This window comes from Apus apus, chromosome 2 (assembly GCF_020740795.1).
Source record: "Apus apus isolate bApuApu2 chromosome 2, bApuApu2.pri.cur, whole genome shotgun sequence".
Classification (NCBI taxonomy): Eukaryota; Metazoa; Chordata; class Aves; order Apodiformes; family Apodidae; genus Apus; species Apus apus.
Window position 1 is genome coordinate 55852296 of NC_067283.1, and position 72089 is coordinate 55924384.

Genomic DNA, 72089 nt, shown 5'->3' on the forward strand with positions numbered 1-72089 from the left:
AAAGTCACTGGGAGATCCTCTCTGTAATCAGAATAATGGAGGAGCAGCTGAAAACTCTCAGGGACTGTCTGCTGAGTGTTTGGCACTGCAAATATAAATTGCTACAATCTAGTGGATGTAACACTCCCCTGACAAAACAAATGAGGAAACTGAGTCTCCCTGCTGCACTAAGTTCTGTCTTAATATTAGACAACATTTGAGACCAAGTGAAGAAGAAGTGAAAGACCAAGAAGTGAAAATTACTCTAGAAAACATAAATGACAGCCTTAAGAAATTAATTACTATATTGGAAGGATATACTGCAAAACAGAAAACGTAGTAGGGTTTGTAAAAATTTTCAGATTAATTTAATGGGATGTTCCTCTCGGTAGTACCCTCTCAGCTCATTCTTGTTCTTGCATGTCATTCTTCATTTGCTTAGCATTGTCTATACATTTGTCTCTAAGCTGTAATTTGGATACTTAGATGATCCATATAAAAATAACTCTTTTTTTGCAGATTTTTTCTTTTAATCATAAAATTTTTCCTGGTCTGTTTTAAAATGTATTCCCACAGACCCTGCATTGGCCCAGCGAGGTGCTGTGAACAGTTGTGGGAGTGTGAGAACAAGCAGCTGGCACACAAAGGGCCAAAACTTCTTGAACTGGGTTTTCCACCTTTTAGAACATTTCTGATATTGCAGGCACCACTGGGACTTTGCTTCAAGGTGCTTTCTGTGTTTTTTCACCCAACAGATCCCAAAGCCATGTTAACTGAGAATAGCTTATATGGCTTTTGAGCAGAAATCCAACAGCTTGACAAATATAATTTTTAATTGCTATTTTCCTTGAAGCAGAAATCTGAGCTGGAGTAAAGATTTCTTTTATAGCCTCTTTTGTTAAGGAAGATGGTACTAATGATAAAGACAGCTTTAAAGATTTTCTAAAACTACAACTCTTCTGATATATTTAACCAGGTCTCCCTTGATGATGGACATTTGTCTGCCAAAGTTTTCACCACTGTTAGATAAGGATGCCTCTATGATACATCATCTCACTGGTTGACCTAGGAAGATTCATCACCAAGTCTGGTTGTGAACCTGTGTTCACACAGTGCACATCTGCATTTCCCTGGCAGATCAGTAACTGAAAGAGAGCTTTTGAGTTTCCATTAGCTTTAAACACATAAAGTTTCCATGGCACATAATTCTAGGTGTGTTCATTGTACAAACTCATTAGCAAACAGGGAATACAGCTCATTACTAGCTCTTTATAGAGATGGTGCTTTAAGGCTCTAAATAAACTATGTGACACTAAAATGCAGCTGTCCAACATTTGAGGACACTCAGATACTGATCAATCATGTCACATCACAAAAAGGCTTTCATAAATACTTTTGAGTGGGCTTTTGGAATGGTTTTCAAGCACGTTATTTCTGAAAAACAGTCCGTAAGTTTCTTAGCTGTCACACTGGCAATTCTAAGATGCAGTTGAGGTTGTGGTTTTATGGATTTTAACATGACAGCTAACAGTACATAGTTTCCCACTGTACAATTTATACACATTTCAGTTCTTCTATGTAAGTTAATGCCTTTCCATTACAGTAAAGGCACTGAGGACCAGAGATATGTACCACAAAGAATAAGTGGTTAATTTTCAACCAGGTTTGAAGAAATTTAATACCGTAATTAAATGTGTTACGAAGTGTTAAAATTGGGTTGGCACTTCCCTTCCTCTTCCACAGAATGAGGCCAACTCCCTTTTATACTGTTCACAGAAACATTATTAAGGAGTGCTAGCAATTGTTAAAATGAAGGAAATACTACTAGGGAAAAAAAACACAAGTTCCTCCTTTTATCTTAACGCATCTAGATACATCTGTTTGTTTTGTCATGATCAACCCCTACTTTTAAGTTGGCTAAATACCATTTAAACATTGAAATCAATAAAGTCCTCATTCATGTAGAGAGTTACACAACAACTATAGTAACTCTTATACTGAGCAATGTGTATCTATTAAAGCAAACTCCTCATACTAATATATGAAATATTTCTGTGATGCAGAAACCAAATTCAGCCCATTTATTGTGTACAGCTTCAGTTAAAACTCAAATTCATGTTAAACAACAAAAAACCCTAAATACATATTCAGAATATAAACTTAAGTACTACTGCAAAATTAAACTGTGAGCTCTGATGTAGTAATGAAAAGCAAAAATGTTCTTCACTGTGTAAAAACTGGCTGGCTGGCCAGGCCCGAAGAGTTGTGGTGAATGGAGTTTAATCCAGTTGGTGACTGGTCACAAGTGGTGTTCCCCAGGGCTCAGTGTTGGGGCTAGCTCCCTTTGCAAAATAAGTTCAGAAAGCAATAATTGATAATCACCTTTTGTTGAGAACTTTTGTTTGCAAAATTGTCTTTGTTTTTGAAAATACATGCATATTGCATGACAGAAACATACTAACATGAACTTATAATGGTCCTAGTTGATCGTGTAGTGTAATCAGCAAAATCTACATCAAAGAAAATCTATATGAACAGTTGTAGTTCTAAGTGTTACACTGGGGCAGTGGCAGAGGGAAGCAAAGTATCCCAAAGGAAGGAGTCTTTGCATTCCTGAATAAAGCTTTTACTTCTCCTTCATCTTTTCCTATCTGTGATGGACCGTGCTCTAAACAGGATCAGTCATGATTTCCAGATATGATCTTTCCACTCCTTGCTTCGTAATGTCAGTTCACTTCAGCTTCTGGCTGAACTGGCCTAAGTGCAATCTGAAAATGACTTCACGTGCTTCGGAAGTATAAAGATATCAGGCTTATCCCAGAGATGGTAAATAACTGTTGCATTTGCCAAAATAATAAACTGCACTAACTTCAAAGAGTTTACTGGGAATAACACCATCATATGCAACTGGAATGAATTTCAAAGCTTATGAAAATAATGCATTTCAATTCATTTCACTGGTTATGATGGTAAAGACATTTCCTCACTTTTAAGAGTGCACATACTTTCAGTGAGAGGAAGGGAAAAGGAATGAAGGAAAAAATATTGTAAGCAAAAACAATCAAGAGTGAATTTGTAGACAAATTCTGGAATAAAGCAGAATATAGAGGAAATGGCTAGGCCTATTACCTTTTACCATAGAAGATGATAATAAGGAAAATTATTTGCAAACCACCCAGTACGGTGCTTGAAACAATGAAACAAAGCACATGAGAAATGCAGAAGATAAATTTAAATATACCGAATCTTCCCTCACTTTCATTTTTAATCTTAAGAAAAATATAATTAATTATCTTTCCTTCATCTTATCTTAATTTCACTACTACATACATACACTTTTTTTTTTTTTTTAAATTTGATAATATTTTTACCAAACTAAAGCAGAACAACAAAGAAAAGGTTGTCCTTACCATATGTAGGGTCAGGATGAAATCTGAAGACACTGGAAATAGCACTTGATTCTGATCTTCACAAGATTTCCAGAGTTGTCTCTAGAACAAAGAGAACAACACAAGCTCAGATGAAGAATTCAGGAAGAACCTCTGATGCTACTGGGATGAACAGCAAAATTGCCACAAGACAATCAGGATTTAATAACTGTTTTAAATAAATACTCTAAAAGAACTTTCAACTAAAAAAAAAAGTCATCATTATTCCTTGAAAGCCAGTAAGCTTTTAAAATGCTTTATGACGCTTTTTTTTTTTTAAGTTTTACTTAGAATAATATGTGCATTATCCTCTTCAGTTTTGATCAGATCTATATGCACACTCTATGCATAATTCCACTCTAAAAGAGGAGATTGCAGGTAGTATAAACATATCATTATGCAAAGTAATTAGATGCAGAAAAATAAATAGAATCAATGCTGTGAGCTTATAGAAGTGCAGATAAACAAGTACTCATAATGTTTTTTAATAGATGTTTAGAAAAATCAGCCATATCCTTCACATTAATGACTTCATTCCATCTAGATTTGCTCTTCTGGGTTCAGAATATACAATTATAATGCTTATAATTCAAAGTGAGAAAAACTTGATGACTAAGTTTGTGGAATCCAGCAGGCTTCAACTGATCAGCAATCATCTTTTAAAATCATCTTTATAGTTACATTAAGGGTATTTTGTTTAAACTCACAGGAATGGAAATGAGCAAAGCCACCTTTGTTTCTGGTGGAATTAGACACAAGTCATGGGGTGAAGTGTACCCTAAAATATCATTCAGTTAAGTGAGACTTTCACAACATCTGCCCAGCTCTAACTCATGATTCTGGTATGCACTGGGAAAGCAAGGTAAAAGATAATCCTCACAGAAAAATTTGTGGTCCTAAGTTGTGGCCCTGACTACATCTGCTCTGTTCTGATGGTTCAGGTAAAGGCACAAACATGCACATTTTAACTGCTTCCAGTTTTCCATTCTTGTAACAAACACATTTGGGATGGGAGATGAGGTGATAGTGACACAAGTAGCAACCACTAACTGCCAATGGCATGGGGTGGTTTCTGCTGACCTTCTAAGATAGAAAGCAATAAATAACAAAATGACAACAACAAAAACCCCAACCAAACAAATTAAAACAAAAACTAGAAACGAAACAAAAAATAGTCCCTTGTGGGGAAGTGGGATGTCATATAACTGTGGATATCCTACACTGTGCAGAAACCTAATGCTGGGGAGAATATGCAATGTAAAAGTGAGTGTGACAGACACCTCAACCAGCCCCAGGAAACGTCTTGCTCCCCATGCACTGGTCACAAGCACACTGGAGGCATACACACAAATCTGTTCTGTACATGTAAGAAGCTTCAGTATTTATTAAATTGCACATGCAGTGTTTGGTTTTTTTTCAAAACAAAGTTTAAGGTATGTATGTTAGTTGCATCATAGTGTTCTTTCTGGTGATTCATACAGGCACATGTCACATTGTTACCAGGAAACACGTCTTAATTGTAAGAGTCCTTGGCTGTACGTTTATCTCCTATTTTGTCCATGGGATTTCAGCTTCATTCAGTGGACAGAAAGGATATACAGTGCAGCAGAATTAAGGTCCCATAGGGAACAATAAATCTGGTCTGTCCTATTTTTCAAGTGCAACTTGAATTATCTTCTATTAACAGAGAGTATGGGGAGAAGAGACGGTTAGTTAATTCATTCTTACGTCATTAAATCTGTTGTGCTGAAAAACAACTGAAAATAATGTGCAAGCAGCCTTGCCTTCATTGTGTCTTCGTACTATACAGACCAGATTAAAACATTAAGGCAAACAACATTTCTATGACCTCTAATGCCTCTGCTTAGGTCAGTGTAGGGCAGTTGTACAGACAGGTTCCGTTCTTCCACCAGCAATGCAAAGCCAGGTTTAAGCTGTTACGAATGCTCTCTTGAGACAAAGCAAACTCTCATCTATTTTAGCATGCTTATTACATCTTCATCTGGTTCACATATATTTCAGCATTTCTGTAAAATAACTGTGCTGCAATTTCAGAGGTATGCTATGTTTGCTGATGTCATAATGAAATGCATTGCATTTTGTACAGTGTCTACCTTCTTACTTATGCTGGTACTGAGCATCACTGAGTAACAAGCTATTCCTGGAGGTAACCGGTTTTTTTTATAGACTAAGCAACTATCAGATAAAAAGATATGCAAAGTTCCAACTGCTGTCCAACTTTTCCACTATTCCAGATTTAAACCAACATAACTTTCATGAAGAAACATCAATTTCTATGTGGTGGCTGTGAAAGTTTAAAGGAACATGAGGCTGTGTCCCCTAATGGTGATGTGAGCTGAATACCAAGAAAGACTCAGAACAGGCTCCCATCGACACAGAAAATGGCTGCCCATGCTCTCCATGCTGCTGCCTAGCAAGGAAGAGAGCATCCAAACTAATTTCCTTAAAAATCTCTTGGATTTTCACTAAGCTAAACCTCTTCATTGAGAAAGCTCAGATGCCTACCCAACAGCATGGCAATAGTTTTCCACTTCTGAAGCTCACAGGATAAAGCCCATGTAAAATCTGATGTTTTCAACATTTAGGATGTTGGAAAAGTACTCCGATTTCCCAGGAATCAATAATTATACAGTCCCTATTTCCTGACAACTTGAACCAATAATGTAATTTCAATTCATGTAGATGTTTAAGCGTGTGTGTACCCTATTTCTGGAAACAACTCTAGTCAAAATAATAATACTATACCGGCTGCAGGTTCTGGCGGAGTTCTGCTGCTCCTAAGCATAGACAAAGCAAACCAGACACAGCCGGTTCCAGCCAGTTCCAGCCGGTTCCAGCCGGTTCCAGCCACCCTGCCCAGATGCCAAGAAAGGGCAAAAGCTGCCGGGCGGTGAGGGGAAAGCGTGAGAAACAGCCATGAGGGAGCCCCTGGGGCAGAGGCGGCTGAGAGCAGCTGCTGAGCAGGGACCGCAGCCCTGAGTCCCCCTGAGCGGCGCTGGGGGCCGAGGGGCTCCGGGAGGAGTGAAGGTGAGCCGGGGAGGAAGGGCGTGAGGTGTCGTTTTAATTGCGCCTTTGTTTCCCGCTCTCTAAATCTGTTCTAACTGGCAATGAATTACATTCGTTTTCCCGAAGGTGAGTGTGTTTTTCGCCTGAGGTAACTGTTACGCGACCTCCCTGTTTTTATCTTGGACGCGTGAGCTTTTTCATCTTACTCTCTTCTTTTCCCTGTTGAAGAGAGGGAAGCAGGGAAGGTCTGGATGGGGGTGTCGGGCAGCTAGCCAAGGTCAACCCACCACAAGCGCTCTTAACAAAATAAATATGAAATCAATAGACTCATTTCAAATTTCATTAAGTTGGAAAAGTACATTTTCAGGCCTCAGCAGCTCGTAAAGCAGGCAGGTATTGTTGCATTTGCACAGTAGAGGGTTGGTTGGTGGTTTGTAAATGTATGTCTAATCAAATTATTAAAGAAAGTAATATTAATTGATTGTCTCTAAGTGTATTTTGCTTTTAACTACATGATGTTTGTCCAAAATTTTGTTGAAACACATACATTTAATAAGTGATGGTCACTGCTTTCCTTTCCCCTCTCCAGAAAGATTTGCTCACTTTTCAGGGTTACCAGACATTTGTCGTTCAACATTTGTCATTCAGCATTTGTCCTGTGGTGTGATCCCTCACCTTTCTTTAAAGGATTCAGTTTGGAAATGCTCCATAAGATTAAATGGCATACTAGGGTACCACCCCCAATTTAAATGAGTTTCAGATCATGGCTGAAACATAAGGTATTCATCCCACAGTGGCCATTCAAGTATGTCATTCACCATGCTTAATAAAATTTTATAGGACAGCAAGAGACACAGTATTCTAAGCACCAATGCATGTACCATTATTCGTGAGTAACCTCTTTTACTCTTGTTCTAGGTCAAAAGTAATACTGTGCTGCTTTGGGACTTACGGGAAAAAGAGAAGAAAGAAAAAAAAGAGAAAAGGCCGATCAGTAGGCTCATTTAAGATCAGGTATTTGTTCTGAAAAATGAAAAAAAAAAATTAAAATTCACATGGGGAAAAAAAAAGAAGGTGGTGTAACAAAGTCAAATCATGCTAGGCAGTTTTGGTCAAATATTTTTGAATTGGAGTTTAGTCTGCAGTATTGTCAGGCTTTATGTTGGACAACAGTGACCCTTCAAACACTGAAAAAAAAAAAAAAAAGTGAGGTAATAATAGCCACTCTACAAAGCTCTTGCTTTATCTTCTCTCTCCTATAAAATTTAGGAAAAATCTCAGTCTTAATCATTATTGATGTATATTTGTAATTGTATAGATATTACTTTACTTAAGATTCATGACATGATTTATGCATTAAATGATTGTGTCTGTTTCCTTGTGTGCTACTTCATGTCTGTCAGTGGAAGAGAAAAGGTGTTCTAAGACACGAGAAAAGGTGTTCTAAGACACAAGAAAAGCCTATATTTGAGCTGATCTTTGAAAAATAGAGCAACGGGTTGATTTTGGTGAAAATTTGGGAAAATGAATTATAACGTATGTATCTCTAACGAGTGAAGAGCAGCCTGCCCAGCTACCCCTTCTTTTCAGGAATTTATTAAATGCAAACCCAAAATAATTGGAGAGGGTCCAGTGCAGTTCATTTGCAAGTCTGTTAACTGACTTCTGTGGCTGAGATGAGGAGCAATAGTAGCGCATACTGCTGTTGTTGTGCCCAAAGAATCTGTCTTTTTTTAAAACAGCTCATTTGAAAACACTCTGAAGAAACCATATTATTGACATGTATCAAAATGCAGTAAAAAAAATCATTATTAATATTGTCTCTTAGGGCAATTGTCAAAGGAGCAATCATGAAGATATCTAACTCTACGATGGTGGAGATTTTTGGAAGACTAGAAGTTTTTTTTTTCTTTGCAATAATCTTAGAATATATCTGCTCTCCAGAAAGAATTTTGACGCAATGATTTCTGTGAAGAACTCCTCCCACAAAATCTTTGCTAAATGTATTGTAAAAAATAAGCAAATAATACTGAAATTGGGGACAATATGGGGACAACAGAATAATCACTGATTTTCTAAGTAAAAATTAACAGTTGTATTTCTTTCACAAAAATACAAACTGTTTGTCATCAAAATGTAAAAAAATTACCTTGGTTTTTTGACCTTTCAGCCCTTATTCTGTAATGCAAAACAGAGCAAACACCAGCTAGATTGTCTGGCTTTGATATGCTTCAGTGGTTCAGAAAAGTGTTGGAATTTCTACCTCGAAGTGAGGATTTCCATTATTCATATTGCTCCTTTATAGTTTTCTTTTTTGAAGGCTAATAGGAGAAAATATTATTTAGAAAGCTAAATAGTTCATAATTGGTTGTTAAATAACAGAAGAGTACATTTTTTTAAACTTGAGCCTATTCCTAGAAATAGGCTGATAAACGCTGTTTGTCTAAGAAGGTTTTTGAAGGTGGGAAGAGAAATGCAAAGAGTTGAGCTTCAAGGACATTTTAAGAGATTGTTCAACCTCAAATTATTGCTTCTACTGAGATGTGTGTCGCAGGGGTCAGACTAAATGATCACAGTAAAGTGCTCCAACTTTTTAATGTTAACTCGGAAATAACAGCACTTGTAGATGGAGTAATCTAGTTCAACTTCCAAAACCAAGAATGCAGGATGATACTGGAGTATTCACCTGGCTCTCTCAGGTCTGTAAACTTTAAGATTTCATTTCAAGCATTAGTTTTTAGATCTTAGTTGTAGGTTCACTTAATTTTAGTTACTATATCATTAACCATTAGAGTTGAAAATGTTGTGGTCTTTTAAATGAGCAGGGCATGAAATGCAACCTTTGAAATCATAATTTTGTACAAGAATTCACGAAAATAATAAAAAGTGTAAGTCCTTTTGTCCTGTGTTCAGGATCACACTTTTATGGAGGTAAGAGATTCATTAGTCTAATAACTGCTGTTGGCTGTGTTCATTGAATAATAATCTCACCGTATGAGCTGGATTCTAATCTAGCAGACAAATCATCAGTGCAAAACTAATGATGTTTTAATTGCAGCCCTCAAGTGTGTACATTTATGCAATATTTTAGTCCAGAATGATGTTCTTGTAGGAACTAATGGAAAAGGCAGGAGTAGCACATCCAGACTCTTACCAGACAAAAATGTAAAGAAAGCAACTGGAAGAAAATTAGGGCAATAATAAAAAAATAAAAATAAAATTCTCCTCTCTGTCTCAAGCCCACATGCATTTTAAGCAAAGGTACACTATTTTCTGGACATTTTAACTCTCAGTGTTAATTTTAGAACTCAATGAGGACCACTTAGGACTTTCACGGTGCCATTTATGTGATAAAAAAGAATTTGAAAGTGATCACTAAGCCACAAATGGCTATTAAAAGGGCATTGATGGTTATGGAAATAAGAAGTGGATTCTGAAAAGAATTCTAAATACCCTTCAAAGTAGACTATTGAAATTGAACTGTTCCACGAAGTGGAATATTTATTCAGAGTAGCCTTAATTTTATTTAGTATATTTTAATTTAAAATAAAATAAAAAATTAATGCACTTGCAGTCCAACTCTCCCATAGTTTTTTCTAACCTTCCTGCATTTGAAACATGTGTAGCAATATCATACATGCTAATTAGTTATATACTGTGTTCCCATGCTTTGATGCTCTAAAACATTAAATGATGCTGACTTTTTTTTTTTTAATAAAACGTTGCTTCATTGTCTCGTTTGCATTTGAAAGTAGCAAATGATAAAGAAAATCTTGTTTCTTTGAAAGTACTTTATGCTGAGAGTGTTACCCTTTAGCACAGCAAAAACAAAACCCGTATGTAAAATTTCTGCAGTTAAGTTGCTGAAGTCTAGTGTATCAGGATTTTATTTGTCTTATGGTTTCTTCCCTCTGAAGGAAAGCTATGTCTTACACTAGAAGTGGCAGTGCTGCATACTAAGGAGGCTGAGCATCCCTTCAGCTTCATGAACAATGAAATCATAAAATGCATGATAGAGCTGAAAAAACTGGTATCAAAGACAGCTCTGTATTCCTGAAAAACTGCTGGCAAGAGATTATGACTTGAGATTCAGAGAAAAGCTCTATCATGTAACTTTGTCTGTTGGGGTACAAATCCAGATCTGAGCAGCTGTGTCAGAAAAGTGGGACTGGCTAAAATCCAGTCCACAAAAAAAAAAAATCCCGTCCCCTTTTAGAGGTCAATCTGTAAACTCCTAGTGATCCAAGTTATCTATTATTAATATCTGAAATGAGGAAATCAAAAGATATTATTGATGCTTTGAGGGTTATGAAACATCAGGCATTAGGATGTTAAACACAATGTACTGGGTAAGGCACAAAAGGAACTGTTGATTCTTAGAAGTATACGAGATTTTCTTAAGAGTTCAAGCTGTAGTAATATTTCTGTACAAATAATGAGCAAGATTTAATTTGTGTGCATACTGTATATAATTCTGAACAACTTTGCAGTGCTTACTAGCCATGATTTGAGTGTTCATTATCTATTTAAGTTAAACCTCCTATTTTTAACATATGTCATATGTATGCCACTGTAGTACACTGAACAGCCTGAAATCAGACTGCCTCGTAGTTTATATTAATACTGGCACAGAACAAATCCCTTACTCTATAGTACCAATAAAGTACCAGTAAGTATTGTATTAAAATAATTACAAAAAATTGCAAAGGATGCAATTCTAAGAGGACTTCACTAAGATGTCTTATTTCTGGAATAGAGAAATGGGCTCAAGATGAGCAATGTGGTTCAACCTTCTAGATAACACTGTGTGCTACTTGCTGTGGATGGCAATAGTGGTTTATTCCATGTTGTGATGCAGCTATATGCGAGCAGCCATGAGCTACTCTGTATGTATGTATGTATGGCTGTTTTGTAGTCATGAGCTGAATTAAATGAGTTTGGTTATTTCTTAACAGATTAATCAAACTGTAGCATAACAAAGACTCATAGTTCAGTACTCCAATGATCTGGGTAGGACATTTCATCTTTTACACGTAAAATATGCATCTATTTTTTTTTAAGCATAGCTTCATGAAAACAAATATTCTTATTGAGAGAATGCCATTACAGTACATCATGTTGATAAGATTCAGTGTTGTGAGAGATCTTCTGTAGAATAAGCAAAATGTGTGAAGTGATCATCCAGTGATAAGTGTCTGGGAAGAAATTGTTCTCGTGGACAAAGTTTTATTAAGGAACATAGATAGATAACTGTGCACATTCATAATCACATTCACTTTAATTTCTTTTCCTCCCAATTTATTTACTCTCTTAGCTGTAAACAAGTGAAAGGTAAGATACCCTTACTCTCACTAATACAGTGCAGCTCTTCTGGATGTGTATATATATGTCTCTCTGTATATTAATGTTGGCTTAAGAAAAGAAGAGTGTAAAGAATAAAGAGTAGATTAAATTTTCCAGGGGAAAGTAGATTAAATTTACCATTTAGTGTATAAGTATCAGTAGGATGGCAAAAAAATAATACTGTTCTACCCTAAATCTTCCCAAAGATCTGTAGGGTATATTGTAAATCACAGTTAGTACTGACTGCAACGTCACTTCACTATTACAGTGTTGCTGTCGTGTGCTATCCTGCTACTTTTAAGTTACTCTGTCCTTTGATTTCTGTGTTTTTAAAAGAGGTGATGGTATGGAGAGTCAGGTGCAGTATCTCTTACCATTTCTTTCATGGGTTTTATACCAAAAAGGAGAATTCCACAATGGAGCTGAAAGAATTATTCTGTACTAAGCTGGGTGGATAACCTTTGAAATTTTATAGAAAGGATTAAATTTTCTGAGTGCCTTTTATAACTAATACATTCAGTATGTGTATTCCATAATGGTAGCAATGGGCAAATAGTTTTTGTCAATATTTATTTAAATGCTAGCTGATTCCATTGCTTCTCTTAGATCTGACTATTGCAAGAACTCTCATAAGAAATCTATGTAATAAAATAAAATTTTTAGCTTAATAAAGACAATGGCAAAATTCCCAAGGAACAACAGAGACAGAGAGTGGAGGATGTGGGGAGGCAAACCCTCCTCAGGCCAGAGGAGTGGAGTGTGGATGTGTTTAAACATGTGTGGTTTAGCTAAAGTGGGAAAGGAGATGTATCTCACACCTCACAGGACTCCCAGACAAGTTTGACTAGTGTGTACCCTTAGGGCAGTGGCTTGTATACTGCTTACCCAGATTTATCAGATGGTCTCATGTTGTGTGTTCTCCTGTGTTCTCTCTGCATACGGGCCTGTCTAAGCTGGAAATAACAGACAAGTAAAGTGCTACTTATACTTTACCTTCCAGAAAACCAACATCTAATTTCTTTAACAATAATTCTGTCCTAAAAGGTTATGGGAGAGAGAGGTGACTGTGGAAGGAGAAGTTAAAGCAGGGAGCCATAGCAACTGAACCTAAACCTGATCCAGATCTGAATACAAATTACTGTAAATCAGTGCTGGCAGACATGGTACACAAGTAAAAAGTGGTCATGTTATTTTAACAATTTTCTATTAATTTGCTTGTTTTTTGGAGGTTGGGCTATTATATTTTAATATTGCATATGACTCTAGTTTTGAAGTTAACATAACCACTGTGCTTTGCAGATAGACTCAAGGAGTAATTGCTTTAGAACACTCTTTTTAAAAAAAAAAAATATTACAATAGTAGTTGTAAAAACCCCAACCCTAAGACTTTTGCATGTCTGGTCTATCATGGACACAGAACCAGAACTACTGTACTATAGACACAGAAGAATTGTTAAGAGTTCTGCTAGCAGTTTCAACTGAGTTACATTTACATTACTTTTTATTCAGTTACTACCCTTCTGACCCATGTAGGTACCAGACTTCTGAAGTGTTACTCCCAGACAGGTGAGGGCATGTGGTGGCAGTACGTGTCTGGCACATCAGAAGAAGTAATCAGAAAGGGCTGCATAATGCTAACCTGACACCTTGGATATGTGCTCCAGGCAGGAATCTGTGAACTTCAAGTCCTCCACAGTTGCCCAACTACAGTGCTGTGACCCCACACATGCCATGGCAGGAGCTCTTCAGATACTGTGAACTTATCCATAACAGAAGAGAATAACCAGTAGTGACTAGTCTGAAAGTACACAGAGGAGGATGCTGTCACAACATGCCACAGTTGTACAAACTATCTTTGTTGGTAAGGTTGTAGTCAGCAATATGAGTCCAGTGCAGACTCCAGTGTACTTGTCAGGCTTACATTAAATTATATTTGCAGCCTTGGAGTGGATCTTGCTGTGTATATTTTGGGTTTTTTGGTGCAGTCCTGTGCTTTGCAGAAGATCACACATGTAAGTTGCATCATATAATATTTTTTTACATTAGAAGTCTACTACTGATGGTAAAATAACATCTTTGAAAAGACAGGAACTAAAATTACATGAAATGCAAAACAGAACTTTTCGCCTGTGCCACTGGACCACTCTTCATTAAAATCAGTGGAAAGCTTATCATACAGGCATTGCACACCCAGTAAATATGAGTTTAGTTAAATGCAGTATGTAATGCAGATGTTTGAATATCTGTAGGAGTACTCCCTAAACCAAAATGCTGCTTGAAAGTTCATACATGAAGGACTTAGTTTAATAAGTGACTACATAGGGAAAAAAAAAAAAAAAAAAAAAGAGAAGAATCCCCAAACAGAACAAACCTTTTTGATCAAGCAATCCTGTGAAATTTTTGGGAAGGAGTGCACAAGTTTTAATTGTTATTGCTATCTTATAAAGCATACAGCATCTGTAGCATCTCCAAAGTGTCTTGCTGTTGTTGAAATGAAGTACCATTCTCTTACTTTACATAAAGTAAGGGCAAGGCATACTATTCACTGGAAGAAAATCTTGCCAAAACTTGAACTATACAACAAAATATCAGACATGTTTTATGGCAGGTAGCACTGGGATAGTAAATATTAACTGATACACAACTTAAATGCTTTTTAAGTTGTCTCCCATAATAAATAGCTTTATTGTTAATGACATTTTTTAAGTATTCTTACAACACTTCCTCTCTCAAGATCTCTGTAAACACTTAGAAGGAAAGTAAAGATTCGTAAGCCAAACAGGTGTTGTAATTATTCAGAAAGCAAATAACAGCAAATAAAACATGTATTTTTTTAATTATTTTTTTATTCTTTGTGGGACAGTTGAGTAACTAGGTAAAATGCAATGTACTAGAAAAACAGACTAATTGAAACCAATTCAGTTCTTACAGTTGCCTTCCAGTACCTGAACGGGCCTATAGGAAAGGTGGAGATGAACTTTTTACAAGGACATGTAATGATAGGATGAGAGAATCATAAAATCATAGAATCATTAAGGTTGGAAAAGACCTTCAAGATCATCAGGTCCAACTGTCAGTCCTAAACCCCCTGTGACTGCTAAACCATCTCCTGAAACATCACATCTACCCATTTTTTAACACCTTCAGGGATGGTGCCTCCACCACCTCCCTGGGCAGCCTGTTCCAATGCCTCACCACTGTTTCTGTGAAGAAATTTTTTCTAATATCCAATCTGAACCTCCTCTGGTGCAACGTGCCCTCATTTCCTCTTGTCACATCGCTAGTCAGTAGGGAGAAGAGGCCAACAGCCACCTCACTACAACCTCCTCTCAGGTAGCTGTAGAGAGCAGTGAGGTCTCCTCTCAGCCTCCTTTTCTTCAGACTAAACAGCCCAGCTCCCTCAGCCTCTCCTCATAAGACCTGCTCTCCAGACTCCTCAACAGCCTAGGTGCCCTTCTCTGCACCCTCTCTGGCACCTCAGTGTCCTTCCTATGCTGCACTGACCAAAACTGCACACAGTGCTTGAGGTGCAGCCTCACCAAAGCCGAGTGTAGGGGCAGGATCACCTCCCTGCTCCTGCTGGTCACACTGTTCCAGATGCAGGCCAGGATGCCATTGGCCTTCTTGGCCACCTGGGCACACTGCTGGCTCATGTTCATCTGGCTGTCAATCAACACCCCCAGGTTCCTCTCTGCTGGGCAGCTCTCCAGCCACTCCTCCCCAAACCTGTAGCACTCCTGTTAACAGCAAGCCCTGGCTCTTAGCTGGTCTCATATTGTTTAATCTACTTCTTTACAGGTAGAGGACGCCCTTTTTCTTTTCCCATGGCTATTTTCCACAAGAGTGTACCTGTCTATGCCATGAGCCACCAGCTTCTCTAGGAGAATGCTGTGGGAAACTGTGTCAAAGACCTTCCTAAAGTCAGGGTAGGCAACATCCACAGCCCTTTCTTCATCCAGTAAGTGAGTCACCCTGTCATAGAAGTAGGTAACAATTTCAAACTGAAAGAGGTGAAATTTAGGTTAAACATTACGAACATTTCTTCAGTGTGAGTTTGGTGAGGCACTGAAACAGGTTACCCAGGGAAGTTGTGGATGCTCCCTCCCTGCAACTGTTCAAGGCCAGGTTGGATGAGGCTTTGAGCAACCTGGTCTAGTGGGAGGTGTCCCTGCCCATTGCAGGGGGATTGGAACTAGGTGATATTTAAGGTCCTTCCCAACCCAAAGCATTCTATGATTCTATGATGATTTTGTGCTGTCAAAACAAAGCAACTGCTCTTCCTCTGGTCATTTCAGAAGTCATCATTCTGAAAATGCCCTTATTGTGGTCAAGGTAAATGTAACTGAGCAATCTCATATACAGTCCACTGTATACTTAGAAGTCAGAGTGAATTAATTCTTTTTAATAATAGTCATATCATCTCCCCAAAACAGTTTGGTTTTTTTCTTTAATTTTTTTAACTTTCTCCTTCTTATTTTTATCTTTCCTCTTATTTTTTCCTTTTTTTTGGTTGTTTTTATTCTTGTTTTATCTTAGTCACAGTGTATATTATGTAATGAGTTAAAAACTGAGCAAAATTTTGAACAGAAGATCAGAGACCATTAACCAAGTTCCAGAGTCATTGGTCAAATGACTACAGAGACTGGACTATGAGATAGGTGTATCCTTAATAATGACAATAAGAAAAACCTGGACTACTTGCTACAGAAATCCTACTCAAAATTCAAACCAGTTAGGTCCATTTTCTTTTACTGAGCCAAAATCAACAGTATAGCAATTATTTTTTTATTGTCTAGATTTATTAGGATGATCACCCAAAACAAAAATTAAGGTAATTTTTATTAGCACAAGAGCTTAATTTTTCTAACTGTTGCATATCGAAGTACTTGTAAGAGATTTTACCTGTGTGGTTTAAGAAATTGATGAGCTTTGCATCTGTAGTAAATGTTTTTAAACTTTAATGTGGGAGATAGATATTTTATGTATGCTTGCTGCAAGCATGAACACTACTAATTAGAAGCTTAGGCAGAGCTGTTTGTATCCATTGCTCAGAAAAGGACAGCAGTTTGCACAAACTGTGATACACCAGTAGTTCTTGCTACATGTCTTATCAGGTGGAACAATTGATAGCTTACTGTTTAACATAGTATTAAGCAGTTTCACAATTTAACTGTTTTTACTAATTGACCATAATAATATTTTCAATCAACCTGTATGCTCATCTGTTCCACAGACTTGTTTCCAGATATATACTGTAGACTAGAACAGGAAGCAGATGGGCAGTCTTGTCTTTGAGCTAGTCTGAACAAACGCCGTGTGCCTAATTAATTTTTCATGAACTTTTTTTTGGTCAAATTCTATTCAGGGCATCAATATTTGGTTGCTGCAGTTCACATCCAGAAATTCAGATGACAATTGTAAAGGATGCAACAGCACTTCGGGAGTTATTGCCTGTCAGGCTAAGTGACTGTATTACTGTTAAATACATGAGGAAGTGCTATTTACTTCTGCAAATATTTTAATATCCACAACCTGTGCACACACTTAGGGAAACAAGTAGTAGGATTCTGAGTTATTGCTAATTTTTAATGGACTTCGGTTAATATCACACTACTGCTAGAAGAGGCTATTTGAAGAATGAGTGAGGTGGGATTGGTTGTTAGTTGCTTGTTTTTTTTCAGTTGCTGTTTGTTTGTTGTTGGTTTTTTTAATAGCGAAGATTACACCCTTTTTTACACTGCTTTGGTATTAATGGAAACTGAATTTACCCTACAACTGCACAAAAATTATTTAGTTAAGAGTTTTCTCTTTGACACTTCACTTCTAAGGAAACCATCTGTCCCTCAACTGTGAGTGTCTACATACCTAAAAACTGATGTACTGATGCACACACTTGGGTTATGAGCTACAGTCTTTTCAGCTCCCTGTTCCCTCCTCTTCATGGAAGCAGCAGGGTGCACATGACCAAAGTTTTAAGCTCTAACCTCCTTTCACCTAGGCTATGCATAAGGCTGTCAAGTGATTGATTTGCAAAAGTCTTACAAGTGGGTGTACTTACATGTTCTTGTCTTCTGGGTGGAGAACCTAACCCTCATTTTGGTCATGTGATGTATGAGATATGAGAAGTTATGTACATTAAATAAATAAATAAATAAGAGGGCAAGTGGGATCTTAATGAGATAGTATGGCAGATGGTGTTTCCCAAAAGAGTTCGTATTTGAAGGGTCTTGAATCATCTCTGAAAAAGAAGTTTGCAAGCTTCTGTTGTATATCAAAACGAATTTTTCTGGTAGGCTAACCACAATCCGTATCTTGCAAATTCCTGAATTAATTCAGTCTCCATTCATGGCAAATGTTTGTTGCCCTTCAGAGGAATCTATAATTGCCACAGCTAGTTTATGCACTTGACAAGTGGGTGTACATACCTTGCATTTCAAACATAATAGCAGTCTTTCAGGAGAACTATTTTGGGAGCAGGTGAATTTGCATACCAATAACAGGAAAAGAAATTGCATGCACCATTGAGACAGGAAAGCAGAAAGAAACAAAATTGATAAAGAGAGCAGAATAGTCTTGCTGTACAGTTAGTTTCTGGCTGTAATGATATAGAAGTTTTGATAATGAGGCCTACATCTATATCAGGCAGTGTTCTTTCAGTGCCTTCATCCTCTTGGTGACTTGAAAGGGACTTTTGTGTGCTTTTAAAATGGACTTGGGTTATGCTGTTCCACTGTGTACTAGTACTAGTTACAAAAGAAAGATTATATACTATATTATTTTCTTTCCTATTATTTCTGCATGACTTTAGGAGAGGTAGAAGTTTCTATAATCCTAAAAAGTAGCAAGGACTCCAACATTATAGCTTTGTAAAATCTAAAGGGAAAGTTAAGGTGTTAACCTTTACTGAAGTCGGCTGTTTTCACTCATTCTGAAATAGATATCCTTACCTCTTTGTTCTTACCCTTTGTCTGGGTAATACTGACTTTCAAGTATATTGTAGAGAATTCCACCTTCTTGGAAGAAAAGAGATTATATGTGTTGGTAGTTCACAGCATAGGTGACTTATTAGAATCATAGAATCATAGAATCATAGAATCCTAGGGGTTGGAAGGGACCTCGAAAGATCATCTAGTCCAACCCCCCTGTCAGAGCAGGGTCACCTAGAGCACATCACACAGGAATGTGTCCAGGTAGGTTTTGAATGTCTCCAGCGAAGGAGACTCCACAACCTCTCTGGGCAGCCAGTTCCAGGGCTCTGTCACTCTCACAGTAAAAATTTTTTTCTGATATTCACCTTAAATCTCCTATGCTCCAATTTGTATCCATTACTCCTTGTCCTATCACTGGTCATCACTGAAAAAAGCTTAACTCCATCTTCTTGACACTCACCCTTTATGTATTTGTAAACACTGATGAGGTCACCCCTCAGTCTCCTTTTCTCCAAACTAAAGAGACCCAGCTCCCTCAGCCTTTCCTCATAAGGGAGATGTTCCACTCCCTTCATCATCTTTGTGGCTCTGCGCTGGACTCTTTCCAGCAGTTCCCTGTCCTTCCTGAACTGAGGGGCCCAGAACTGGACACAATACTCCAGATGCGGCCTCACCAATGCAGAATAGAGGGGGAGGAGAACCTCTCTTGACCTACTAACCACACCCTTTCTAATGCACCCCAGGATGCCATTGGCCTTCTTGGCCACAAGGGCACACTGCTGGCTCATGGTCATCCTCCTGTCTACCAGGACCCCCAGGTCCCTTTCTCCTACACTGCTCTCAAGCAGGTCAGCCCCCAACCTGTACTGGTGCATGACATTTTTCTTCCTCAAATGCAAAACTCTACACTTGCCCTTGTTGAACTTCATCAGGTTTTTTCCCTGCCCAAGTCTCCAGCCTGTCTAGGTCTCTCTGAATGGCAGCACAGCCTTCTGGTGTGTCAGCCACTCCTCCCAGCTTGGTGTCATCAGCAAACTTGCTGAGGGTACATTCTGTACCCTCATCCAGCTCGTTGATGAAGATGTTGAACAACACCGGTCCCAGTACCAACCCCTGAGGGACTCCACTAGTCACAGGCCTCCAACTAGATTCTGCCCCATTGACTACAACTCTCTGACTTCTTCCTTTCAACTAGTTCTTGATCCACCTCACTGCCTGATCATCAAACCCATACTTGATCAACTTATCTACAAGGATGCTGTGGGAGACAGTGTCAAATGCTTTACTGAAATCAAGATAGACCACATCTACCGCTCTACCATCATCTATCCACCTAGTAATTTCCTCATAGAAGGCTATGAGGTTAGTCAAACATGACTTCCCCTTGGTAAAACCATGTTGACTGCTCTTGATGACCCCCATCTCCTTGATATGTCTAGAGATAGTGCCAAGGACAAGTTGTTCCATCACCTTTCCAGGGATGGAGGTGAGGCTGACCGGTCTATAGTTACCCAGGTCCTCCTTCTTGCCCTTGTAGACTGGAGTGACATTTGCTATCCTCCAGTCCTCAGGCACCTCTCCTGTTACCCATGACTTACCGAAGACGATGGAGAGTGGCCTAGCAGTGACCTCCGCCAGCTCCCTCAGCACCCTTGGATGCATTTCATCTGGACCCATCGATTTATGGATGTCCAGACTACTCAACTGATCTGTAACCCAATCCTCATCTACCTGGGCAAACTCCTCCTTTATCTTGACTTCTACTGGGGCTATATGAAACTGGGGCTCATGGGGAAAGCCTGCAGGAGTAAAGGCAGAGGGAAAGAAGGCATTCAGCACCTCTGCCTTCTTTAAATCCTCTGTCACCAGGGCACCCGCCTCATTCAGCAGTGGGCCTATATTGCCTCTGGTATTAGTTTTGTTGGCTATGTATTTGAAAAAGCCCTTTCTATTGTCCTTAACCCGACTTGCAAGGTTAAGTTCCAAGGAGGCCTTAGCTTTCCTCCTTAGTTTCTTGTACAACATTTTTCTGATGTTTGACTCTTTTCTCACGTGGTTTCAGTGTTTGGGAAACATTAATTTTGTATATCCTCCCAATGCCAGATTTTCTAAAATGTACTTCACCAATTACATTCACTCTTGTTTTCAGTTTGCTCAAGCGTCCAACTGTGTTCACAGTCATCCTTTATTTTTAGTGCAAACGATTGTATACAGGTCCTTGTAGGTTGTTTTTGTTAGAAGGAAGTGTTGCTTAAAAAAATCAGTACAAAGTTTGGTGCAGTCCTGATTATTGGTCAAGTACATGCACAAAATCTTGTGTGTACGGTATTCAGAGGAACAAACAAATGACAGTATTCATTCTCAGAAATACCCAGCTGTACTCTAACGTTTACTGCATCCAAAAAAGCTGTCTTTGTACCTCTGAAAAACAACCTAGGTACCTGAGTAGGGTTTATGACTCTGGCTTGGCTCTAGGTGTTACCAATGTGGCCAGCAGCTTCTACTGTGCCCAGAGGTTCTTCTGAATAAAGGGGCTTTCAAGTAGGTGCATTAGGCTGAAAAACTTGTGCTTGACTGCCTCATCCATTTCAACACTTCAGTGACCATCGTCATATTATAGCCATTAGTGCTTTTCCAGTGTACCACCACCACGTTCAAATAAGTCTCCTGCTAGACAGCTGTTAATGACCTATGACTTAAGTGTAGGTACAGTCAGCTGACGAAAGTTAAAGGTTTCTCTCTCCATCTGGTTTCTCTCTTTGTTGGACTGGCATATGCTTATAATAGGTTATCTTAGGGATTGAGTCTAGTATGTTTACCTCCAAATGTGCTGTTTATACTTCAGAAGTAGTTAAAAACTGGCAAGTTGAATTCATCTGGATCCACTTCAAGGAAGAACACCTTTTGCCTGTAGCCTGGCAAATAAAGTTAATTACACAACTGCAAGTCTTCTAAAACTTCCTATAAACAATAGACTATTAAATTTTAGTAGATTAGAGAAGAAAGATGATTAGTCAGTGAGCTTCTGTATGAGGAGTTTGAGGTAAAAGAAAATAATCCCTTTTTCTAAAAAGGATTAAAGAAAATTAAAATCGCAAACATGTAAACACAGTGTGTGTGTATATATATGTCTGTATGCATTGAAGTGTTTCTCCATTTCGCAGAAAGAAAAGAAATGCTGTGCTATCTTTTGTCTGTAAATCAAATAATCTGATTAGAATACCATAACCAAAAGATGGTGAAGTTCTGTCAGCACACCCAGATCACTGGTTGTCAAGGAGTTTCCTCTTTGGAATACACATCTGTCTTTTATTTTGTGCTGGTTTGGCCAGATTTTTGATAGTGGGGGAAGGGGCCCAGGGGTGGCTCCGGTAAGAAGCTGAGAAGCTCCCCCAGCTCCAAACCCAGCCAAGGAGCCATTAGAGGGACAATAGGTGCAGCTCTGCGATTAACATAGGAAAGAACCGACATAACACTTAAGCAGAGCAAGCAGTTAAAAAAGAAGAGTTGAGCTGGAGAGGTGAAAAACCGTCCTGGGGTGAAGATCCTGGTGGTTTATGAGGAAGAAGGGGAAGAAAGTGCCCTAGAAGTTGCCTGCAACCCATGGCGAGATGGCAGCTGTCCCCCTGCATTCATGGAGGAGCATGGTGGAACATCCCTGAAGGCACCAGGAGGGGTGAACTTGGCCAGTGGAGTTGGATTTTGTGCCAGTGGATTTGCTGCCAGTGCACTGGGATTATGCAGCTGTGGAAGACTCCGGTGCCAGGGGAGGTGGCTGTTCCCGAAGCAGCCCCTGACTCTGTGGGAAGCCCAGGCTGGAGCAGCTCCGGACCTCGTGGGAAGGACTCATGAAGGAGAGGTTGGTGGAGGACTCTCTCCCATGGGAGGGACCCCGTGGAGAAACAGGGAAGGACTGTAAGGAATCCTTCTTCCTGAGGAGGAAGGAGCAGCAGGAACCACCAGCCTGTGAAGTGACTCTAAACCCCATCCCCTGTCCCCCTGTGCCGCTGGGGGGAGGGAGGGAGAGAAACCGGGAACAAAGGGATTTGGGCCCAGGAAGAAGGGAGGGGTGGGATGGGTAACATGTAAGCACTGCTTTTTGTGTTGTCTGTGTCTTGTGTACATCTGATTAGTATGAAATGAAATTATTTTTTCCCCAAGTTGAGCCTGTTTTGCCCAGGACCTTAATCAGTGAAGAGCCTTCCTTGTTCTTTCTCTTGACCCATGAGCTTTGTTGTCGTGCTAGGCCCAAACCACAACAAATTTTCGCTGTCAGGCCAGTATGTCAGGTAATTTCTTCTTCGGGTTTCAGTGTCTGTAATCCTACTGAGTAGCCATCTGAAATTTGCTGCTTCTGTATTTCCTCTGGCTGCCATTGTGTTTTTTGCCTCCTTTTCCAGTAAGTGTTGGCTGATGTCATGAGATCAGAACCTCTGTGATAGTTTGAAAGTGCAAAGTTAACTAGACTTTAAATTGCAGGGAAAATCTTGTCATCGTGGTTAACATGTAATTGTTGCTAGCCTGCCAGTGTCTGTGTAAATGCAGAGTGCCCCTTTCATCTCAGCTGTGACTGCCAATTCCTGATGACACTCTCAGTGTTTTGTTGTGGGCTGATGTGTGGTGCTGTAGGCAGACATGTTAATGAAGTCAAGACTATCAGTGGGAATCCGCTGTACAAAATACTCCAGAATGTAATTGGAAGAGGGGTATTCCCTGGATATAGCAGAGTAACAGTAAGTTTTCCATCAGGCCAGCAGGTAGGACTGTTACTGGCCTCTTAAATCCCAGGCCATCACCTGGAAGTGAGGAGCTGCTGTGCAATATCTGTGTGATGCAAGAGCCTTCAAACTGACTTGATACCAAACATGTCCTTTGGTCCAGGCAGAATCCTTCCCTTGACAGTAGCCAAAAGAGAAGTGTGTGAAAAAAAAGGTATGGAGAGGGCCAATTGAAACTGTTACATTGAGAAGACACTTTCAGCCATCAGAAGCCAGGACAGCTCAGGTATTCCTGCTCCCTGACAATTTAGTAACTTTCAGCCTTCTGGGGATGTTGACTGCAGTAAGAACTTGGGACTGTTCAAATATCCTGCTTTCAGCATCTGAATGAAAATATTGAGCAGTGTTTTAAATTATAGAAAATTATAGAAACCAGAAAAATATTAATTACTTCTCCTTGACTTTCCATGGTAGCACCCAGGGCTTCAGCACTTTGATGCTAGATAGAAGTCATTCTGACAAGGAAATAAATGAAGATTTAATATACAAATAAAAAGGAATAAAGTGGCAGCTGACTTTTTGTTGATTGTATCTTTGCTTTTGTTTTCTTTGGTTTGGTTTAGTTTTTACTGGAAAGCAAGGAATAAAGCCTGAAAGGCTAATTAGGAGGGAAAAGGCAGAGGAAGAAACACAGAAAAAAAGGGTTAAGTGTTACCTGATTATTTTTGTGGATGTGATTAGGTTGGGGGAATATATTTATACTTTCGATAGGCATTTGAAGACACAAAAGATGCAAATTCTGCAGCTTTGTTTTAAAAAAGATTTACTAATGTTACCATGGATAGGTATGAATTAGTGAGGCAATTGTGAAGATTGTTAAGAAAATATTCCTATGGTAGATAAAGCATAATAGATTCCAGTTTTCTAGTAGAATTTAATGGAATTTGTAATGAGAATCCATTGTTAAAATTAATGGCTTCTGTTGCTTGCAATGTCTAGCAGTCAGATTTGATTTTGACTCAGAACAAATTACAGCTAATTGTAATATAATTTCCTGAATTATGTTTTCATGAAGTATACTATAGGGTCAAGATGAGAACTTCTTTGGCTTTTTTGTGTTGGGTTTGTTGTTGTTGTTGTTTTTTTTTTTCTAAATGGTGGTGACATTTTTATTGACTTGCTAGCTTATCCTTGTCCTGCTCTCCAAATAAAAGCATTTTCACTTTTTTCCTTTGTGTGCCCTAAAGGTAACCTAATAATAATAATTTTTATAAAAATCTGATTCACTCATAAGATGATGTGTTTTTCTCCTTTGGGACACGTGAACAAAAAGGAAGCACAGTTTATCCATATATTTATTTCTGTAATATTACTGATTTTTCTGTCAAAGTTGTGGGTTTTGTTTGTTGTTTTTTCCTTCTGACATAAATTGAAGCTTATTTAAAAAACCCCAAAAAACTTTTGCCACATACAGTATCCTTGCAATACAGGTAAGGAAATCCTGAGTCAGGAAGCTTAAATGTAGCTTCATGAGTTACGTAAGGGAAAGGTTTATTTGGCACAAAGTCATCCTCCCATGCCAGTTACAAATTTGCAAATGGAGGATGCTTGGCTGCTAGGTCCATATTTGGACACAGTGCAGTTGTGGCTTTAGTCTTAGGAGCTGCTTTTTAAAAAATGCTGGGACATTATTGACAAACGGTGCACAGCTACTGGTGATTTAGAAATCCTCTGTCACATTTCTTCTTTTCTATTGCTAATATTAGTTTTAGTTGATTACATTAATTGAAATGTCTGCTCCTGAGAAAAATAGAGCCCTGTTTTTCTGAACTGCCTTTTTGTTTATAAGATCTGCAGAGTAATTTTTGTTGCACCAACCCTTAAATCACAATCTTGAATTACATTAATCTTATTTATTTAAAAAAACCACAACAGTTATTTATGAAGATATTACTGTAGCTGTTGTGAAAAGAAATTAGATTTTGCATTGTTTTCATTTTCAGTCAAAAATTGGTAGAGATTGCAGCTTGTGATATCATAAGAAACACTATAGCTCTGCCTTTGATATCAGTGTTATACAAATGACTTCTCCTCTGACAAACCAGTGTAGTGCAACAATGCAAAACAAGAAGAAAAAAGCTGTGATACCTTCTTTCCTAGAGGTTTTCCATCATTTACATTCACCAATGAAAGTTTGGTATATATCTGAAGGATTAATGATAATGAAAAATGTTTTATTAAAGAAGAGAAATCTTTTGTACCTTGCATACTAACACACTGAAATCATTACAGCATGTTCTTTTATGTCTGCTGTAGTGCACTTCATTTTCACGAGACTATGACATGCACTGATTCTGTAAGCATTTTTTCTCTTCCTTATTTTCAAAAGCTTCCTTTGGTTGTCATAAACTACTCAGTTACGGGATACAAATGAGGCACTAGGGTTTTCTGCAGTTTCTGACTAATATCAGGATCTGAAAACTTATATCTAAACTGTATCTGGGGCAAGTAATTGTTTTCCATTTTCCTAGAACAGAGTACTTGTGACGTTGTAGCTCAGGAACTGCCAGCAACCTCTGCCTTTTTATTAAAATAGTGAGGTGTTTGTGACAGAGCCTGTCTTTTGTGCTGTAATTCAATTTTTTTGTAACACATGCAGGAAAACTGTGTTCTTGTTTTGACATTCTAGGTGTTATCATGTTATGAGTAGTCAATAATAAACAGATTTTTGAAGGGTTTAAAGATAAATTGTAATACTTCAAGTTGAAATTTGTTATTTCTTGGAGGTGAAACATGGTTCGCTTTTTGCTGCATACTATTTATATAGATGTAGCCACAGCTTTGGAGTACACCTCCAACAATTGCCGTGAGACCTTGATTCACCTTCCATAGTTTTCTCTTAAAAAAACCCCAGAATTAGTATTCCTAGCTACATTCATTGGTAGTACAATGGATGAGTCTTTGATCTCAGCCTGCTTTCTATTTCGCAAGCAAGTCTCACTGAACTCTTGACGCAGTAAAATGCATAAACATATTTTACTTTAAACCAATCTAAAAGACAGAGGAATAGTCAAAAGGGTGGAAATGAGCATATGTCTGCAACATCTCTCTTAAGAAGTTATTTCTGCAATTGATTTTAAGTGACCTTGTCATGACTCAGATGAGGCAGTCCAGGGAGATTCAGATTGTACTCCCTTGTTTTCCAAACTCCTCTCAAAGACAAGCGTGTGGCTGGAGGTAATCCTCCTCTCAGACCTGGAGACCCAGGGAGAGTCGTAAGCGGGCCCATCCCGCTTGGTGCGTATGGGTAGAGTTAACCTTTTTTAACCACCCAGTTGGCAAGGTTAACCCTGTAAAGTGAACCTCTTTTAACAACCCGGTTGGCAAGATTAGCTTCCTTAATTCTCTGTGTAGTACTCAGGAGCAACAACAGTTACTCAGGAGGTTTAAACAAGCACAGCTTTACTTAAAATCTAGTAAGATTATAAAGCTTGTCGAAGAATACACAGCAATATTACTCCCAAAGTAATGTGTTGCAACCATCAAAACTTAGCAAAATTAGAAATGGTGTTACCCTTATGTGCCAATAATAAAGTTAGAAATGGGGAGAGAGAGAGAGAGAGAGAGAAATATGAAAAAAGGGGACAGAAAAGATACCACCACCCTCAGATCCAGCAACGATCTCAGCATGAAGCTGTGGTCCTTGGATGGCAGGTGCACAGTGTTCTGAGTCTGCTTCTTTTCTGCTATCTGGCCCCACCGTTCCTGGCCAAGGCTCAACCTACTTTGTGCAGGCTCAGTGTTGAGCTTTAGAATGTTCTGGAAGTGAGTCAGTGGGGAATGATGGTCCATGTGTTCTGTTCCAATGCCTTAAAAAGGAAAGTGAGTCTTTTGCAAGACTGCACTCTGCCTCGGTAAGGTCCTGCTTGCCTGCCACTGCTCTTTATCAAATGAGAACAGTGTGTCCTGTTTGTCAAGGTGGATGTTTAATGAGGGCCTTCACTTACAAATGGTGTCCACTTGGCTATCGACTGAGGACCCTACCCTTGCAAATACAGACCACAATGTCCTGTTTGTCAAGGCAGCTGTTTTGAGACAATCATTAATTTCAGGATTGTACAGCCCGGTGTCAAAATCTTGATTAAAATGGAAAAATATCATGCAGACAGACAAAAAAAATTGAGTAGTAGTTGCAGTTTTCCAAAGATCTCATCTCCAGTAACTGAAAGTAAATTGCTCTGATTACATCATATTGAAAATATGTTCAAGAAATAAAAAGCTACGTGCCAGTGACACGTCAGAAATAGCTATGATTTTTCTTTTCACTAAGAAATACAAAAATCAGAATAGGAATTGAAATGAAAATGTTAAATAAACATACTGAACCAATTCTAAGTATTTCTTAATGGGAAATTGGAGCATGAAATTGTACCTTTATGTAAATGTAAATTTCAGCTTTATGTTAATGAAAAATAATGTTTTAAATGCATAAAAGCTTTTCTGAGCTTAATATGAATCCAATAAGGATATTTTGAACAAATATAAAGCTCTTAGTGTTTTCACTCACTCACTAAAAGGTCACAGTAGAAGAACCACTCTGAAATGTAATAGACTATGTTTTATTGTTTCCTACACTTAATTATAAATAAGTGCTCACATCCAAACCAACCTAGATAGGTGAAAGTACTATTGTTATAAAGCAAAAGGAACAATCAAGATACACTCAATCCCTTAAAAAAAATACCATGGAAATTTCTTTATGTTGCTCTTGTTGATGTGTGAGGTGACTGAATCAAGCTAAGATACAGAAATGTTTCATCATTTTATGTCCCATAAATGGAAATGAATTTTGTGTTTCTCCAAATTTCTCCAAACAGCTTTGCTGATTGGAATAACACAAAAAAATGGGATCACTGTGGAAGACTGAAAGAATTTTGCATTCAGGAGGATAAAGCTGAATTATTTCGAATTATCCGAAACAATAGCAGGGAGGCTTGAAAGCAAAATGGAAAATGGGTCTAAAGTACATGCTGCAGTAAGCCAGAACAGTTCACGCGTGTTCACTAGGACCCCCAGATATCCTTCCACAGAGTTGTGCAGTCATATTCAACTTGGCATCAGTGCAAACCCCCAGATCAACTCTTGACTCATTTTCAACCTTTCTATGAACCCAGACCCCCAGATCTCTTCCCACAGGGCTACTCTCCAGCCTCTCATCCCCCAGTTGGTGTATATAATCAAGATTATTCCATCTAGGTGCAGAATATGGCATTTGTTCTTGTTAAATTTCATATGGTTGATGATCGCCCTGCTCTCTAGTCTATCCAGACTTCTCTGTAAGGCCTCTCTACCCTCAAAGGAGTCTACATCTCCACCTAGTTTAGTATAGTCAGCAAACTTAATGTACGTTTTATTCCTGCATCCAGATAATTTATAAAAACATTGAAGAGCATTGGCCCTAAAATCAAGCCCTGGGGAACCTCATTGGTGACAGGATGCCAGCTTTATGTAACCCCATTTACTCTTTGAGCCCAATGTGTTATGGATTTATCTAGCTGTGTGCTGGACGTTCTGTCAAAGGATACTGTTAGAAACAGTATCAAATGCTTTTCTAAAATCCAAAGCCACCACATCTACTGGCTTCCCTTTGTCAACTAGATGGGTGACCTTGTCATAAAAGGAAATCAAGTTGTTTAAGCAGGGCTTTCCACTCAAAAACCCATGTTGGCTATGACTGAGGAGTGCATTGTCTCTCGAGTGTTTTTTGATAATTCCCAGAATGACCTTCTCCATAATTTTACCAGGCACTGAAGTGAAACTGACAGGCTTGTAATTACCAGGGTCTTTCTTCTTACCCTTCTTGAAAATTGGGACAACACTTGTCAGCTTGCAGTTAACTGACTGGGACCTCTCCAGACTCCCAAGACCATTAGAATATAATGGAAAGCATTCCCACAATAATGTCGACCAGCTCCTTCAATTCTCTGGGATGATGAAATGAGAATAAGCACACATTAAAATTTCAAATAAGACAGTATCTATCTAAATCCAACAGCATACCTTCAAGTGAATGATCTGGAGCACCTTTGCCATGATAAGCAGTCCTGTAGTTGGCCTCATGTAACAAAAAAATACCTGTCGAATTGTAAAAAAGCTTTTTATATTACCAGTGATGTATCTCCCTGCAAGGCAGCAGCAATTAGCTGGCTTAATGACAAAGGGAAATGTCAGATAAATACAGAAACAGAAAAATAAACTGCATTGTTAATCTTGCAACCTCTCTATGAATAGACAAATGGCTTTTCTTTGATAGGAACAAAAAAAGAATTCAGTGTCATGGAGACCAAGCCATACCAAATTCAGCCCAATACTGCATTTGTGAGTACACGATTGTATTTTCTCTATGAAGCAGATATTTTTTGTTGCTGGATAACTTTCTCAGTCAGGAAAAAGTATTTGTTAAGATGACATAAGTGTTGGCGCAGAGCAGTAACAACATTAGAGTGACCAAAAAGCATGCTGGTTTTAAGGCATATGAAATTATTTTAGTCAAACCCTGGAAAGCAATTAATGGTTGACTTACTTCAACTCTGTGTACATTAAACTTTTCAGTGGTTTTGTACATTTTTAAGGAGACCATACCAGTGTGAGGGGGAAGGCACATGTTTTGGAGTGGTTGAATCAGTCTAGGGTTTTTTTCTTCTTAAATCAATACACATTTATTTTTTCTTAAGCCAACACAAGCCCTAATAAGAACATGATGAAACTCACACTGTCACTGGTCTGGTACATAAATTCATGCTAGGACTATATCCTCTCCTTTGTGTTCACCTCTTTCCAGTTGGAAAATAGCTATGGTAATATGTGTATATATCAGTGTAGTTGTCCCTAATCTAAAGACTTGTATCACTTGAATTAGTTAAGAAAGGCTTTAAGGGGTGCACTGAAAAGAAAGAAAATGTCATAAATTTGAGGGCAACTTTGTTTCTCAGGTAATTTCCTGTCTCAGAAGTGTGGGTTCAGATCAATGGAACTACTCTGAGTAAAACAAAGCATGCATATAAGAGTGTGGTCAGAAGTGAATTTCAGCAACAGATGAAACAAATACATTTGACTTTGTAATGAAGGAGGCCAGGAGCACCTACATTGGCATTCACAGTTTATCAGGGGGATAGTAATGATCAGCTATCATACAACCACTTTCACTGACTGTGCCTAAGGTTCAGATACAGAAAGAGTAGTTCTTACTCGGCTTCCAACTTTTCATTTCATTGGGATGGAAACTTAGATGGGAATAAGAAGTTAAATGCCTTACCAAATTTAGGTTTTCATCTGCTCAAAATCAGAGTGATGCAAGAGGACCAGTCATTTCACTTTGTCACTCAGGAGACACAAATCTGGTTAAATGAGTGCCTAAGTGAATTAAGAGTCTGAGTAGCACTGTTAATTGGGTTGCAAATTTGTTTACTGTTTGATTTATCTGAAGTTTCTTCTGCTTTGTTGCATAGATTTACAGGCAAAGTCTAACTACTGTACCATTTTTTTCTGTAGATAATATCAGAATCAAGGATATGTTGGTACAATCACTGTTGGAAAAAAGAACATAGCAGCAGCGACATTCGCTTTCTTTGTTTACATATATGTAGTGAAAATGCTCTCATTTGACACTATAGCTGGTACGGGCTGTCTTATAATGAAGATCCACAGACAGAGGAAATCACAATGTCAGTGTTAAGAAACATTCCTACCCTTAGACACTTGCACTCAACATATAACTCTCGGCAGACTAAATCCGCCATTAGAAATACAGATGACTGAAAACACCTCTGCTGTGAAGACAGGCTAAGAAAATTGGGGCTGTTCAGCCTAGAGAAGAGAGACCTTATAGCAGCCTTCCAGTACTTGAAGGGGCCTAAAGGAAAGCTGGGGAGGGGCTTTTCATCAGAGAAGATAGTGATAGGACAAGGGGTAATAGTTTTAAACTAAAAAAGGGGAGATTTAGGTTAGATGTTTGGAAGAAATTCTTCACTGTCAGGGTGGTGAGGAACTGGAAAGGGTTGCCCAGGGAGGTTGTTGATGTCCTATCCCTGGAGGTTTTTCAGGCCAGGTTGGACAAGGTTTTGTGCAACCTGGTCTAGTGGTGGGGTTCCCTACTCATGGCAAGGGGGTTGGGACTAGAGGATCTTTAAGGTCCCTTAACGATTCTGTGAAAGAGCGTTTTCTACTAATTACTGTATTTCTCTGTGGCATGCACACTCACACACATATGTATAAATCAGTAAACTACAGTTAAATATTCCTGTTGTGCTCTAGTTAGAGCATAGTTTCAGACTTATGGAAGTCTGAAGTGGAAGCTAGGAGCCCCTACCTCACTGAGACTAGATACCACTAGTCAGCTAGTGTGTAGTACTCTGCTTCTGGGAAATACAGTATATGAAGAGCTGGTCTCTTTGGAGGAGGTCACTCAATTCTTGCTGAATCCCTGTGGGCAGCATGAAAGTATATAAGCATCTTGAAATTGTCGTAGTAGTGAATTTGGAAACCAAAAACTGGGAGTCCTTTTTTTGCCTTGTTTGCTGATTGTTTTGGGGCAGGGCTAAGGTACATAGAAAATAAGGAGGTGACAGGTCACAGCTAACACAGCTTCACTAATGGCAAATTGTGCCTCACAGATTTGGTGACCTTCTGTAACGGGGTTACAGCATTGGTGGATAAGGGAAGAGCAACTGATGTCATCTACCTGGACTTGTACAAAGCCTTTGACACTGTCCTGCATGAGATCCTTGCCTCTAAATTAGAGACACAAGGACCTCTCCGTGGATAAGGAATTGGCTGGTTGGTTGCACTCAGTGAGTTGTGGTCAATGGTTCCGTGTTCAAATGGAGACCAGTTGATGAGTGCCGTTCCTCAAGGTTTGGAACTTGGACTGGTGCTGCTTAACATCTTTGTCTGCAACATGCACAGTGGGTCTGAGTGCACCCTTAGCAAGTTTGCTGATGACACTAAGCTGTGTGGTGTGGTCAGTAGGCTGGAGGGAAGGGATGCCATCCAGTGGGACCTTGACAGACTTGAGAGGTAGGCCAATGCCTATCTCATGAAATTCAGTAAGGCCAAATGCAAGGTCCTGCACATGGGCCAGGGCAATCCCAACCACAATTACAGGTTGAGTGGAGTAGGGGTTGAAAACAGCCCTGAGGAAGAGGAATTGGAGGTGTTGGTTTATGAGAGAAGCTCAGCACGAGCCAGCAATATGCACTTGCAGCCCAGAAAACCAACCGTGTTCTGGGCTCCATCAAAATAACCATGGCCACCAGGTCATGGGAGGTGATTCTCCTGCTGTTCTCCACTCTTGTGAGACCCCACCTAGAGTACTGTGTCCAGTTCTGGAGCCCCCAGCACAGGAAAGACATGGAATCAGTGGAATTATAGAGGGCCACAATGATAATCGGAGGGCTGGAGCACCTCTCCTATGAAGACAGGCTGAGAGAGTCGGTGGCTGTTCAGCCAGGAGAAGATAAGACTCCAGGAAGACCATATAGCAGCCTTCCAGTATCTGAAGGGGACATAGGGGAAATCCAAGGGTAGACTTTTTACAAGGGCATGTAGTGACAGAACCAGGAATAACAGTTTTAAACTGGAAGAGGGGAGATTTAGGTTAGACATGAGAAATTCTTTAGTATCAGGGTGGTGAGACCCAGTAACAGGTTGCCCAAGGAAATTGTGGATCCCCCTCACTGGAAATGTTGATAGCCAGTTTGGATGGTGCTTTGAGCAACCTGGTCTAGTAGGAGGTGGTCCCTGACCATGACAGGGGAGTTGGAACTAACTAATCTTTAAGGTCCCTTCTAACCTAAAATATTCTATTATTCTGTGAAGTTCTGTCACCAAAGGATCTGAGTTTCTTTAAAAGTCCATTAGTAAATATGATCTGTGGTTGCCATATGTACTGCATTGTGTTTTTTTCATCTTATCCTCATTCTTTGAGAAGTGTGAGTTTAATATTTTGAAAGATATTTTGATTAGGGCTTTTTTTTTCCGTGATGGAAACACTGCTCAAGTGTGTTCAAGGCTGATGAAAAAGGTTCCTTACAGTCATGGAATACAGTGGAGTTTATGATGGGCCTTATGTCTTAGGAGAAACTGTTTCATGATATTGAACCATCTCACCAGTAAATGTCTTGTCTTGTACAGGTGAACTTTATCTTTATGGTGTAAGGGTTGTACTGCAGTGGAGGAGAAAGTTTATGACTGCAATCTTTATCTTAGAATTTCTGCTCATCTATTGACTATTCTGGGCTTCTGCCACAGAGCACTTTAAGCACAAAGAATACAGGTTGAGTCCAGGTGTTTTGTTCTATTTGATTATAGTTTTACTATGTAGAAAATAAAAGGAATGGGTTTTACCCAGTCTTTTCAGTTTGATTTGACAGCCTCAAACAGAAGCCATTACGTAAATGCAGCAGTGTTGGATGTTAACTTATATTTGGCAGGGATCAAAAGCACCAACTTGCATGCTATGAAACGTTAATGTTTGTAATACACGTGACACTTATGTAATTCAAGGATTTGCATGTAAATGGAGTGAATCATGTATCTGCTGTAACACATACAGACATATAAAGATCATATTTTATAAAGCACATAAAAAATGCTGTCTTTTCTAGCAAATACCAGTTTCTGTTATGCTTTGCCAGAACCGCAGATGAGAGAAGCATTTGCAGGTTTTCCATGCCTGGATTCACTGTTGAAGAAGTATGTAGAGGACTTTTGTTCCAGAAGAAGCATTCAGGATGAATCAATATATCCTGATGTCATCTATCCTGCTTTCTGCAGTCTCCGTTTGCTCTCATGCTCTCATGGCAAGGTCGTTACACTTCTATGTTCTAGCCAAGTAAATTTGAATGGGCAGAATTTTTTCGCTGTAGAGGTCTGAGAGTTGTGTTTGGGAGCTGTAAAAAGACAACATCCTCATACCGATGCTCTCATTTTTATTGGCTCTTAATATACTCATTTGCTTTTCAATATTAATTATTGCATATAAGATAAAGAATAAAAATTGCATTCCAGTCGTATTATTGGAAAGCTCCACTGATAAATATTTTTTAAAATATACATTACCATCCTGCAGAGGAAAGAAGAGATAAGACCCTCCTTTCCTTACTGCATTTGAGACTGAGATTTTAATTTTGTGATTAAATCAACCCAGTTTCAGATTCCTACTTCAGATCAGCTAAGCTGAAGCCATGCATTGCCAAAAGCTGATCCAGTATCAACTAACTATTGGATCAACAGTGCAAAAAAGTAAATAAAACAGAACCAGTGATTGGGAATTTACTTCAAATTATAAACTGTATGCAGATTCAGGTAGTGTCTAGCAGCTTTGTTCTAACTTGATGCTGGAAAATATGTCTCCTTTTCATTCACAGCTGGCATGAAGCAAGCATAAAACATAATTCCAGAATTAGTTATTTGTCATGCATAACGGTTAATTTGACATAAATGCAATTGCATCCATGTGTCTGAACTTCAGTGAACATATAATTTTAACTTTTAGATGGTGCATAGGTCAGATATTAGTGAGTGTGTGGCCATAGCCTAGTAGAACCTGTCCTTTGGCAAGAACAAAAATATGGCCTAACTGCAGGTAAAACTTCCATGATCTCAGTAGAATTTTATGACTTTTTCAAAGCAACTCTCAAAGAGTGCTGTAAAAAGTAGTGCTATTTTTTAACCACTCTATCCATACTCAAACCTAACATTTATTTGAGAATCCTAACCTTGAAGTTTAAAGAAGAGGGGGAAAAAAAACCATGTTTACAACAATTTTATTTCTATCCACTAAGAAAAGTAAGCTTACTGTGGCAGAGCAGAGGGCAAGGTCTGCAATATTACCTGTGCCCACACCTATCAAGTTCAGAATCTTGAATTGCCATTCTCTTTCAAAGGCAATAAACACGGTAATATGTCTTGGATGAGAAGCAAGGAATGTAATAGATTTGCTAGGTAACAAACAAAAAAAATCTGCCTAGAAAATAAGCAGTAGCGTAATCTCATTACAAGAGAACGTTCAGGAAATTAAAACTAAAAATGCAAAGTCAATACATTTAAGCTGAAGACTATTAAAGCCTCAGGTATGTTAGTATCAAGAGTAAAATGACAAATTACTTTTACAGCACAATCCTCTGCTTTCAAAGAACTGGTGGTTTCTGATGTTCTGTTGATTCATTTTCAGTCTCTTGATTAGATCTGTTCTCCATACATGTCACACACTCTGTAGTAATGGCAAATATATTCTGGCAATTAAAAGGTAGGAAGAGAAAATAATTTGAATAAAAGAATGTGTCTTCTAACATAGCTCAACTGCCCAACTATATGGGCTTATATAGATGATCTTTTTGTTTTCTAAAGCATGTTCTCTTTGTTCTTAATCAAACCCTAGAAACACTAAAATAAGATGCTTCTGACAAGAATATTTAGCTATATAGAGAAGTATTAAAAACATTTGTCTTTACAGATGTTTTTAAATTATTTTTATACTCCTGTAAATTGAAAATTATAGTTTGACTAACAAATCTCTCTTCTTGAGCTCATGTTAGTTGTGGTCAAAAGGAATATTAAAGGACTCAGAAGCAACTGCTTCTAATTCTCTCAGTTTTTCCTCTCAGTTCTTTGTCTTAAATAATGGAATGGAGTGGAAATGATTGACAGTTTAACGAAACTCAAATGAACCTATTGCTTTATTATTTATTTAAAATATTTCCACCAAGAGCTGTGTCCTTGTGCTGGGTTTCATCAGTGAGAAGATTTGTCTGCTTGGACTGTTTACTGTGGTTTTGACTGTATCAGCAGTGACCTGATGTCAACCCATGGTTAAATGCTATTGTTCAGCGAGGTTGTGTTTGGTTTCACTCCTCTGTAAGTCAGAGGGCTGGAGCACCTCTCCTAGGAAAACAGGCTGAGAGAGTTGGGGTTGTTTAGCCTGGAGAAGTGAAGGCTCCGAGGAGACCTCAGAGCAGCCTTCCAGTATTTGAAGGGGCTACAGGGGAAAGCTGGGGAGGGGCTTTTTACAAGGCTTTGTAGTGGTAGGGTATGAGGTAATGGTTTTAAACTGAAATAGATTAGGTATAAGTTAGACATTAGGAAGAAATTCTTCGGTGTGAGGGTGGTGAGACACTGCAACAGGTTGCCCAGGGAAGTTGTGGATGTCCCCTCCCTGGAAGGGCTCAAAGCCAGGCTGGATGGGGTTTTGAGCAATATGATCTACCGTGAGATGTCCCTGCCCAGGCAGGGGAGTTGGAACTAGATGATTCTTAAGGTTTCTTGCAATGCAAACCGTTCTATGATTCTGTGATACTATGATTCAGTTAATCTCTCAGCCACTCTGACCATTTCTCACTGTGCTTTCTCCTGGAACTGTGCCATTCTTGAAGCAATAGTTTGTCAGTAGTACTGTATACCTGAGCTCAGGTGGTGCAGCAAAGTCCTCAGTAGATGGAAATTAGACTTTGCCCCTATCCTGTCCAAATGCAGTGTTAGTGCAGCAGATCTCCAACCCTTGAAGTTCCCACTCAGTTTTTAAGCAGATTTGTTTTTGTTTTTTAATGGATATCTTAACAACAGCAAGTCTAAGTCTTCTTACTCCAGACTTTGAAAACAGATGTTTATTTTTTTTAGCTCTGGAATGAGCTCTGCTCTAATTTCCAGGAAAATACCTTTTCTCACTTGTAATTCTGCAGTTACCATGGATGATTCTAGGAGGACAGTGCATTTATTTCCAGCTAGCTAGAGTTTGTTTCTTGAGCTCAGGAGTGGTGCTGCATAGCATGAAACTTTTCCAAGAGAAGGATTCTTCTTTTCAGTCCTAGGTAGTACATCATTCTCTTCTGCCTTTCTGATGTGATTTAGAGTCAGTTGCTGGCAATGAAAGGTTAGTTTTTGCTGAAGCAACTACTTAAAAAAACTTCTGCTAGAACTGCAAAATCCATCTGGTAGAAACATGTCAGATATATAGATATGGTTAAAGGACAGTACCGTATGGCACACAGCAATGGCTGGCTAGCTCCTCAATGATACCTGTGTACTATAACTACAGGACTATTATGTACACTGTCCAGAAGGAACATATGTACCTTGGGCAAATTCCCGATGTCCATGCTGTCTGTAATGATGAACTCAGAACAATCTGTATGAATATAGCTTTAACATGCCAATTAATTTAATTATACCAACAAATATCTCTTAAAAATTAATCTATTGTTTGCTTGTCGCTTCACTGGATCTATTAATTATCCAATACCTTGTTACAGGAAGGCAGACCCTCGCTCAAGCTAGCCTGTACAAGATGTTAAAGACACAATTAGAACTCCTCAGGCAGACTGGGAATCAAATGCTGGGGAGTTGTCACTTCATACACCAGTGACCGGCAGTTCAGAGGAACAGATGACCTTAGAATTCAGCCACTTACCCCAAATATTTCTTAATGCAAACTGAATTAAGGTGAAAGCAAATAGGAGTATATAGTTTAAAAATTCAGAAGAGGACACAGGAATGCAAGAAACAGGTGAATAGGTAGGGGGGGGGAAGAGAAGAAAATCCTTTCTTATGTCTGACTAGTTCATACTTTAAATTTTTCTGATTTGATTATTCTGCTCATAAGCTTGTTTATAATTAGGCCAACAAGCTGGCAAATGCTTCTTAGTATTCATAGCTGAGGGTCACAGCTCTGATCCAAGCCTTATATTTTCAGGCTGTTTCATGGGAAGAGATCCTAAACCCATAATATTCTATACTGTCTTTACAGTTCAGTTAAGTCTTTGGAACATGGTATCATCTAAAGTCAACACTCTCCTCCTTATATATATCTTTTGTTAACCTAGTAATTAAATGTCTATTCCCTCTTCATAGGTGCTGATATCTGAGTCATGACCAAAGGGCAGTTTTCACGTTGTCAGGCAGACAAATAGAGATTAATCTCACTTGGTTTAGCCATTTAGAATGGTAGAAACAGGTAGGAACCTGTCTCTTAGATACCTTTGTGTCCCATAGTGATCAAAGAATAAAATAGATATTTTTAGGGAATGATTCATCTGGCTTATTTCAGACATCTCCATTCAGATTAATCACTCTGTAAGAGTACTTCTTTCTTTCTAGTTGAGTACAAAGTAAGTCCAGGGTGACCAGATTAAAGGTAGACATCTGCACTATTGGTCAATAAATCCTTATTTCAACAACATATCCTATGGCTGACCAAGCCTTCAGCAACCTATTATAGCTGTGTAGAGCATAATATGTGTGAAAAGCTTAATCCCAAAGCAAAGCTGTTTTCTATGTGAGCTTCATTGTTTGTGCGAGCACCTGTTAACTCTAATGGGTCAAATTAAATTATCAACAGTTATGCATTAAATTAACGACAGGGGTTTGTTTGTAAATGGACACAATAGTTTCTTGTGCTGTTTTCAGATCCAGTGCTGATTAACAGGGAGCATTTCAACAGCTTCCTTGCTTCATTCATTTAGTACATTTTCTAGCAAAGGTTCCTTCTGCCCTTTCTTGAATTAGTGGTCTGCTTTTGGCCATTAGATTTGCATTCCAGATTGTTTCACAAAAAGAGCCCGTGCCTTTTTTGTGGTAAGTTCAGCTGTCTTGTTATTATTGTGTAAATTACAGCTGCAGCTGTTATCTACCTTAAGTCTTCAACTACCCTGTAAAGTTTTATTTAGAAACAGAAACATTTGAAGAGAAAATGTCAGTATATGAGGAAGGAGCACACTGAAAGCATAACAGCGAACAGTTTTTTTCATGTTGCAAATAACATCCGCATCTTATCTTGAGGAAAAGTACTGAGAACTTTGAAAAAATGATGTGGCTTGTTTGAGTTTTTTTCCTTCATTTTTTTCTTGGAAATAGCTATATAGAAGTATTACTGAAAATTACTTCTTTTTCAGATCATGTCTTTCCTCCTATCTTGGGCATTTCAAGAATATCATCACCTTCCTGTTCCTCTGAGAATAGCTAAACCTTGGTTATAGCTTACATATTAGGTGGAAGAATTTTATATTAAACAAAGATTTCTAAGCCAGTTTCAAGAGACTGAGAAAAAATGTAAGGACAGTTCAGAAAAGAGAAAGAAAATTGTTCTAGATATTTTTTAGAAAGCCTCTCTGGATACATTAAAATTAGAGGTGAAGGACTGCCTTCTATCAGGGAGGCTATCTGGTTGTTGTAACTGACTTCCAAATACAGATTTAAAAACTGTTAAATTAATCTCTGAAACCTATAATTCAAGACCAGATGCTTTTCTGGAAGATATACGATTGTCAGACTTGGGCTCTCAGTCTTTAATTACCAGGTAATTAAGTTGTACAGCTTTTGTTATATGGCAGATCAGACTAGGTGGTCATAATCCCTTATGACTTGAAAAATCTATTAGATCTGTAACTCTTGCACAACTGGAAAGGTATAATGCAGTTCCTAACCACGGCAATGTTTCAGCATTATGATTTTAAAACCTGCAGACCACTAATAAGCTTACTCTTACTTGTTCTTGCCTACCTCCACCCTTAGAGTTGAGTAACCTTGAGGGTCTATAGCTCTACCACACTTTTCTAAGATCCATTGCTCGCTTGGAACAGCATTGTTGCCTTCAGAGTGCTGTCAGCAAGTTTTGGTGAGCAGTAGGAGCCAGGGTTTCTGGCAATAGTAAGATGTTGCTGATCAGCTAGTTGTATGGGTCTTTTGTTTTTAAGTCACAGCTCATAGATGAAAGCTCTAACTGAGTCCTCAGCATGGCAGAAAACGGACAACACTGGGAGACAGAGAGGCAAGACTCTGCTTCCTGGTCTTAGTCCACTCTGAGCCATGCTGCAGCCCATAATGAGGCCCAGGCTCAGCACTGGTTGCCTACATCCAGTTTTTACCCCATCTGCAAAAGGCAAGGTCGAGGATTCTCTCTATCACACATTCCTTTCTCAGTGCCAGCAATACTCAGAAGGAAGTAGCCCCTGCTGAACTCACACTTCATTAGTGGACCTTGCAATCCAACAATTGCTGCCTTTTACAGCTGATGAGCACATTCTTTCCACAGGAGAGGTTGTCTTGCTGCCTTCTGAGCTTTGTTCAGGCAGTGTTTTGTGATTGTGGGAAATGTCTCCTCCTGCCTTGCACTAATCCTACATTGCTGGGAGTACAGAATAAAGACATTCTGGACCCCTGCTTTTGGTTTCTATCTGCTGTTGATTTCAGAGTGAAGCAAGTTTCAAGTGGTCTAGAACTCCCCTTTTCTTAAAATTAACTAACTCCTACTCCAACATAGACACATGGGAATTTGTAGGAAAAAAACTTATGGGAAAACAATGCGAGAAACTGTAAGCTCAAATAACTGTATAGTCTCTTTAAAACAGTGTATTTTACATGGACAGAGGACAGTAGTTTTTCACAGTTTGCAGCACATATAACATATAAGTGGTTTAGCATGTTTCTGAAGATAAGACTTGTTTAAAAAAGACACTTGGATGGATATTAGGGCTCATGACCCCTAAAGATCAGTCAAACATTATTTGGGTACTAGATGCATGTAGAGCTTGAGCATCTCTTCTGGGTACTTACATCAGCAAGTGTTTTTTTTCTACAACACTTTTTAAATTAGATAGCAAAGCCTGTTATTAAGAACAGTAGTGTATTATTACAGAAATTAAGGTACTTGTCTATTGAAATGTCAAGAAAAGTTTATTCCCATGTAGTTCGACACAATTCCTATATATTCCCGTATGATTCATAAACCAAATGAACTGCAAGTCTGACCAACAGAGTGAGTAAATGTTACAAAAGTCCTAGTCTTACTATTTCAGATTTATAAATATAAGTTAGTTTTTCTCCCCAACCAAAGTATGTAATTACATGTAAATTAATATGCCATTAACTATTTCCAGTAATACAGGCAATGGATTGTCACGTTACAGAATGATAGAATCATATAATTGATTGGGTTGAAAGAGACCTTAAAGATCATCTAGATCCACCCTTCCACTAGATCAGTTTACTCAAAGTACCATTCAACTTGGCCTTGAATACTTCCAGGGAAGCGGCATCCACAGCTTCCTTGCGCAACCTGTTCCAGTGTCTCATCACCCTCAGACCAGTTTACAACTGTTACTCCTGATTCTGTCACTACATGCCCTTGTAAAAAGACCCTCCCCAGCTTTCTCCTAGTCCCCCTTTAGATACTGGAAGGGTGCTATATGGTATCCCTGGAGCCTTATTTTCTCCAGGCTGAACAATCCCAACTCTCTCAGCCTGTCTTCATAGGAAAGGTGCTCCAGAACTCTGATCATCTTCATGGCCTTCCCCTGGACTTGCTTCAAGAGCTCCATGTCTTTCCTGACCAGAACTGAAGATAGTACTCCAGGTGCAGTCTCACAAGAGTGGTGTAGAGGGAGAGAATCACTTCTCCTGACCTGCTGGCTATGCTTCTTTTGACGCAGTCCTGGTTATGGTTGGCTTTCTGGGCTGCAAGTGCACATTGCCAGCTCATACTGAGCTTCTTACCAACCAAAACCCCCAAGTCCTTTTCCTCTGGGCTGCTCTCAATCCATTCTCCACCTAACCTGTATTTGTGCTTGGGATTGCCTGACCCAGGTGCAGGACCTTACCTTTGGTGATATTGAACTTCATGCAGTTTACACAGGTCCACCTCTCAAGCTTGTCAAGGTCCCTCTGGGTGGCATCCCTTCCCTCCATCACGTGGACCTAACCACAGTCTTGTGTCAGCAAACTTGCTAAGTGTGCACTCAGTCCCACCGCCTTGTTTAATATCTTCATAAGTGTTCTGGAGGAGGGGATTAAGTGCTTCCTCAAGTTTGCAGACAACATGAAGTTGGGAGGGAGAGTTTATCTGCTTGAGGGTAGGAAGGCACTGCAGAGGGACCTGGACAGGCCAAGGTCAATTTTATGAGGTTCAACAAGGCCAAGTGCCAGGTCCTCCTCTTCAGTCACAACAACCCCATGCAATGCTGCAGGCTTGAGGTAGACTGTCTGTAAGGCTGCCTGGTGGAGAACAGCCTGGGGGAGCTGGTCGACAGCTGGCTGAATGTGAGCCACCAGTATGCCTACATGGCCATGAAGGCCAGCAGTGTCCTGGCCTGCATCAGGAATAGTGTGGCCAGAGAAGTAGGGAAGTGATTGTCACTGGTGAGGCCGCACCTTGAGTACTATGTTCAGTTCTGGGCCCCTCACCACAGGAAGGACATTGAGTTGCTGGAGTGTGCCCAGAGGAGAGCTACCAAGCTGGTGAAAGGTCTAGAGAACAAGTCATACCAGGGGAGACTGAGGGAACTGGGATTGTCTAGTTTGGAGAAGCAGAGGCTGAGGAGAGACCTTATTGCCCTCTACAACTGCCTGAAACGAGGCTGTGGTGAGATGGACATCAGTCTCTTCTCCCATGTAACCAGTGATAGGATGAGAGGAAATGGCCTCAAGTTGTGCCAGGGGAGGTTCAGACTGGATATTAGGAATAATTTCTTTACTGAAAGAGTGATCAGGCACTGGAACAGGCTGCCCAGGGAAGTGGTGAAGTCACCATCCCTGGAGTTGTTAAAAAACCAACATGGATGTAGCACTTAAATACATAGTTTAGTTGGGTGGTGGTGTTGGGATGACAGTTGGACTTCATGATCTTAGAGGTCTTTTCCAGCCTTAATGATTCTGTGGTTATGTGAATCTAAGTTACACTGAACTGTTGTTATACAAGGGAGCCTGAAATTTGGTATGACTTAAGTAGCATTGCTTGTGAAACCATAAATTACTTTAAATTCTGAAAATACATGTAATTATTACCACAAAGAATTATAGGTTTATCAAATATTTTACTATGATGCATTCAAATAATAATTTAGAGGTCAATTGGACAGATACCTGTGTTTAATCTTTGTTAATTTGAAAAATTAAAAGTAATTTACAGTTATTTTAGGTCTAATACTTTAATACATCAGGAAATTTTCTGATTACTTTGTCTATTCCTTATTATATGAAAACATTAATTTTAGATAAAACTAGTGTTAAATTAGGAAAGGAATTGTGTTTGTTAACATTTGAATTAACTTTGGTTCTACTATTTTACTGAAGGTCATAGAGTTTAATTGACATTGATGAAGCCTTAATTTTAAGTGACCTATGGTTGACATTAATAATGACAAAATCTTCTTTCTGGAAGGAGAGGATTATCATGGTAGACCTTAAATAACTCATCATTTTCTGTGAGATGACCTTGTTATTTGCATTGTTCATGGTATTTCCAGTGGTAAATATAAAGGAATATCAAGAAATACTGCTGACACTGAGATGCTCTTATCTCATAAAGAATTGACAAGCAAGCAGTCCACACAAATGCACTGCAGTGTGTTATGACTGCTTTTAATATCTTGGGTTGTTGGGGTTTTTGTTGTTGTTCTTTGCAGCTTCTTTGCTACATTCAAAAGGTGCATGAAATAATTTGGTACAATGTAGTGAAGAGATTACTTGAGCCACTGGGAAGAAAGTATCTATGTGTATGCTTGTGTGAACACGCTTTGGTAAATACACGGCAGAAGCACTCAAAATATTACAATTTTAGCTGCAATCCCAGAACTTAGTATCGAGGCATCATGGACACTAGGAAAGAAAAGGAAAGGGAGGTGATGAAGTTTTGCAGCATGAGACAGAAAGGAGTGAGAAAGCTGGCAAATATTCTAGGAGGGAGTAATAGTGGCCAGGCTTGGGCACTCAACCTATACTTGTTTATTATCTGAATCTGAAGAGATTCAAGCATTTGCAAATCTTTGGGCAGCATATAACATTTGCTTTTACCCTTGGTGAATCTGCAGACTGAATGTCTGCAAATTGAGCAGTGCGTGTGTACCTCACCACCTACCTGTAGCAGTAGTGCTTAACAGATAAGACACCCATGTAGTTCCTTGGGTGAACATATCAGTAGCATTTCAATTGGGTGGGCTTTGTTTTAAAAGCAACATGGGTGCTGAGGGGTGGTGAATCAAACAGTGTATTTTGAAAAACTGGGCTTCTTATTTTCTAGGATAGAAACATTAAAAAAATATATAAATTAACAGCTTCAGACAGTAACTAGATGCTGGTACTCTTTGCTTAAGAAACCATCAACTATAAAACCCAGAGAATTTAGGAATATGAGCATCCATATGCTTGGATGTTAATGGCTCCTTCTATGGTAAATATTTTTCATGTTCTTATTCATGCAAATGAAGTCAAAGCCAGTTTTGTTGACTCAAGAGAGGGCTAAGAACTTATCCTCCAGAATAAAACTATCAACTTCTCCATATTTTAAGCCTATACATTTATCTGTCAGAGCTATGGAAAGCGATGCATGCTATCTACCTGGAGCCCAGAAGTCAGGGTAAAATTCTGGGTATGAGATCAACCCTGATTTCTTGCACAACTGTCGTGTTTGAAATGTGTTCTTCCTGTGTAGTCTTCAGCATAAAATATGTGCCACCACTGCTCCAGACCCTCAGTTTGTTTTCTGTTCCTTTATATCCTTTTTCCTCTTCGCTACCTGAAGGTATAGGCAAACACAGAAGAAAAAATAGGCTTTGTGGGAAGGGCTGTGTTTTGTGGTGTGCAAGGAATCTGCCCAGTGCAGTGTGTCACGCTTGGGAAATAAGAGAGCATCATTTGAAAGATAGGGGTATAGGCTCTGAAGTACAGTACAGACTGTGGGGGGGAAGCAAAGAATGCTGACTGAGAATGACCTCCAAGTTAACCATAAGAAGCAATATAGATATCACCTTAATCTGCACATTGCAGAAGTAATTGAGCTCATATTTTAAGGCACATTCACTAGCAAAGAAATCAGCATCCTCCATTTAGAGAATTCAACTTTACTTCTGGTTAGTATAGTAAAATTGCCATACATAGTTCATTTCTTGGTTTGGTTTTTGCTTATTTTCTTTTTTTCAGGGAATGCAGTATCTGAGAAAGGAAACAAAGGTGATTTTTCTGGACGTCTTTAGCAGACATTAATGACCCTGATTGTGTAAAAGAATGTTGCACTTTTATTGCTGAAAGAAAACCACAGCAACTTAAATATTAGCAAATAGTAAGATTTGTCTGTAATTTGGCATAACCTGTAATTAAAATTAAAGTATTATATCACAGAGAAAGTTCTGAGTGTGAAGGAGGGGTTCTTCAAAATTGCAGCAATTTGATATCTAGTCTGCCAGACAGAAGCTGACACAGACTTTCTTCTTTGTAGAAGAAAATGATGCATTCAAATGGCTGCGTAGATAGATGTAACATTTTGAGGTTACATTCATCCTATACTATTTCCTTGTCATGCTTAGTTTACCAGCAAAACTACAAATTACTTTTCATTTGTTTTCCGCAATTCTTAGCCCTGGAGGGTCAGGCTAGTTTATGAAAATCAGACTCTGCTGTCATTTTGGCTCTATCTATTGTCATTTTGAAATTGTCAACATGAAGAAATCTGTGATCAGACTGTTTTTTATTATGAGGCTGTTGTTGTTTATAATTTATGAAGCAGAAGGTTACTGGAGTTTTTTTATTTGCTTGTTTGTTTTCCTCTCCCTAAGCTTCACTGATCCTGTCGGTATGAGAACAATATTAATTTTGACTAGTAAGCTGAATAAACACAATTTTGCAGTCATAGGTGGAGAACACTTATCAACACTAGGATGTCACTTTAAAGAAGTAACTTTTCTAACCTAATACTTCAAAGCTATCTTTCTTTTCCAATAGTAAGTATAAGACGTTGTAAATCTCAGGGTGGATTCAGCCATTAGTGTTTACAGGTTATGATGGGAACATGCTTTAATTCTGGGGCCTATAACTTTGCTTTGCTGAATGCCTGCTCATTTTTTATGATGTCTTTCAACTTGTAAACCTACTGTTTGGCTTACTAGCAGCTTCTTGAGCTGAAAATAATTGTCATTTGAAATGTTCATTGTCAAGCACTCTACTGACTTGGCAGACAGAACAGCAGTGTGATTTCACAGGAGATGCAAGTTTGGGGAAGACAGAATCCCCTGGTTTGTAAGCTGGCAGATGCTAACACATAGCTTTCTAGGAGAGGAATCTTACAGTATTTTGCAAGCAGCTGTGAAACACCTATTCATTCTGGAGCAGTAATAATCTTTGACTTGGGAGTATATAGCAAGTCTTTAGCCTGAAGTCTGAAATTCTCTGGGTCTCTTAAAAGATACCACAAATCTCTTGTCAATAACCTGCATACTCCAGTGCCTCTTTATAGTGCTCAGATGGCTATGCACACCAAACCCTACCATGAGTATGTGAACTGGAATGAAAGGCTGGCATAGTTCTTTTCCCCTTGAGAAAGATAACAAAAATGAGACTATGGAGTGTGACAGAGGGACAACCCAGGAAATTACAGAATACTGTCACTATGACAGCTCACTCTGCCAGTGGTGCCTGTGTTGCCTCAGGAAGCTTTGGGCCCATTGCATATTGTACAGTACGCTTGATGTGCTTCTGTGTTTCAGTGAAGCATTAGACTAAAAGACTTCACAGATGTCAAATTCATGTGGTGGGGATGAAAGATGACATCTCACCCACCTTTGCTAGTAGAAGAATGTATTTGGCTCATCCATCAGTGTTCATTGTTACAGCATGGACCCAACACTGTGTGTACATCTACAAATAAAGGCACAGACAGGTTATAAGTTCACTCTCTCTCTGAGGTATCCTAAGAAAGTGTGACCTCCCTGTCTGCCTGATTCACTTGGGCACAATTCCATGTTAAATATAACTACATGGTAAGGCTATATCAATATGCACACTCACTCATCTCTGCCCAATGTTGAACAGAGGTGAAATGAAGACATGAGTGTCTGTACTTACCTAGACAGACAAATGTTGTGCCTCACGGAATGCTGTTGTGGAAGGTTTGGTGGGAATTGGTTTTAAGTCTTTGTCAGGGTCACAACTATTTATAGAGACCCACAGAAGTGGCTGGACCCCCTGGAGGCTCTGAAGGTCTTCAGCAATTCCAGAAAAATTCAGTTTCCAGCAACCTCCAAATTTAATTGTTCAAGAAATAAGCTTGTCCACATAAAATCGCATGATTCTAACTGAAAGAGAACAACTTCCTTTATTTAATCTTCAGCCATTGACAAATGCTTGTGTTATTTCTATATGTTTTTTCTCTTTCAGAGAATGTTCACATATTGCAATTGCTAGTGCCTCTTAAATGTAAAAATAGTAGAGCTTTCGGAAATGTTGGTATGGGGGGACAGTCTTTTTTCATTGCTTTGCTTATTAGAATTGGCCAAATCACAACTTGAAGGGTTATAGGATATTAAAATAGCTAATATTGAGTGAAAAAAATTTAGGTATAAATTTGAGTATTCTAATTGATTTGACCATACATACACCCTCCAATAATGTATCTCATTGCAGTGTCCACTAAATAAAACATTTGATTGACAGAGCTTTAGACTAGATGTGAAAGTGAGGGGGATAATAATATCAAGATTGTCTGTGAAAAGTGGCAGGAAGACACACCAGGGTTGGAAGGATGGGGTGATAATAAGGAGTGATAAAATCTCTTGCCCCTGTTAACACTGCAGCGCATGCAAAGTCTTACAGAGATGAGCCAGGGGATCCTGAAGAAATTCCACTGTTTGTTATCGTTTCTAGCTGGAACACTCTACTACTAGTTAAAATAAAGCTTACCGAAGGAAAAAAAAATCAGAAAAAGGAAAATCGGCTTCATCCTGGCTCAAATCAGGACAGAGGGTCATAAATGCAAATAAACTCATCAGGGATGTCAAAGTTGAAGGCATCCTGGACTGCAGTGATCATGCACTAGTGCAGTTCACTGTCCTAAGGACTATGAGGCAGATGAGAAGCATAGTCAGGACTCTAAAGTTTAGGAAAGCAAGCTTCCAGCTCTTCAAGAAGTTAGTAAATAGGACTCCCTGGGAAACAGCCCTCAAGGACAGGGGAGCAGGACAGAGCTGGCAGATCTTTAAGGATGCTTTCCATAGACTGCAAGAGATGTCAATCCCCAGGTGTAAGAAATCAGGCAAGGAAGGCAAGACACCAGTATGGCTGAGTTGAGACTGCTGGTCAGACTAAAAGGCAGGATGGATCTACACAGGCAATGGAAGCAGGGACAGGTATCCTGGGAAGAGTGTAGGGACCTTTCCTGGTTGTGTAGGCCAATGCACAGCTGGAGCTGAACTTGGCAAGGGATATAAAGAAAAACAAGAAGGTGTTCTACAGATACGTAAGCCAGAAAAGGAAGGTTAAAGTGTACCCCCCTGATGAGCAACAGTGGTGAACTAGTAACAACAGATGAGGAAAAGGCTGAGATTCTCAACAACTTTTCTGCCTCTGCCTTCAATGGCAGTCTCTCTCCTCACGGCTCTCAAGTTGATGGCCCATAAGACAGAGACCAGGGAGACAAAGTCTCTCCCACTGTAAGTGAAGAGAAGGTTCGGGATCACCTGAGGAACTTGAACATACACAAGTCCGTGGACCTGATGAGATGCATCCCAGACTCCTGAAGGAATTGGCTGATACAGTTGCCAAGCCACTCCCTGTAATACCACAGAATCACAGAATTGTTGAGGCTGGGAAAGACCTTTAAGATCATCAAGTCCAGCCTATGACCTAACACCACCACATCAACTAGACCATGGCACTAAGTGCCACATCCAGCCTTTCCTTAAACACTTCTGGGGATGGTGACTCCACCACTTCCCTGGGCAGTCCATTCCAATGTCTGATCACCCTGTCCATGAGGAAGTGCTTCCTAATATCAAACCTAAACCTCCCCTGGTGCACCTTCAGGCCATGCCCTCTTGTCCTGTCACTAGTTGCCTGGGAGAAGAGCCCAGCCCCCACCCAACTACAATATCCCTTCAGGTAGTTGTAGAGAGTAACAAGGTCCCCCCTGAGTCTCCTTCAAGCTAAAGAATCCCAGCTCCCTTTTATTTGAAAAATCGTGGCACTCAGATACAGTTCCTAGTGACTGGAAGAAAGGAAACATTACACCCATTTTTAATAAGGGTAGAAAGGAGGACCCTGGGAAGTACTGACCTGTCAATCTCACCTCTGTGCCTGGGAAGGTCATGAGACAGATCCTCCTAGAAGACACACTAAGGCACATGGAGGACAGGGACGTGATTCAGGATAACCAGCATGGCTTTACTAGGGGAAAGTCCTGCCTGGCCAACCTAGTGGCTTTCTATAGTGGAGTGACTGCATCAGTGGACAAGGGAAGACCTATAGATGTCATCTATCTGGACTTCTTCAAGGCCTTTGACACAGTCCCCCACCCCTTCTCTCTAAGTTGGAGAGATACGGGTTTGATGGGTGGAAGAGGTATTTATGAATCGATGGAAGGAGTAGCCAGAGTAGTACAAAGTTTGTCTCAGTTGGCTCCTTACCGGTTCAGTGGCAGGTAGAAGACAGTGAAAGAAGGCTGTTACCATCATGGTTTCATGAGTTTGCCCTCTTCTTTCCATCTCAGCTCTCTTGTCTTTTGCTTTTCGTTCTTCACACTTAAGAAGATGGTGGTATTTGCATGCTACTTTTCTTCTCTGTTCAAAATTCCACTGGTTGATAAAGTCCAACTCCTGCAGCACTCTTAACCTGCTGATTTTCCATAAAGGCAAGAAATTTAGACAATAGCCACTTAGAGTGTCATTCAGTCAAGGCTAATGTATGTGAAATAGGTGAAGTTCCTGCATCATTCTCTACAGCTACCTCGAGGTTCACGCAATTTGTGTAACCATCAGATGCAACGTAAAGCTTCGTAATACTGCATGCTACAACCTAACATCACTTGAGCTGATCTGGAGATTTCAGCTGAGATTTTATTGTGGCTTATTAGAGCTTGTTTTGGTGCTTGGTAGTACATTTTTGTTTGCCATCTGATTTGTCTATATTTCATATGCATGTGGCTAGTTATCCCCAGCTTTTCATAATCACTGGAACTGTACATATGTGTTACGCTGAATGTGTATGTAAATGCTTACAGATCTGAAGAAATTGATCCTAGCGTACCTAAAACTTTGTGCTCCCAAATCAATTAATCCTTGTGCAGATTTTTGTGCAGCCTGTCCATGGAGATATTGATGCTGTTGCTTCACTCTGTGTTAATTTGGTCTTGCCCTTTGGATCTAAGTTTGTTTACCTAATGTGGTATTAGTGGAATTAGCCCAAATCAATTCTTATTGTAACTTCTGAGTTACAAAAGTACTTATTCTCCATAAAGTCTGTGTAACTAAGGTGTTTGAGTTAAAGCCAACATATACATGTGTTCTTATCCTAGTATCAGAAACAGAATCACTCAAAACCATGTTACAGTTGGTCCTGTAACCAACCTTCCTGAAATCCTAAGTAAAAATGCTCATTTTTTGCCACAATTAAGCACTCAGTTGTTTGAATTCTCAGAAGGTAAGTTTCAGTGCATAATTCCAAAGATAATGCCTGTGATTTAAATCCAGAAACCAACAGATTAATTAATAATTTTAATTAAAACTGTGTATTCTTGCATAATTCTCAGCTGTTCATCAGTGATCTGTATGAAAAGTATATACTGAAAATCAAATGGCAATGCAAAAAAGTCTTACACAGTTCTGACATATTCCTATCACACAAAAAATCCCAAGCATAATTCAGACTTTTCTCCTGAAACACATTGGTGTGAGTTTTTTGACAACTGATTTTTAAATCTGTTTGGGTATGAGTCTGTCTAGCTACCTCTTGTACACCGTAATTAAACAATGTATAATAGGACAGAAAGCTAAGCATCTTTTTCTTGACAATAAAATTTGTAGGTTTTGAGATAGACAAGATGGTCACAAACTGGTAATTTGGATAAAATTCAACACATGCTGTAGAGTAAATAATTTCTGACTAGTTTGGCTAGTATAAATCCGTCCAAGATTAAAGTTGTTTGTTGCACCCTCAGGCTGTCAAAGCTGTAAACTTCAGTAGAGATGGTTGCATATGCCCATCAGAAGTTACCCCAGTAAATGTTCTCTGGATGCTGCAAGCATTACTTGCATTCACACATGCAAGTACAGGCATGTGATACAGTCATGGGCCATGTTTGTTCAGTTCAAACAACTAAGTAATGGAACTTGCCAGTTGACTCAACAATGTTTTTTGTAGCAGTGTCTATACTGATTCAGAAAGTATGTATTTAGCCAAATGCTGTTTATAAATGAAAACCAAGAATACTTGCTGCTTGAGGTGATAAGACTTACGATTGCCTTGCTTACCTTAATCAGAGTCGTTGAAACAAAAATGGATAACATCAAATCAGATAGTACACCACAGAATTGTTTTGGTTTGAATGTAAAGCTTTGTTCTTTTTTCCCTCCCTACTGTTTCTGGAAAGCTTAAGGGCATTATGATTCTTAAGAGTCTGCTTTCTAATGATGAAAAAGCATAGAACAGGGGAGTTGATGTTACTGCACAGGAATTGTATGTTTACCAGTTGCTCATTTTATTTTTCAGCTTCAGTAAACAAAACAGTATTTCTGACTGTGAAAAATGTGTCCTTAACATTGTCTGTTACCATACTTCCTAAGTGTACAAGTTTGTTACAGCTATCTTCTCATTTTTTCACATTGGCCTTCATTGCCCTGCATGGAAAAAAACAGAGCTAGTAATGACATGTATTATAAAGATTAATCAGCCATAAAGACTATAATTGAACACACAAGTGTAGTCATTACTTGATTAATTACTTCACTGAAATAATCAGTCTTTTACATAGATCAGAGTAATATTCAGTGGTGACTAGAAGAGAGTGTGCAGAGACCAGGACTGCCTTCAATTCTCACATGAAACAGATTTTCTACCTTTTCTCCTGCTTGGTTGCAGAACTTACTTTTATTTGAATGTTTCACTTGAATGAACTTGCTTTCTTTCCCAGCAGAATTCTGTCATCCTAACTTTATCCTTTAAAATAAATACTAAAACCTCTTATGTGAACTTCTACATTGCGTATGTTGCCTTGTGACATAATGAGTGTATGCATGAAAGTCCCTTCAAAGGAAGCATGTAGAAAATAATGTCACACATGGCGTTCATGTGCATAGACAAAATTTTTTCTTGTTACAGATTGAAAGAGATATTCAGTGAGAGATTATTCTGCTCTGAATTTTTCATTCTTAAAATGTTTCCTGAATCTGAAAATTTGCAATTAATATTCTAATGCACAGGTTTATCCATTGCTGAATCCAGAGCTCTGTTTTGGATCTCAAGCTCATGATCATATGTCTTTCTGTAACTTGTAAAGAAAAGGTAGAGCAAGTCTGCATATTTATTAAAAAGATCAGGAAGTAAATCCAACTCAGATGATTTTGAAGCTGAGAAGCTGTATGCACAAGTCTTGACACTAATTTGGGAGATATATTCTGATATCAATTGTCATATTATTTTTACAGAAGGAAGATCAGTTCATTCCACACTGATTAACTACAGTACAGTGGTAAATTAATAGTGTTAATTGTCAATAGTGGTTATTAATAGTTTTACTATATGGTTCAGTGTTTAAGCCAAAACCCAAGTGAGCATCAATACTGAAGAAGGAGCCCTTGATGGTTGCTTCTTAACCCTGAAGAGTCCACAGCAGTTCTTGCATTGTAAAGGCCATAACAGTTGACTGAGTGTGCATTTTTATTTGAGTATTATGGAGGAAAATTTCTATGACATATGTAGGTGGCCTCATTGTGTATATTTGGAACCCTAGTAAATGATTAATCTATTTTTTTAATGGTGTGGACTTCCTGAGGTATGAATATAAGCTTGCCATGCATCTATCTAAAATGCTCAATGCAGTGAATGCCTTGTTAGTCATTAAATATAATAGTATACTATACAATATGTGATTTTCAGTGGCCCTGATTACTTCTTAAATAAAAATTTTTGAAACTAGCAAAACATGATTTTTTCCCTTGAGAAAGCTTTAACTGTCAAGTTCAGCTTTCTATGATAAGTCTATTTTTTGAGTTACTTAAGCACTAAAAAGTGCTGACTTTTTAAAGCATTATTAATTATTACAGAAAATTTACACACCACTGTAAACTGATTTATTGCTTCACAAAGTCTGTAGAAGTATGTGGGAGAGGTGTGTATATTATGTTTTACTCAATTTTTCTTATTAGGCTTATTAATAAATAGTTTATCGAGAGAGGAACAAAGAAATTTCTCGGTTAGTTTAGTTAAGTATTATTGCTTTTTTCTAAGAGAGATCTGTGCCAACTCTTATAGCAGAATCTGTTCACCTGTAGTGTTGTGAAATTCAACATAAGCAAAGTTACCCTTCCAAGGCACATCCCCAGATGAAAACTGAGGATTCTCAGACTGCACAAGAGTGTGAATCTCATCAGGGACTGCAGCTTTCTGTGGTGCTGTGACAAACCTAAAGAGTTTACTGAGGAGGATTTTATCTTGAGTCAGTGTTTATCCATGTTTCTTGAAAGTGCTGATTAGCTTAATACGATGATGCAGGAAGCATCCAGAAACTTAAATAATATGGCATTGAGCATTCCCAATGTATTCCTTATGGAGCATCCAATCTCTGTTGTGAGTAGGTTGTTGACAAACTTGTGAGAGGTTAATAGGATTCTGTGTAGGAATGTTTTGGTTCTAATGCGAAAGGTCACATTAACTTCTGTGTCTGCATATATGCATTGTCAAAATCAGCTTCCTGATTTGCTCCTCCCAGAAAAACAGGTCTACCATTTCTGGGGGAACTGTGTCACTTAATACATGACACTGCATAGTCTGGCACTCCTTCTCTATTGTGGAAGAAAAGACAAAAAGAAGGCAGAGTAATGAACTTTTTTCCTAGGGTGAGTAGATTAAAAGAACAACTCTAAATTTTCTTTGTCTTCTAGAAGGCATTCCTGTGCTTTCAAAAAGTATTATGGTATTTAGTAGTGTCACTCTGGTGGAGCTGTGCTGTCATGAAGGGAGGGCCAAGTGTCCCTCATGAGATACAGGTAAAAGTTGAGATAGCCTTAAGATGCTGCTGTATAGATATTTCACTGGGATCTCACCACATTTTAGGCAAGCCTGGTTTGCAGTACTTTTCTAAGAAGTATAAGAACACTTTGGAAACAGGGAGGTTAGTGGTAGACAGAGTGAGAAAGTTTATCTTTGTATAAGTAACTAACACTCTTTAATTTACTTATCTAAACTCTTATCTAAAATCGAGGCAGAAGAGATCAGATGAACAGCAAAACCAATGTCCAGGATTATGCTTCCAGAAAAAATAAGGACAGTGGATGCAGTTTATTTCTTCCATCAGTGGCTTTTTGAAGTCATTATAGTTGACAACAGAAGTCAGTCACTGAACGGGCAAAATTCTGACCTGTTAGGTTTTTTCTAGACCATTTTTCTGATTTTCACATTAAGATTATATCCAGTATGGAACACACAGTTGCCGATTTCCTGTAAGACGATGTAAAGGTAGTCTATGATCACTAAAGCAAGCACCTCAAAAGTGTATCCTTGGGGCAACAAATGTGTGGCCACAGCCTCACTTACACTTTGCAATAGAAAACTAAGACTGCATTGTGCAAGGCTGTCAATCTGCCACCTCTCATGAGCAATGGAACCACTTTAAAACATAACCAGTGAACAGGGGACAGAACGCTATTTGTCACTTGTACTACTTAGTAGTCATGTATTAGCACTTCTGCAAAGCAATTAGAAATAGATGATGAATAACTTTGTAGAAACAGAACCTCTTACAAGTGTGCCAGAGTGTGGCCTTGAGTGCTAAAATTCAGTAGGTAATTTAAATACCTGTCCCCAGAAAGTGAAGACCCCTGTGGATATTTTTGTTATCTTAAATATAATAGGTTTCCACTGAATTTAAATTATGTTCACTACTGTTGTCATTCCATCAGAACTCTTTATGTACTTAAAATATGAAAAAAAGTTGAAATTCAACAGTAGTACTTAAGTAAAAATATGTTCAGGAATTTAGAGCTCTAGAAACATTATGGTGTATTCATTCTCATTAAATAATAAGTTGACTTCCTTTCTACAAAAAATGGAGGTAGAGCTGAAAAACTGGCAATAGTTTGAGCTACACCAAAAAGTAAAGGAATTAATCAGATGCACCTATATTAATTTTGTTTGAACAGGGCATATTGCTACAAGTCTCCAAATTTGAATGAGATCCATGGAGGTGTACGTTATTTTGGTATCCTAAAATTTGAGAAGTAGCCAGAACTGAATGTTATTTTCAGTTAAGATTTAATTTTTTTTTTTTATTTCTTTTTTTTACTACAAACACCCAGTAGTACCAGCAGGTCTTGTATGAAAGTCCAAGACAAGCTTCTCTTGTGTGGAACAATAAGAGCAACTCAAAACTATCTATTTTTTTGTGAATAGACCAGCATGTTCTGATTTGGTGAAATAATTACAACTACTTCAGCTAAAAAGTGGCATCAATACATTCTAAAGCAACATTTTTAAATCCTGTTGAATCCTTCTGCAATTATTCTCACAGTAGGCCTCAGAATGTAGTATGTAAATAGATCCTGTAACTTGTACAGAAGCAAACTTTAAAGCCAAGGATCCCTACAGAGAATGTGGTATCTACAGCTTACTTTGTTTACTAATTTATTTTTTAAGATACTACAACAGGCAAATTGCAAGTATGGTACAATTTTTGCTCATGACAGGAAACTTGCAAACTTGTATGATGCAGTGCTGAAGTCTGAATCCATTTCCTGTGAATCGCTAATTGTAGATTGACTTCATTAGTTGAATTAATATTTCCCACATAAACAAAGCAGCTACTTTCTGTTTAACAGATAGCTATAATAATAATTACTGACATGGTATTTACAGCAACCATTGGATCATGATGGCAGAAATATGAAGGTGGATATAAGTCATTAAGAAAACAAGTATGTTGTGAGGTATTATTCTCTTTCCCTAGACCTGCGAACAATTTTATCCATATTGATAAAAATTTATTTTGTCTTTTTGGTTTGTTTTGCTTGTGCAAAGCATATATAATGTGCTATAAAAAAATAATCACAAAAAGGGTGGAAAAAAGATTGCAAAGGGCCTTTAGATACTGTCTGGTCCAACTTCACAGTTTAAACAAGGCCAGCTGCAAAGTCACATTGGTCTGGTTAGGCCCTTGTCTGAGTATTTAGTACCTTCATGTCTTGAAGAGAAATCTTGAATAACTCTGGGAACTATAATAGGTTCACTTGCTTTGTACATATAAATAATTAAAGTGATCAGGGATAAGTCTTATTTTACACATACATCAATAGAAGCTTAATCTTCCACTCTTCACTGTTTTGGGTAATTTAGGTTCTCTGCCGTAACAAAGCTTTATGTTCAAAGATTTCCACCTCTAGTTTTAAGATTGAGTAGTTAGGAGAATGATGACAAATTTACAAGGAGATTGTTGTGCTTAGTGGTTTGGCACAACACTGTCATCTTCAGGTAGGTGATGATTTTATACAGTTCTGAAGCCAGCAGTTTTGTATTGGCTACCTAGTTCAGTCTTTTCAAGCATGGTGGAAGTCTTTCTTGTCCCCAAGCCATAGAAAGCTACAGCTAGAAGAAAGACCATATTGCAATTGCGACTGGGAAAAATGAAAAACGTTGTTGCAGATACAGTGAAGTCACGGGAAAGACTCTTCTCCTTTGAAAATCTGAGGGAAGTAGGGTTTGTTATACAATTTCTGGAAAACTAAATTCCCAATCAACTAGAACAGCTTTGCTAGTCATCTACTTCTGAGGTGTGTGTGGGAATGCGACCTTAAGTATTGCTTTGATGAATGCAATGTTCAGATTCCTCAGTCCTGTATGTGATGTCAAACAATGAGATTCTTTCAATTAGGTTTGGCAGTCCATTCAGGGAAAAAGATGGGAGATGCAGTAACAAGGAATGTGGTTAAAAAAAAGCTGTGCTCTCCAGGCTACATACACATGCTGAGAAAATCCCTGATCACTGTGTGATTAGTCTGGCTGAGTTTTTGACAGAGACACACTCTTTTAAGAAGCCGAGTATTGCATCAGGTGGCTGTTCATGGAACATACTAACTGAAATTTTAGTCTTGGAAATTGCAGCTGTTCATCATGTTTCTATGTATAATGGATAAGATTTTTCAAAAATATTTTGTGATGTGAGCACCATAAATCCTGTTGTTTTTCAATGGTCCTTGTGTGCTTAAATCATAGAGTTGCTTATGGTTTTGCCTATGTTTATTCTTGGTTTTAAGACTACTTAAAATATGATGTTGGATCTAAAGTTAATGTTTTCAAATAGGACACTGCTGAAATTGATGTGTGTCATGTAAGCAGTGCAGAGGGACTTGCCAAGATGAGTTGGCAAAAGTGTGTGTTCTGGATACTTAAATGTGTTAAGGATGGAAATGTATCCTAAAGCTCTCTCTATTTCAATCTTGCTTGCTGATTTATTCTTTTGGCTTCTAAATAAGATTTTAAAATAACATAAAACCTATGAATCCGGAAAGTGAGGAAATAAATGCTAATAAGTTTGGGCCGTAAGAAATGTCAGCTTGTATTGACTATATAGTGGCAGCATAAAAACATCACATTTGTATGTTTCAGTTAGGTAGTTCCCTGCATTTCTTTTTCTGGAAGAAGCTTTTGATCCCAGTCTCTTTCAGTAATTAGTAATGGTTTGCAAAACTAACCAAAGGTTGGGATTTTTTAGCTTTATTTGAATGACCTTACTTTTATGTTGACCTATATTAATGAAAAACTGCTAGATATTTTGAGTAGTTTGAAAGTGGGAAAGGTGGTCTTATTTTTTTGACCTGTGTTCTGTCAGTAAGCATATAATCCATAGTATGCTAAGTACTCTGTGTAAGTTACGGTAGAATTCGGAGGAACGGTTTCCTAAAGCATACACGTATGTTTAAGAAAGTGCAAGAAAAGAGGTTAAGGAAAAGGGTAAGAACAAATAAACCAGAAGTGAGTGGGTTTCAAAAACTGAGGATAGGAATGTGTGGTGATGGTGGAGGGTTTTTCTAATGAGTTGAAAGGAGTCATAGGAGAAGAATGGGTAAAGGAGGGTTTCTGGGAATCAAAGAACTCTTATTTGTCAGTACTTTTCTTGCTAGAAGAGAGCATATGTCTGTATAGAAAACCAAAGGGGCAGAAAAAGACCCTGAAGTTTTGGAGATCTGGTTCAAATTGGAAAGCAGTGTTCTATAGCTAGAAAAGTAGAAAGACTGTATCATATAGCAAATTTGATGGACCACATTAATCTAGTTTTGGTAATTTCATTGGAAACATTCAGTGGAAGAGAAGGAACTGTAGAAACAGATGATTGCAGTGAGTTTAGGACTAGAAACATGGTAAGTTGACCTTGTAGGAAGGAGAAAAAGGGAAAAGGTGGCAGGAGGAGAGGAGGTATGAGCCAAATGTAGAAAATTAATAGAAGAGGTACCATAGTGTTACATGTTATTATACTAATTTATCAGTCTTCACTGTAATGAGAACATGTAGTCTGTGTAGAGAGGAATAATGCCATCCCTAAAGAGCAGCAGCATCCCAGGAAACACAGAAGAACCCCTTTATATGCAGTAGTTTTTGTGTTACCAGTAGTTTAAAAAAAAAGTTACCGGATTTCTGCGTGCATGGATTTTGCATGTTTCATTCCACAAATTCAACACGAAGAAATCTCTCTGAATACACAGAGTCCTCTCCAATCGTAGCCAAATATGAAAATCATAGAAAAGTTGAGTTACTGGCAGGGATGCACAGACTTATTGGAGGAGGTAATAGCTGGAGAGAGCACACACTGATCAGGCAGAACAGGGAGGAGAGAAGCTGCACATGATAAAGAGCAGCTCATGTAACGTTTCAGGGGCTGGGTAGACAAACCAGTCACAAGCTGTATCTCTATCCCTTCTCTTCCATTACTGTATTTTTCTGTTGTTTCTATTTGTCTAAACGAGCTCCTGAGAGTTAGATGCTACTCTTTTTTTCTTTTCTTTTCTTTTCTTTTCTTTTCTTTTCTTTTCTTTTCTTTTCTTTTCTTTTCTTTTCTTTTCTTTTCTTTTCTTTTCTTTTCTTTTCTTTTCTTTTAATTTAAGCTCAACTAAAAAGTTAAATCACTATATCACTAGAAAGCAAATTGGTTCTGTCCTGGTTCAAACCAGGACAACTTCCAAACTCATGTTGTGTAAAAACATGCTTGAAGATGCATCAAACAATTTCACTAGAACAGAAAGTAGGTGCTGTAGTTGCATGACCATAAAACATTTTCTTTATTTTTTTCTGGGAAATAATGCTATTCTGCCTTATTTGTTATTTGCTGTACTGAGATTTGTGTGAGCCTTTTCTAAGATATTTTTCCTGGGAAGGAAAATTGTTGCCTGGATATGCTTAAAAGCTGCATTGTTGAGGTATTGATAAAGAAAAAAGTACAAGTGGAATTTTTTTGAGTGGCTGCAGTGAAAGTAATTTCTTAACTAGCTAGTGTTATACCGTATTGTGACAGAATAAAGAAAAAAAATTGGTTTAGTCATCTGCTTCTTTTCCATGTCATCTTTTGCCTTGTTTTGTTTCCACCCTTGAAGCACAATGCATGCAGCCCAAGACACCTCTTGGAATCCCCACCAAGCTTTTGTTCATTGTAACATTCCTGAAAGCAAGGAAAATAAAAAATTACTCAAGTGATTATGTCCTACTTCAAATTGCTTCAGTACTACTACCTTTTTTACGTCAAACACTTACTAAAACTTGTACTACTGAATGGTTATTTAGCAGGTTTAGCAATCAGTAAATCAAGTATTGGGTAATTGCTGTCTTTTTTGCATCTTTTTTTTTTTTTTCTTGTACTTAAAGTCCTTAGCAGCCTGATTCCTTACACATCCTAAAAACAATGAGCTAGACACCCTTGAAGCCGTCTTGTGGGTTTTTTTCCCAAGTTATTTACTGCTTCACATGTTTTTTAGGTCCAAGTATTACTATAGCCGTTGTCTGACCCTTGGCTGAAATAAGGTTAATCTTTTCCTTTGCTGAGGTTGAAATGGAGGTGCTGCTGGCTGCTACTGACAAGGGACGATCATCTTGGAGTAAAAGACTGGCAGTTACTGATCTTTATAATCCAGAGTTTATGATGTGATCTTCCATATTAGTAAGTGTATCACCACATTGGGAGTGTGTGGTGAAGAGAAATAAAATTCGGGGGCATACTAAATAGGCAATTGTTTTTCACCTCCAGCTGCCAGTGAAATCTGTACAGTTTGACTGGGTGGGAATCACAGGATCTTGTTTCTTAGGGTGTCTTTGCATAGAACTTAATGAATTTCAGACTTAATTGATACTAAAATTCTTCCAGGAAACTTTATAGAGAGGTCTTTATTTTTAAAATGTTTCATTCCTATTTTGAATAAAGACCAGTTGTCATGACTCTTTACTCAGTGCAGCCATGTAAGGAATAAAATGAAATAACAGTACGCTGGAGTCACTTCAAGACATTCTTTAAAAAATCTCTTTACATCTCCAAAGTTGCAAGCTCCAGTGTACTATAATATACTAATAATATATAGCAAAGTAAATAATAAGTATGTGCTAATTTTCTTAATTCAGCTTCACAGGGACACTAGAGTTCTATTATTAGTGGAAATTTGTGTAACTTTTCCTCATGACTTTATTAATTTCATTTTCTATTTTAGTAACTGCTCTGTTAAAAGACTATTTAGGATCTGTTGGGATTTTTTTGTTGTTGTTTCATTTTGTTAACTCCCACGTAAATTCTGTTACACTCTTTATGAAGAGTGGGAATTGGGGAAGAGATTCCAATATGTCCCTATTAATGCTTACATAGCTTCAGTTCATTTTACATGGAAGAAAATCAGCATATGGGAAGCTTTTGCCCATGACCAAAAAATCCTGAAATAAGTTAGCAGGAGGCAATTCCCAAATAAGAAAAACCTAATTACCTATTGTTGAAACAGAGAGCACATCACAGCTTCCAACTGAGAAACATATGAAAAACACAGTAATGAAAGTTAGGGCAGGGGGAAGAGGTTATTTTTGATGCTTGTTTCTTGTTTTGCAAACTCCAACCAGAACAAGGAATTTTGCGTTAGTTGTAGAATGAAAACTGAGTGATTAGTCTGATTTTGTGGCTAATAATGCCAGAAACTCTTATCCAAGCATAATTAATATACTAGATCTTATGCTGAAGAAAATATCAGCTACGTGTGTCATGATATCATTGTTTTCCCAGCAAGAAGAGATGTTTAAAATACAAGGAAATACAGGAATTCCCACATGCTCCATGCAAACATGGATTAAAACATTTGCTTCCTAAAAGTAAACTCTTAAAGCCTGTCTTTCTGTTGTAAGAATCAAATAATCATAAAGACAGAAACTTATCAGCAATCATTTAATCTCAAGAACTAGTTCTACTAGCCTAGTTCTGCAAGAACAACTAATAGAAAGAAACACTATTTTTAGGAGTGCCTCATTAATATAGAAATACCCAGGATTGCATTCTGCATTTCTAATTTCCAAAAAGCCATTAAAAATAGCAGTTTGGATTGACAGTCCTTAGGAAATCTAAAAATAAACAGCCACCTGTGTTCAAAATGCTAGTAACTCCACTTGTAATTCCCTTAAAATACTTATTATTTACAGATATTATTATTTTTTCCTGACACTTATGTACTGCACAAATCAACCTGGTATATACAAATCAAAAGTTATTCAATTAACAAAAAAATATTGGATGTCACATGAAATGTCATTTAATGTCAGGCTTGGAATGAGCAAATAAATTGCCTCATCAGTTTAATTAACAAAGCAGGTAACCAAGTCAAATTAATGTACTCCAAATTATATTAGAGCCACTTTGAATGGGATTGCACTGTCAAATTTTAATTGGAAATTCACTTTACAGGACAAGGGAAAAACATTTTATTTCAGTGCTCAATACTGGACAGACTGGCAATAAAATCTTCTAGCATCTTAGAACAGGATAAGCTTTGGAGTCCTAGAGTCTATAAACTGACAGTTGATGGTTAGATTTATAATTCAGAAATGGGTAACGTTTTTTAAAAAATGGTGTTATGAATTCTTATGAGATCTCTACAATTTTAAGTTTTCCAGTCATTATTATTAATGGCAAAAGACTGGCCTCCACTGTGCTAGGCATGATACAGATAGAGAATAGAGGTTTTAAAGAGCTCAAAGTAAAGGTGATAAGGAAAAATAACATTATTCCTCATTGTGAAGCTGACTGAAGCACAGACAACTCAAGTGACTTGGCTGTTTTAAGAGAAGTTTCAGAGATGTGACAGAACTAGCTGTATGCTGCATCTTAATCTAACTTAACATGATCAATCTTTCTGCTTTTCATTTTCCATTTGCTCTTCATGTGAGTAACAAAGAGTAAATTTATGTTGTTAGAGGGCTTTAAAATAGTCTGCTGGTTACTTTGATGATTCGATGATGATGATTTTTTCTGAATGCTTTTCTTTGAGTGATGGGCAAATGGGAAGCAAAATTGTTAAGTGGAAGGATCACAAAACAATAAAGTGATGTTTGGAGAAATGCAGACTTTGTTACAACAGAACTTTTACCACAGCCACAGAAAGACCAGCAGAAACAGAGACTGAGATTTGTCCTAGAAATAGAGTGATCTCCCACAGTAAATATAGATGGTACTTGATAAACGGAAGTCAATTTAGATATAATTTTACACTATTTCTATTAATATGCCTGAACAAGCTAAACAGGGAAGAATCACTACAGGATATTGTAACTATGTAAAAAGCAGAAAAATAAGATTAAAATTTTCCGAGTTAGTAGTGCTCTCTGCCAGTGTTCCAGATCATATTTTGAATACAAGCTCAGTTGAATAACCTCTTTATGTTGCTTGTATTTTGCAAAGAAGTAGCTCAAATGTTTAAAGCTTAATACAGTTACCTTTCCTGTTTGAAGAAGGTTCAGTATTCCCTTTGTTTGTTTATAAGGCTGACAGTTGTCTCTGAGAAATGAAAGTATGTTATCAAGGATTTAATGCAAACAGTTAACATATAACATCTCAATTAATCCCTTGAAGTGTTATTCCTAGTTCCAGTATTATTGTAGTTGTTAGTAAAACAAATTACTTTCTGATAAAAAGTTGTTTGAACAATCAAATGAAAATATGTGTTTGAACATTTATAAAACTCAGTCAATCAACATAAGGTTATGACAGCAGAAGAGAGATCCACTCCCTACTGGTGTAACCAGAGTCTCAGTTACGTGGTATCCTGGAAAATAAAGACCATGTTGGAACGGAGAGTGTAGCACTCCTCAATGCTCAGTACTTCCGTGTGAGATTTCTTCAGTCACAGCTGGGTAGATAAATGCTTTTCCTTAAACCTTCACTGAAAGAACACATATCCTAATTACCAGAAAAAAAGTAGTTCCTAGAAGTTGAACTGCATCTGCAGCTCTTTTTTAAACTTTTGTGGGTGTGGTAGTGTAATGTTAGGGGCAGCAGTCAATGACCAATTAATTCACTTAAGGCTTTCACACGTTTTCAGTAACCAGGCTACACAATGTATTGCTTGGATTTAGTGGTTAGCAACTTCCTAGATATTTCTAGCTGTTTGCTTAGTAGCAGTGCTTCAGAATCAGTGTTCGAAATACTATCTACTGATAAGGAAACCTAGAATTTTTTTTCCCTAAAAGAGACTATATCTCTGGCTCTCTAACTGAAATGAAAGAGATTGTAAGAAAATTACTCAAGGGCCCTTTATATTGACTCAACTAAAGTAATTCAAATATGCTAGCTGTTTAGCCTAAGTATGGTTTCCTTGTATAGACCAACCCTAAGCACCTTTTCTAATGATGGAAACCCTAATCTTTAATTGAACCAGAAAAATATAATACCGGTCCATTCTTGTCCAGATTTATCATTTAAATGTGTATGAAGAGATTGGTGTGTGTCTTTTTTTCTAAGCCAGTGATAGCAAAACTTTAAGGAAGCTTGAAGGTGACCAGGGGATAGTCTGCTATTGCATTATTTTAGAGAGAGAGATGTATCTCAAAACCCAGTAACAGTGGCATGAGCCTCTCTGCATTTCAAAGCATTGCACTTTTTCCACATTTGTATTTGAACTGCTTTATTTGATTCATAGCCCTGCTTCTGTCTGGTAATACATAAGTAGTATAGAACTAATTAAAGCTTTGATATTATATATTTTTAGTCACGGTTTGTGGCCTTTTGTCATATGTTAGAATTAACAGAAGATCTCACTATAAGCAGTCATTCTCTAAATTAATTTATTGTTTGAAAAAGAACAACTTGGCAGGGTTGTTAGGCAGAGGAAAAATAAATTAGTTGGATGAAAATATAAACATATGCTGCTGTAAACTCACAGCCAATGATATTTAAATCCTATTTAAATTAGATTAAGACAAAATTTCCCATAAGAATAAAGAAAGAGAAAGAAGCAGGCAGAATGGGTAAACACAAAAATGTCAGATAAAGTTCTTTTTAGTTTCTGTTTACAGTAGCATATGATTGCCTTCTGCACTGTGTGGTGTTAGCTATATAATTATGCTGCATGAATAGTGAGCTCTAATTGCAACAGATGAAGTTGATTGTTTCTGTGCCTCCGTGCTGAAGACATTTGATTCATACATGCCTACAGCACAGAGATGTATACATATCAAAGAGTTTTGTAAAAGTGTTGCAACATGCTCCTCAGCTAATTCTGCAAAAAAATATTTCTGATGCATTTAACACTAGTGATAATGGAAGAGTACCTCCTCATTAATTCTGTAAGTTTATTTTGGGACTTCCTCCCTATTAGACTTTTACTTATCTTGGTCTTATCTTGGTTTTATCCCATGTGTCATATGGGGGATAAAAATAGAACAGTCTAGACAGTTCAAGGAAAATAATTGACATGCACAGTTTCCTTGCTGAAATGCTATTTGGCATGAACGTGCCAAAATCAAGAAAAATAACCTTGGAAGCTGGCTAAAGCTAGGTTGCGAATTGAAATAATAAAATTTTCATGAACACATGACATGAAATCTTCAGATTTCAGTCTGTCTACAACTAGTTATATATGGGTCACCCTATGTTACAGCTCAGTGGATGAAAAGTACACAGCAGCCAGGTAGGATGGGACAAGTATTACAAGATGTTGTCAACATACTCAGGGACAACAGCAGAAAGAAAGGAAAAACAAAAAAAGGCAGAAGATAGGAAATCTAAAGCTAGACAGGTTGAAGGTTTTTGCTTTGAAAAAAAAATAATCTCAGGTGACAGGTTTTTTCTATCAACAGTTATGAAGAACAATTTTTATAATTTTCCAGATTATGTTATTCTAGCACCACAACCTGTACTTTAAGGTAGTGTGTTTCGTAATGCTTAACTTATAAAGGAGAAATGATATGCACTTTTATAAACTGCTGTATTACAAAAAGGAAGAGTTGTTAAGTATGTTGCTTTTTGAGAAAAAAAAAATAAATACATATTTGGGCCCTTTCTGTGATAATCCTGGTGTCCTTGGAAGAGTATTTTCAATTCAGTTGAGTTTCTAGCCTTGAATATATAAAGTTACTTTAAAAGTTTCAGATCTGTAACTGTGATCGATTATTCATAATATGCCCTTTTTTGTCAAAATATTAAAGTGTAGGTTATTGGTTTCCCCCTATCGATACATTCTTATAGTTGTTTTCAAGTTCAACAAAAATGGATTCCAACTCACATGCAGATTTACACTGCCATATGTTGCTGAGATTAAAATGCACTTGCATGTAAGATATAAGAAGGTAAGATATAAGATATAATATGCTTCACAAGCATACCATTCGCGTATGCTCTGTAAATTTTCATGCCCTTTTTTTCCAATTCATTAGGAGAAGGCCAGGTCGGAGTTTCTTGTGGCTTGCAGTACCAATGCTTGGATAACAGTTATTAAGTGGACAACCGCAGAGGCAGAGTTATAAAGCAGGATGTATTCACCTACCTGCTTCTTGTATTATGTATGATATGTTTGAATATACCTCTGCAAAAGTTACTTAAGGGAGACAAATGCATTTAAGCGAGGTAATTCCCTAACTTAAATAAAACCAGATGAAATAAAGATACTGTTTACTAGCGAGAGTATGCAAGTCAGGGAATTGGCTATTACTATATCTGCATTTTTTAATAATTGCATATATTGAGTTTGAAAATATTTTTTTATTACAAATAGCTAGATTTTTTTAAGCTGCCAAAGTAATTGCTTGCACCTTTACTTGTCCACTAAGTGGTTATTCTTATTTTGGTTTTGGGAGCTTGTCTGTGATTGTGGCATCACATTATCTGATTTTTCTTACATGTTCAGGATATAATTATTTTTACCTGTACATAGCTTAAAAAAAGAAAAAGTACCTATTTGGATTGATACAATTTCATAATGGACTGTCTGAAGCTACAGCTCTTCATGCGTCACCAAATTACTTATGTTAAAGGTAGCTAAATACCTAGAAAACTGCTAATGGTTTAGTCTTAGCTGAGCTCTGGACTCTTGTTCCTTACTGTGACAACCCTGATTAGCTTAAATGAAGGAGACTTGATAGCATAGGATAGCTTGCATAAGAAGGAGTCTCAGCTGGTGTCTAGTCCAACCTCCTATTAAAGAAGGGGCTGATCTGAAATCAGACAGGTTTGCTTGGGGCTTTAACCAGTTGGGCTGTGAAAACTTCAGAGGAGAGAGTGTGCACAAACTCGGGGCAAGCTATTCCCACCACCACAAGTGGTGAAACTAGTCTTGTCCTACCATTCTGAGCCTCTCTTCTTTCAACTAATACCTCTCACGCTCTACCCTGCACCATGGTGAAGAGCCTGGCCATGTCTCAATGGCCTCCTAGCTGGAGCTGCCAACTCCGCAGGCTACTCTGCCCAGGTTCCTCATCTTCTCACAGGGCAAGTGCTCCAGGCTCAACCAATTTGAAATCCCTTTTATGAACTTGATCCAATTTGTCAATATAGTCTTTGTGTTGGGAGGTCTCAACATTAGACAGACATATATATGTGTGGTCTAATCTATATGTCATCTAAGGAGTAGAGGAATTACCACTCAACTCAGTGTTGTGTTAGTACAAGCCAGGGTGCTGCTGTTGGGCATCTTTGGTGCTGGGGTGTGCTGCTGGCTCACACTCAGAGGTTCATACTGCAGGCCCCTCACTCCCAGGGCCTTTCCAGCACAACTAATCCCCAGCCTTTGTTGTTGCAGGGACTGTATATTCTACGGGCCTGAGGTGGAGGGTGGATAAAAGTCAGTGTGATGGCTGTGAGGACCCAGCTACTCCACGTGTTTTCCAGATGTCATAAAAAAAAACCAGAAAAAGGAAGTTTTGAGATGGCAGAGGAAGTGGTTTTCATTGATGTTGGAGAAGGGGATGACATGCAACTGCCTGCTTTGAAACAACAATGAATTACTATTTTTCTGCTCTTGTACTTGGTACAGAGACCATAAAAGTATTAGCAAAAGCATTGACCTTATTGTCTGGATCTAGTGGAAGGTCTGAATAGTGTATAGTGTTAGGAGAGTGCATCCAAGGATTTAAGCATCTTTTGTAATCATACAGTCTTTCTAGACATGTTTCCTTGTAATTGTAGGCATTGGCTCCAAAGTTCATAAATAGCTCAATTTATAAATGAGCTTTCAAAACCAATAAAAATTATTGTCTCCTTTCTCAGCCCACTTACAGTGCCAAGTACAAAATACTCTCTGAATCAGTAGGTGAAATTCCTTTTCTTCCTCATGAGATATAAATTTCCTGTTGGTTCTTACAATGCCTTGTATTTTTATCTCTCTTTATTTTCAAAATGGTGATTAATCGACCTACAGCTTTTAATATTCAAAGCTGCATGACTTTTTCTCGTTATGCAATCAGTAAAATTAATGAACGACAGCTCTGCACCACCAGGAGGCCTAGCTGAATAGCAAAGGGACTATACAAACAGGTTATTTGTGGGTCACTGTCAGAACAGATTTAATTTTATTGCACAGAATATTTCTTCTAGCATAGAAAAATGCTTAGTGAATATTCTTGTGCTAATGAAAACTGTAAAATTTATGCTACTTCATATTTGGCATCACTTCAAAATGCCACTGCTGTACTTTTTTAATTTACTTTTGAATTTGTTGCAGCTTGTAACAAGAAGGGAGAAATGAAGGAAACTTGAAATCTTGGAGAGTGAAACTGGTGGCTTTTAGAACCAGAAGATCAGTTTGGATTAGGCTACGAATTCACAACATTCGGAAGAATTGCTTCATTTGTTTCCTGTGGGATTTGCAGCAACTCTTAAGATCTACAGGTCACAGTTGAATCCAGGGCTGATTCCCAGATGGCTAGAAATGATCGTTTTCCTTGGCATGTCTCTGTAGCAGTTTCGAGTTTAGGTCCAGAGTTAGTGAAAATTGAATATGAATGGTGCTTGCATGTTCACATATACAGTTCAAAATGTGTGACCTTAGACACAGAAAGTAGAAATTCTCTATTAAGCACAGCCAAAATTAACCTTATGTAGTATCATTATTTTGCCTTCTGTCATATGACAGAAGGTAACACTCTGTTCCCATGTCATGGAGCCATTACTCACCACAGATGTACATAAATGAAGGGTTATGTGAAATAAGATGCCAACTCCAGATGGAAGCCAAATTGATCATTAGATTTATCAGAGCCTTCATGGTGTCTGCTGAGTTTGCTACTCCGACTGTGAGTTAGATTAACATAATTTCTGGTGGTAACAATGGTATGTATAATGGTTACATAAAAAATGTGGTCTGAGATATAAGAGAGTATTATTCAGGTTACCCTGGGAATATTTTGGTGTAATAAAAGGCAGCCTGTAAAGGTGAAGAGGAGATACTTATTAGGATAGTCTGGGAAGAAAGGAGAAATCTCAAGGAACCACTCTGCTTGCAGTGCTCTCTGTGGGAGTTAGCTGATTAAAAATGAGGACATATCTATCCTTGGATCTCTGCCATACCCCAAAGGAAAAACTAACAAAATAACAAAGTGGATCTTTTTTATGGGATAACAGTCTACTTCCTCTGCACAGAAGCAGATGTCCTAGCTGGTGAAACAAGAATATATTAGATCCTATGTAAAACTCTAAATAAAATAAATTGCTACTAGGAGATAAAAGATTATTTATGCTGGAAGATATTACATAGGAAATTCATTTCATGGGAGGAACACATTTAACTATAGGATGCCATAGCAGTGTGGGGTGATTTTAAGGAGTGGGAATGACTGGAAGAGATAGAAAATAGATAATTATACAAAATGTGAAATTAATATTATACCTACATTCATGTACTTTGTGGTCAGTAAAATGAGACTTTAAATTGAGTTAGAGTGGGAACCAAACACAAGCAGATATTTGAATATTAGTAACACTTATCTGTCAAGAAAAGGCTCAGAATCACAGAATTATTGAGGCTGGTAAAGACTTCTGAGCTCATCAAGTCCAGCCTATGACCACCACCACCACATCAGCTAGACCATGGCACTAAGAGCCACATCCAGTCTTTCCTTGAACACCTCCAGGGATAATGACTCCACCACTTCCCTGGGAAGTCCATTCCAATGTCTAATCACCCTCTCTGTGAGAAAGTGCTTCCTGTTATCAAACCTAAACCTCCCCTGGCACAGCTTGAGGCCATGCCTTCTTGTCTTGTCACTAGTTGCCTGGAAAAAGAGCCTGACCCCCAACTGACTACAACCTCCCTTAAGGTAGTTGAAGAGAGTGATAAGGTTCCCCCCTGAGTCTCCTCCAGGCTAAACCGTATCATATCTTGGTGGTAAGGCCCATCTAACCTCAGAAACCACAGAAGTGGGTTCTCCTGCTCTAATGCTGATCATTTCCTTACAAAATAGTGTATCATTAGACAGAAGTAAGGAACTATGATGACTTCCATTTTTAGGCTTCTTTGACACACAGTGCTATCTATATATCTATTTTAATGTTACATATTCTGTTAAGTCTTCCTAATCTTTTACATAAAGGCCTCAGTCTTTACAAAAAAATTGTTGTTGGACATAGAATGCCTTGTTTCCATAAATCACTGAGGGATTTCATTTTTTCAGGATTGCACTCAGAGTGATGAAAATAAATTAATAGTGACTGTTAAGTTTGGAGTCTGAAAACTACTAAGTTTTATCTCCTACTGCATCTCAGCAAATAAAAACTGTAGAAAATCTCCACTAGAGCTATAGGTTAGGAGAACAATGTGTGTAAATTTGGGTTTTGGGGTTTTTTTTTGTTTGTTCGATTGTTTTGTTTTGGTTTTGTCTTGTTTTGTTGTGGATTTTTTTCTTTTTCTTTTAGATGTTTAGTCACTGAACCAAAAAAAATTTGGATAAACCAGTTCAGGTCAAGCCGAATCAGAGTTTGTCAAGGAAATGAACACATTTATTTGGGTCAGTTACGTATTTTATATAATCTGACATAGAAGTTCATATTTTCACATTATTTAACAGTCTTTTTAAAGAGTTTTTATTCTTTTAAAATAAATCTTAAAAATTAAAAAAGCCATTTTAAAAATATGAATTTAAACATTTTCTTTATGGAAAATATCAATAACAGTAATTTTGGACATCCATGACTGACACCTTTCCCTTATCTTGTCTTTGGTGTAAACTGTTGTAGAATTTGAACAGATTATTTTGTCTTATATTGCAATCTCAGGTTTCTCTGCAGGAAGCTTGTATCTACAGCTTGTTCCAGTGTAAAACTAGGTGATTCAAGTTGAGTGGTTCTTCTTTTGGAAGGAGAACATCCTTACCTCCTTATGTAACTATCCCATTACTAGTCAATGTAAAACACAGAAATAATCTAAAAGATTGCAACACAGAACATTTTTGTCCCGGAAGAGAAGGGATTGTGCAGCCCCCTGTTCAATCAGGAGACAGCCTGGTGGCTAAACATCTGGTCAACTTTTCAAATAAATGATCTGGATCTTCTGCTTTTATTTTCAGCATCAGTTAAAAGTAAGTCTGAATGGCTCTGGGTTTTAAAGAAATTGATGTAATTACCTCCACTTTGCAGAGGATCAAGAGGGCCTTTTTCCTTCTGACTCAGGGCTGTGGATGCTGTGTGAATATGAGCAGGATGTCCCCCACTGCCTTGTCTATGGCTGGCTCCTGTGACTAGGCTGTAGTAGTCTAGTGGCTCCTTCCTCTCAAGCCAAGGATGTTTTACATTCAGTCCTGGCACATGAAAAATTGTTCAAGACTGCAGTTTGGAGAGTGTTTGTCATTGAACACTACATTTTAGATTTCCACCCAAAAGGCCAAAGAATTAAGTGCACAGAAGGCTGAATGCAGTCCTGAACTTGTAGGTGCAGTCATTTATTGGGTGTAAGTGCTTGTCTTCACTCCTCCAATTTGCAAATTGTCAGTCACTTATGAGATAGTACATACAAAAGTTAAGACAAAATACAAAAATTTCTGTCACTCTCAATAAAGAACAAAACATTCCTTCTCATCTCTCCTGTTACTGGTAGAGTATAATGCAGGAATGGTGTTGTCTTTAACCCTTCTGTTTTCTTAATAACCAGTACATAAAACCAGAACCATTTTGCTGTACATAAAATTGGAAACATTTTTCTAAACTTCAATTGATTTTT